Source organism: Camellia sinensis, chromosome 4, assembly GCF_055761805.1.
Source record: "Camellia sinensis isolate YWXY chromosome 4, ASM5576180v1, whole genome shotgun sequence".
Taxonomy (NCBI): Eukaryota; Viridiplantae; Streptophyta; class Magnoliopsida; order Ericales; family Theaceae; genus Camellia; species Camellia sinensis.
Window position 1 is genome coordinate 189,967,851 of NC_138964.1, and position 72,089 is coordinate 190,039,939.

At 34.7% G+C, this 72,089-nt stretch overlaps 4 protein-coding genes, 1 long non-coding RNA gene and 1 pseudogene across 42 annotated transcripts; 4 read left to right on the top strand and 2 right to left on the bottom strand.

Annotated features, from left to right (window-relative positions):
* The first annotated feature begins 5,653 nt into the window (after positions 1 to 5,653).
* Positions 5,654 to 8,598, top strand: LOC114307916 (scarecrow-like protein 15). Its single transcript, XM_028253358.2, has one exon. The coding sequence runs from the start codon at positions 6,629 to 6,631 to the stop codon at positions 8,222 to 8,224; it is 1,596 nt and encodes a 531-aa protein (XP_028109159.2). The 5' UTR covers positions 5,654 to 6,628; the 3' UTR covers positions 8,225 to 8,598.
* A 660-nt stretch (positions 8,599 to 9,258) lies between these two features.
* LOC114307917 (G-box-binding factor 1) lies at positions 9,259 to 27,896 on the bottom strand. 38 transcript variants are annotated; one of them, XM_082922695.1, is made up of 12 exons: positions 27,368 to 27,750; positions 26,125 to 26,310; positions 16,068 to 16,213; positions 15,867 to 15,953; positions 15,659 to 15,748; positions 15,053 to 15,228; positions 14,880 to 14,910; positions 14,585 to 14,633; positions 14,272 to 14,501; positions 12,233 to 12,310; positions 10,160 to 10,285; positions 9,259 to 9,908 (listed from the first exon to the last, which is right to left on the bottom strand). In XM_082922695.1, exons 3-12 carry the CDS (start codon positions 16,173 to 16,175, stop codon positions 9,807 to 9,809), a joined length of 1,077 nt encoding a protein of 358 aa, XP_082778821.1. In that variant the 5' UTR covers positions 16,176 to 16,213; positions 26,125 to 26,310; positions 27,368 to 27,750; the 3' UTR covers positions 9,259 to 9,806. The 38 variants fall into 38 exon arrangements, with proteins under 38 accessions (XP_082778821.1, XP_082778794.1, XP_082778815.1 ...); XM_082922668.1 differs by having other exon boundaries at positions 14,272 to 14,504; positions 14,859 to 14,910; XM_082922689.1 differs by having other exon boundaries at positions 16,068 to 16,271.
* On the top strand, positions 25,203 to 25,584 carry LOC145823200 (uncharacterized). The gene is made up of 2 exons (XR_014365456.1): positions 25,203 to 25,315; positions 25,350 to 25,584. It is a non-coding gene; the product is annotated as an uncharacterized LOC145823200 (long non-coding RNA).
* Positions 27,897 to 35,685: 7,789 nt separating the features above from the next.
* LOC114307951 (inorganic phosphate transporter 1-4 pseudogene) lies at positions 35,686 to 36,470 on the top strand (annotated as a pseudogene).
* A 21,494-nt stretch (positions 36,471 to 57,964) lies between these two features.
* On the top strand, positions 57,965 to 59,318 carry LOC114307948 (putative ribonuclease H protein At1g65750). The gene is made up of 4 exons (XM_082923947.1): positions 57,965 to 58,221; positions 58,346 to 58,668; positions 59,068 to 59,126; positions 59,259 to 59,318. Exons 1-4 carry the CDS (start codon positions 57,965 to 57,967, stop codon positions 59,316 to 59,318), a joined length of 699 nt encoding a protein of 232 aa, XP_082780073.1.
* An 8,530-nt stretch (positions 59,319 to 67,848) lies between these two features.
* Positions 67,849 to 70,445, bottom strand: LOC114307915 (homeobox-leucine zipper protein ATHB-40). Its single transcript, XM_028253357.2, has 3 exons — positions 70,238 to 70,445; positions 69,197 to 69,513; positions 67,849 to 68,300 (listed from the first exon to the last, which is right to left on the bottom strand). Exons 1-3 carry the CDS (start codon positions 70,317 to 70,319, stop codon positions 68,067 to 68,069), a joined length of 633 nt encoding a protein of 210 aa, XP_028109158.2. The 5' UTR covers positions 70,320 to 70,445; the 3' UTR covers positions 67,849 to 68,066.
* Positions 70,446 to 72,089: the final 1,644 nt, after the last annotated feature.

The window sequence follows — 72,089 nt, forward strand, 5'->3', positions numbered from 1 at the left end:
ATTTTTCTTATTTTTTTCAATCTAAATGGTCTGTCTATTTATGTTAAGTACAATTGACAGAAATATGATATTTTAGATATTAAAATCAACGAAAATAGGTATTTTAGATATTTTGTGTACACACACATTGCGTTTAATGACTAAAATATCATTTTTTTTGTCGATTTTGTTTGAGATTTAAATTGATAAAATTAAAAATTCACGATTCATTTTATTATAAAAGTCAAACTCTCAATTTTCTTTTCTTTTCTTTTTGTTCTTTTTTCTTTTTTGTAATTTCTCTACCAAAAAAAAAAAATCCAATGCACGAGATTATTGCTAGTGTTATCTGAAAAGGAAGAAGTTAACTAGTGATATTAGAGCATTGCTTACTCTACTGATGTTGTAAAACTTGTTTTGTTATTTTCCAAAAACTAACATAAAAGTGATAAGTTTATTATTTAAATCAATACAAATTAGATTGAGAGACCATATATGTATTTTTGTTCCTAGTGCTCTAAATAATTTTCCCCAAAAAGACTTGAAGTACACAAACTTTATTTTTTAAAGAGATTAATTTCCAGTTTAGCCAAACCATCCTTTCATTATGCATCATGAAACTGCTAGGTAAAAAGTAAAAATTATTAGCTAGTTTATCATGTGACATTAAATATGTGTTATTCTTAATAAATAAGAAATTGTAAAGAATAATATTAGAGATCTCAAATTTTTTATCAAATGTCTTATATGGGTGTGAGATCCATACTATGTGGGTCCCATGTGGATCCTACATTTAGTAGAACTTTTGGAATTTTTAGCATTTTTAAATTGTAAAACACATTGAGTTAATTCTTATTTTTTAATCACTTAATAAAAACAAATCAATATTATTCTACCAGTAATCTTTTTTGCTATATCATGATGAATAATGTCACATAAAATTTTGAACTATTGAATAATTAGCTTGTAAAAAGGAATTCAGATTTTCTGTAGATTGTAATGCCCAAAACAACTTTGTTTGGAGGTAAAATACAAAGAGAGAAAAAGAAAGAGAGAAACAAAGAAGAGACAAGAAAACAAACACTAATTACTACCCCACCAGCTTCGGCCACCTCTGTTCGCCCCTCTCCTCCAGCAACCCTCGCCACCCCTTGTCTCTTTCCAATGTTGGCTGCCATCCAAAATCTTTTTTGAGCTCACCCTCTAAGCACTGGTACCACCACCATGACTTAGCCCTTGCCAACCCTCTTCCTTTTCTTTTCGCCCTACCATCTGTCGCTACTAACAAACCCTTCGCTTCCTCCTTCCCCTTCCTTTTCTTTCTTCCTCTTCTTCAATAAATGTGAAGTAGAAGAAAAAGAAAAGGGAGTGGAGAATTGTCAAAGTTTCTTCAATAAATGTGAAGTAGAAGAAAAAGAAAAGGGAGTGGAGAATTGTCAAAGTAAGTTGGAACGGTGGGGGTGGGGGTGGGAGTTGCTAAAGAGATCTCAAAATGATTAGTTTAAAATTATAAAAAAAAACTATAAATTACAAAAAAAATGAAAGTTATAATTACTTTATTTAAATTACGCCAATAATCAAAGTTTATTTAATTTCAAAATCAAAAAATTGGTATTCAAATAAAAAAGTGAGAGAAATATTTCAATTAATTTAGAGGGAATCATGCGAATAACTTAGTTAGATAATGTTAACGTAAAATTTAATTGTATCAAAATAACAAGTTACAATTAGAATGGTATAACAAAAATAATTTAATTTTGACTATTGAAGTTGCCACACCAATCATGTAGCTGGTACCACTTTGAAAATGCTGACTCCCATAAAGATGGTGTAAGCATTCTTTGATCTTTTGCACTAAGAAAAAGATCACTCACCCCGGCCTTGTCATTTTCGCCGGCCTTGCACTTTAGCTTTGTTCTCAAATGAATTTGTAAATGCATCCTTTTTTTTTTTTTCTTTTTCTTTTTTTTTACAATGAATTTAAAAAATTTTAGTTTATCTTTCCATAGTCCTCCTATATCTTCACTCTACACCACCCAAAAAATATCTTTCTATGCTTACTCGGTACCCAAAAATTGTGTTAGAAAAGTGGCTGAGATTTAATCGGTGATTATGAGACCAAATATATAGAATGAATCTATATCACACATTAATGATTTTGGATGAAAATTATAAATATATAGTATTAGAATAGTATTGCTTTAATTCAAAAATTATGATACTTGTACGAGTGTGTCTTTTAAGACAAATTTATCAATTCATAACTTGGTGTTTCTAAATATATATCAATTTTATTTTTTACAATATTTTTAATTATAAGATATAAGAGACATGGCTTCACAAGATATATGTGATATAATATATTTAAGTATAGAAAAAAATAAATAAATTAAAAGGTGTATTTAACATCTACACGCATAAATAGAGATAATCATTTTAATTTAATCTGTAGGAATTTCTCCATATTTGCTCAAATGGAGCAGATTTTACCCGTTCCGACATTTTTGTGGGACGGGAGTGAATTATATTTTGGTCACCTGCAACGGGGGTGGGATGGGGGCAAATATCGCCTCTCCTGATCCAAACCTGACTCGATATAATTAATAATATATAAATAAATAATATATATGTATATATATATATAATATAAGTAAATATAAGAAAAAATAATATTAAAAGTATGTTGTTTTGTTTAAATATAAATAAATAATAATCCTAAAAGTCTCACTTTTATATATATGGAAATTAGAAAAATTATTTAGTGTGCTAAGAATTTAAATGGTCCTCAATTTTTTTTGGCTATTTGAAATGTGATCGGATATCTGTGAGTATCGGGTATCTATCTGCGGATATCCGCAGGGGCGGGAATGGGATTGAAAAATTTCATCTGTAATAGGAGTGGGACAGGAGCAGGGGCAGGGGTGGAGTTCGTTCATGAAGGCAGGGGCAGAGAATGACAAACTTGCTCCGTTACCATCCCTACTCATAAACTAAGCTAAAACTAAAAGTTCAATAATTTTATTAATAAAGACACTGATAACAAATAATATAAGTGAACCACTAACATTGGTATGTTAATGATAAATACAAGTTTATTCAGACAAGCATGAACAATGCATAATATTTCATTGATTAATACATTAAATTAAATTTAAAAAATAAGCGTCAATAATACAGAATATTTCATTGATTAATAATTAAAAAAATGATCCCACTAAAAACTCCAAACAAGCCAATCAAGTGTTATTGTTCATATTATTTGAGTAATTTACTCTTCCATTAATGATAAAATTAGTTTAGATATAAATTTGTTTAGAACCTGATAGATAGAATTATTGAAAAGCTGAGAATCAAAAAAAAAGTAGAAAAGAGTACCCAAAAAAAAAAAAAACACAAACAAAAAGTAGAAGACAAAGTATGGCTTTTATCGTTCAAAAAAAAAAAGAAAAAGAGTATGGCTTTTAAGACTTCGACAAGAAGCTTCCAAAAGATATTTCACGCTAAAAATTAATAAAAAACATATATATAATCTTTACCGCACTAATTCATTGCTCTAATTTTGAAGCAATAATATCAATTTTAATGAACTGACAGTATAAGAAAGAAATAAAATAAAAATCAAACTATCAAATCAAAATAGAATTCACAGAAATAATTTTAGAACTGCCACTTCAGTAGTCCCACACATTATTCTAACCTTTGTGGACTCTGTGTGTACATTGTATTATTATTGTGCACGAAAGTCTGTCATTTTCTCAGGACAAGTCACAGCCCAATCAAATGTCTTCTATAATTCATTCATTCATACATACATAGCATGATAGCATCTCAAATTCTCCATAATTGTAATCAGTTGAAAGTAATAATTAAAAAGTATCAGTTAAAAATATTTTTTTATTTTTTAATAATTATTTTTTTTATAGATTATTTAAATTATTTATATTTTATAAACTATAAATAAAAACTACACTAAATAGTTTAATATAAAATTTCAAAATAAATAAAATTATAAAATTATTTATATTTTATAAATTATAAATAAAAATTACACTAAATACTTTAACATAAATTTTTTAAACAAATAAAATTATAAATTACATCATAAACAGCACCCAACAATACCAAATTATCATAGTAGTCCTAATTAAAATAAAATAAAAAAATTATAACCAAACATCATATAATAAAAAATATTTTGAATTATTATCAAAATAATATTATAATTAATATCACAATAAGTCATAACTCATCATACAATAAGTTATAACCAAAGAGATAAAAATCATAATTAAAAGTGCATATGATACACACTCCATAGGATCTGTATACCATAAAATTTCCCTACATGCACTACGCCAAAATTGGGCTTTAGCGACGATTTTTTACCGCCGTTAAAGGATGTAAAACCATTGTTAAAGCCTTTAACGGCGGTAATTTAGGATCGTCGTTTATACTCGTGTCGGAAAAAGTACAACTGTTGTAAAAGGGTAAATTACCGTTGTTAAAAGTTGACAAAAAACGGCAGTAATATATGACCAAAAATGACAGTTCTTTATCGCCGTAAATATGTTCAAATTTAAAAAAAAATAATTCTCTCTTCTTGCACTTCCTAGGTCTCAAACCCTTGACCTCTAATCTACGCACGCCAACCACTCCATATGAAATATATTCCCTAAATAAATATTTAAACATTACTTTTGCTTTATTGTAGATGGTCATGTTCAACCTCTGGCCGTGCGTGGTTACTACTCACCGGAGTTCCGCCAGCAAAGACCGCCGTCATTAACTGCGGTAATGAGAGGGCTTTAGCGGCAGTTTCGTTACCGCCGTTAAAAGAGGACTTTAGTGGCAGCTTTTTTAACGACGGTTTCATTATCGTCGTTAAAGATACTTTATCGGCGATTTTTTTAACGGCGGTAACGAAACCGCCGTTAAAAAAATTGCCGTTAATGCCCTGTTTTGGCGTAGTGATGTATAATGAAATTATATAATAAGTTATTATTAAATGATGATAATAAGTGTTCAATTTATTTATTTATTATTTATTATTATTTTTTTTATAGGAAAAACCTCATTACTCTCCCGCAAGTCCAAGACAATGTCCCTTGCAGAGATCACTAGGGTGTCCTGTTAGCTGTTCTGAGCGAGGAGACTATAACCTGGGAACTTGGGACTATAACCCGGGAACTTGCCCCGACCTCCCAAGACAAACTCCGCTTAAGTCAAGATTCGCACAGCGGGAAAGCATTGAACCCACACCGAGTGCTGATTAGATAACTTGAGGTCCAACTTCCTAACCAACTATGTTTCGCCTAGGAGATTGGCCCAGAGGGGAGAATTAAACCTGTGACCTAGGGGCTTAAACCCCAGGCCTTAACCACAATGCCACCCACCCTTGGATTATTTATTTATTTTTTTAATACTAGAACTAGATTGGTCTAGATTTTTTTAGATGGATGATTGTGTGGTAGAAATTAAATTTATATAGTGTGGTGTCTATATGTAGAATAATTATGAATTACAAAGATAATAATTCTAAGTTATTTCTGAATAGTTAATTTTGGATTAGTAGTATTACTGCTTGGGTATTGCTAACAAGTGCACTTAAGCATAAGTAAAAGATAAAAAAATTAAATAACAGAAGACACATTTTACTAAATTTAATGCATTTTTACTAGAATCAATATATATATATATATATATATATATATTTTAATAATTTTACATATTTTCAAGACATTTATACAAACTTCCCAACATTAAATGATGCATGAACACACTTGTTAGCATTTGCCTTATTTTATCGTTTGGGAAGAGTTGGGAAGAGCTAATCTAGCCTGAATTTTTGATTAATTTAGCCTGGTTAAATTAGTTCTATTTGAGAAGAATTTTTGACATTTTTTTGATCGATCGCGATTGGTAGCTCGAGATTTTTGGCTCGAAATTGGCTCGAAAAAGTGAGAGAGAAGGAGGAGGAGGAGGAAGGAGAGGCTGGAGGAGGGGCGGAGGAGGAGGAGGAGGAGGAGGGACTGGAGGGGGCCAACATATCGGGGTGGAGGCGGAGGCGGGGGGCGGAAGGGGAGGAGGGGCGGGGGCGGGGGGTGGGGGCTGCGAGGCAGAGGCTGCGACGACGATCGGCGGATGCGGGGCTGCGACGATCGGGCAGAGGCGACGGCGGAGGGCTGCGACGGACGACCTGCCTTCTCTCTCTTTCTCTCTCCCTCTCCTCTTCTTCTGTTTCAGACCAGCATGACGAAGAAGAAGAAGAAAAAAAAAAAAAAAAAAAGACATCGTTTTGGGCTGTCGAGCCAAAATCGAGCCACGAATTTCGAGCTACCAGTCATTTTCGTTTTTTGATTTAGATGTGATGATTGTAAAATAATAATAATAATAATTATAATTTAAATGTCAAATTTTATTTTTTGAACTAAATTAACTTATTTCACCTTTTTTTTATACTTCTTTAGTCATTTTAGTCTTTGCCTAACAAGGCTTTAATATCCATCCCAACTTCCCAATAGTATAAACCCAAACCAGTAGATGCAGAAGTGATAGTAGTAGTGAAAGAACAGAGCATACCTTTACATATTGAGAGAGAGAGAGAAGCAGAGTCCACTCTCCTCTCTTGTAATACAGCTGCTAGAGAGAGATGAAAGTTCAATTCACCTCAGCCCAAACCCACCAATCAACAACCCTTAAACCCCTCTCTTCTACCAACACTGCCGCCCAGAGTACCAGCTCCACCACCACCACCACCACCACCAACACCAACTTCTGCTATGAACCCAAGTCAGTCCTTGACCTCCGCCGTAGCCCCAGCCCTATCGCCGCCGACCCCAATTCCGATGCTCCATCCTTTTCCGATGCCTTGTCACGCTTCGACGATGCTTCCCTCGAGTTTGACGACCACATACGGAACAACTTGGAAGATTGGGAGTCTCTGATGAGAGATTTGGGATTGCACAACGACTCTTCCCCTGCTGCTGCTGCTTTGAGATCCATTGTTCCTCAGTCCAATCACATCGATCCTCAATTCCCAATCCTCTCCGATAATAACCCACCTCCTCCTCACTCCTTCGATCTCGTTCCCAACAATTTCCCCCTCTCTGACTCCAATTCCTTCGATTTCTGCACCGATTTTCATATTGGGTTCAACTTCGTGGACGAGCTGGTTCGAGCTGCGGATTGCTTCGAATCGAACGAATTACAACTCGCGCATGTGATTTTGGCGCGGCTCAATCAACAACAGTTGCGATCACCCGTGGGAAAGCCTCTTCAGAGAGCTGCGTTTTACTTCAAAGAAGCTCTTCAATCTCTGATCATGGGGTCGACTCGTTCGACTCGTAATTCCTCTTCTTCAGAAGTTGTTCAAGCGATCAAAGCGTACAAGAACTTCTCGATCGTCTCTCCGATCGTCATGTTCTCCAATTTCACCGCCAATCAAGCAATCCTTGAAGCTGTTGATGGTTCCATGTTCATCCATGTGGTTGATTTCGATATGGGATTTGGAGGCCAGTGGGCTTCGTTCATGAAGGAAGTCGCTGATCGAGCTGAGTCTCGCAAATCGAATACTCCGATTCTTCGAATCACTGCTGTTGTTCCTGAAGAGTACGGGGTCGAATCGAGATTGATCAGAGACAATCTCAACCAGTTCGCTCAAGAGCTCGAAATAGGGTTCGAGATTGAATTCGTGTTGATTCGAACCTTCGAATTCTTATCATTCAAAGCAATCAAGTTCATGGAAGGAGAGAAGACCGCCGTTCTGTTATCTCCGACTATCTTTCACCGTTTAGGTACCGGATTTCTCAACGACCTCCACCAAATCTCGCCGCACGTGGTGGTGGTCGTCGACGGTGAAGGGGTGGCGGACTGCGGAGGGCAGCCGTCGCTTCGCCGGAGTGTGATCGCCGGGCTTGAATTTCACTCCACGGTTTTGGAAACTCTGGAAGCTGCGAATGGTGGCGGCGGAGAAGAGTGGATAAGGAAGATCGAGATGTTTGTGATGCGCCCGAGGATTGTAGCGGCGGTTGAGGCGGCGGTGGGAAGGGTGGCGCCGCCGTGGAGAGAGGGGTTCGCCGCCGCAGGGATGAGGGGGGTGGGGTTGAGTCGGTTTGCGGAATTTCAAGCCGAGTGTTTGCTAGCGAAAGTGCGGGTGAGGGGATTCCACGTGGCGAAGAGGGAGGGGGAGATGGTGCTGTGCTGGCATGATAGGGCCTTAGTTGCCACGTCGGCATGGAGGTGCTAGAGATGTCGTTGTTGTTGTTGTTAAATAATTAACTAACTATTGGAAGTTGGTGATGATAATGGTAAGGTTCCTCTAGACTTTTTTTTTTTTTTTTTTTTTTTTTTTTTAGAGTGGTGTATTGTGTGATTAAAATTTAATAACAAGTCATATTAATTTTTCAATATTAAATCTTAATTACACAATACACCACTTTAAGAAATTTTAAAAAAAAAACACTCTAGAAGATCTTTGGGGGTGATAATTGGTTAGAGTTTTAAGGGATATATATATATATATATATATTATGAATGTGTCTCAATCCCCTAGCCGTTTTGTTTTGTATTTTGTATTGTTGGTGTATGTTAATGAAACTCTGGTTTGTTTTCAAACGCAAATTTTTGAAATTCTAGCACTACGAACAATGTTCAAGAGTTATAATTTAAATTGTGTATTTTTTTTTTTTATTTATCTCGTCACTAGAATTCATATTAAAACTCTCCACCACTGCCCATGAAATTAAGAGAAGTTAATTATGTGAAAAAAACTGTCATGTTTTGTCCGAGTTATTATTATTTGACCACAAATTTTGTTAATAAATGTTTCAAGTATAGTAGCAATTATTTGACTCGAATGCATTTAGACAGACAAACAAAAGAAGAAAAAAAGACGTTTTGGACGTGTGTATTTTTAAAGTAAGGAATTAAGTAAATATAACATAACGCAAAATTTGGACGTGTATTTTTAAAGTAAGGAATTAAGTAAATATAACATACCGCAAGCGTACTAAGGTTATAATTAGATTTTTTTCCAAGTTCAAATCTAAATATATCTGTCATCTTCAAACTCATAAAACTATGAATCACATTTTAATGATTTGAATAATTTCATTTTGTAAAACTCCTTCTGTGTCATTTCTATGAAAAAAATCAATCTTAAATTTTTTTATTTTATCACATTTGTCTATAAAATAAAAAGACAAAAAGACAGTCTAATTTAAAACATTTGTCTATTTTTCGCAAACAAATGCATAAAAAAAAAAAACTACAATTATCGAATTGATCAATTTTTTTTTATATACATATATACACAGAAAATCTTATAAAATGAACAGTTTAAATTATCAAAAGAATATCATGATAGACCCCACATGCCTAAACATGACTGTCACTGTCCACCTCATCATTTTTGTTTCTGCGAAGTATTCAACCTCGTGAGAAAAACTGAACTCATAAGACGAATTTACAGAACAAAACTATGCTGCAATAGAAACAGTATCCAAGATCAAAAGGCAGCTCACTTATCTTATTGGGAAGGACTTCCCAAAAGAAAAAATACACTGCAAAACAGACATTAAAATTACATGTATTTACAGTTCCTTCAAGGCCTCTCCTTTATAATGATGGATCAATTATGTGTGTAGATTAATCAAAAGCTCTCTACCTCATGTTAGAATCACATAAAATAAAAAAGAACAGGTAAGGGTATAGATCAGCAAGTATAACAAACTCTGCTTAATCAAAGGATACAGTCGAAAATTTGTCACGGACTTCAAGAAAAACTCCCCAACTGCAGACTATTATTTTCCTTTTGCAGTCTCTAGCTCTCAATGGTTTCCCTCGCGGTGGCGAGACTTAAGATGTTTGTTAGCGTTATTGTCCTCAAGTTTAGATACCCCATTGGGCCCGCTCACCCTAGTTAACTCTTCCTGTTTCAGCGGACCAAACATTTTCATCATTCAGATCCCAGAAAAACAAAATAGGAAAAAGAAAAAAAAAAAAAAAAAGAAAAATATTTGCACAGAGCTAAAAGTATAGAGGTCAAGCGTCTTCATTATCAGTGCATAATCCTTCTGTGTTTTCCATAAGAAGAGAGAGGAGGGGGGGAATGACAATATTATTAACAAGACAAAATGGATGGAATTGTTATTTGGAAAGAAAAGAGGGGGTTGCAATAGACCTGAATGGAATTATTTTCGGATGTAAGTTTCTCACACTCCTCAGAAAGCCTCTGCAACTCATCTTTGAGCATGCGATTTTCATTGTTCAGTGCCTCTACCCGGGCTTGTAGCTCTTCACACTCTGCCTGTTGAGAATAAAGAAATGAACATCATTGTTAAACAATTGTGTTGTTCCAATATAACAGTAAAAAAATGAAGACATGGAGGAAACACTGTACTTAACAAATGTTCCCAAGCTTTTCCTTTTAAGGCTGTGTTTGGATCATGGATTTGGGTAGGAATTTGAAAAGGGAAAGGGAAAAAATGTGTGAAATGTAATCGTCACATTTCATCTACCTTCTATCTTTCTCTTTCCAAATTTCTACTCAAATCTATGATCCGAACACAGCCTAAAAGAAACTTTAAGTAACTATTATTAACAGCAACAGCCAGCAGAAGCTCCTTGATAACAGAATTTGGCAGTGTAAGTGCTCGGTGGTATCTAAGTTTTGATACCCTTAACCCAACAATTCTTTCAGTACAAGCAATATTGGTGAATAGTCCCATGCCATTGTCCCCAATGTTTTGTGCATTGTGTTAGAACTTTTCTTTATTCCTCCAAATAATATTTTTTTGGTCCTACGAACAGATGACCAGGTTAAAGAAGTTTCTATAAAAAAGGGCATCAAAAGGGGTCAGCACGCATGTACAAAAGGTTAAACTATACCTCATATCATCTCTAAAATGTAAAACAGTGATATAGGTGGATGCAAGTCTCTTAAGCACAACTTTGTAACGATAAAAAAATGTATATATTCTTAAGTTCTGTAACAGTTTAAAAATACTACCTGAGACTAAAAGAAATCGCAGAGTAATGGGATCATCACATGATCACATTGTTAAATGTACCTTCACATAACATGAAAGGGACTTCCTTCCTAATAAAAAAATTAAGTTATTCAAGTTGCTAGGAATGCATGAAATGAAGTTTCTGAGTATGTACTAGTAAAGCATGAATTTGAGTAAATAACTAGGAGGCGTCCACCCTCTACTCAAAGAATCTGCCCCAGTAACTCTTGCTACTGCTTTGAAACTTTTTTCTTAACCCACAGAAATACCAAAAACAGGTCACACACTTGCACGCTCACAATCAAAGCCAGACACTTTTCCTCAATCCAGCACTCAATTGATGGAAGCCATCCCAACAAATTGGGATTGGGCAAACAAACCTGTTTCCTATTCTGCTAAGCAGGATATATCTTTGGGCAGATAAGAAACCTTAAGGTCTACCCCACTACTTATCATACATCCTTTTGTAACTTTCACCTATCACCGTATCACTCCTAGCAGTGCTGGCAATTGAAACAAAAACTAACAGACAGATTTCTATTTTGAAGGGATGGACTACCCTTGACCAATATATGGTTACATAAATGCAGACAACATGCAATTGACAGCAATAAACAAACCGGCCTTGGTTTCGCATGATGTAACATAGAGAACGGATTTAAATAAAGTAATTCACTTACAGGAAAACCATATGCTTCAATATATATCAAACATCTTTAGAAATTTTACAATGCTTAAAAACATGCACCTTTTGTGTCCTAAGTATGACTTACCATACTCATAATGCTGCAAGCCTCTATCGGTTTTGGCAAATGATTTGATTAATTTTTTTGACTCTTTTATAAGGGTTTTTCAGTTAGCAGCAAGACTTCCATTCTATTATATACTTCAGTGGTTCCCTGAGGAGATGTAGTTTATAACATGTAAAGAGTTACATTTATGAACGATTCTATTTCTTCTATGTATAGCTTGCCCCCAAATGAGACCTAAATCATAACTACAATTCATATCAAAATGCAAAGCTTTAAGCATTCAGATGCAGGTCATAACATCCATCTTCCTGTTACAGTATGCTCAAAAATTAAAAAACTCAATAAAATACTGTGGTCTGTTTATTGTATTAAAAGAAGGTAAATGAGTTGATAGCTTAGAAAAAATTAGCAAAGCTTGTAAAAAATAGGAATGCATATTTAATATTTGGTGAAGAAACAGAAGAGCCAACAACAAGCACACATATTTTATACCTGCTTGCGTAATCTTGACCTCCTAGCTGACTCCCTATTAGATTGCTTCCTCTTTTGTTTCTTTAATTCACGTTCATCCTGGCAATTCAGGGTTACAATCATGCAAGGCTTCATTTAAAGCTATATCCAGGAGTGTTAATATAGATTAAAATTTTGAAGCAAACACAAGTTGATGAGACCTAATCCACAAATTAAAATTTTGAACTTCTGCACAATACATACATGCATACACATAAAGAGAGAGAAATTGCTAACCTTAGAAAGCACATGGCATTTAATAAATATGACAATTATGTACAAACACTATTTGTTTAGTAGAGTTTTAAAAAATGATTTCTGTTACAGATACAAAAGACAGAAAACAAATTTTATTCTTAGCTTTATAATAGCATGCACGTGTTTTAAATCACTCTAGTGGGTAACTAATAAAAAATCATGATTTGTGAAATTTCAAAACAGCCAAAATAAAAAACAAATCAATACAAAACAAAAACAAGTAGTTGCAGGGCTACATTCTAAGGACGCACTGGCCTCAAGCATGTCATTCAAAAAATTCCCCCTTTCATTCACGTCTCACATAATTGCATAGATATTTCAGATTTTCAACCTCGTTAAAATGAAAATTATAGCGCTTATCACAAGTTACTCTGAGTGAAACTCCATAAGTTTTGCAAAGATGCGAGTCTTGCAAAGACCTCACAAAGGAAATAATTGGTTGATCAGATAAAACACCAAGTCAGCTTTAATTTTATCTACACGCAAGGTCCAGACATGATATGGAGGAGAAAGATAAAAACTATGGAAACCGAGGCAACTCATCTCAAATACATTTCCGCAGCAAGAGACAGTTGTATATCCTCTTGCCACATATCTTGGGGGTGTTTGGCAAGAAAAAAAATAGCTTAGTTTAGGCTAAAATTCACAAAAAGACAAAATAGGCTAAAATAGTTAATAAGACAAAATATCACATCAAACTCATAATTATTTCAATTTTTCTCTCACAAACATCACATCCAACCACAAAAAAATCCAATCATCTTCCCAAACACAAAAATTTTAGCCTACTAAAATAGCCAAAAACTAAAATAGCCTACTAAAATAGCAACTTCCCAAACGAAGCCCTTATGTTATCAGCCCAAGGGAAAATAATAAAAATTACTGCAACCGAAGAAACATATCTCAACTTATTCTAGGGCAAGAAGTCTGTATCCACTTAGAACAAGTCTCATGTTTATTAACCGATTGTCAAGCCAAAGGGAAATAAATACTCTCCGTATAATAACAAGTTTTCAGGACTCACCCTCTCCCTTTCAACCTTTTAGATATCTTGCTATTGTAGAAAAATGACATCAAGCTCCTCAACCATACATACCAATATTTACAGTGAGCAGCTTTTACCACTTGTATTTTCAATGAATAGTGGCCAGATCCTAAAATGGTGTCAATCCTTGTAGTAGGATATAATATTACCTCCACCTCCTGCCCCTCACTGCCCTCACCTCTCCTCTTCATTGAAACAAGAACATCCGATCATGTTGTGTCTGACAAAGGATATTAGATGACCAAAAGGTATCGCCTAAGCTGGGTGGGCTAGTGGTGTCCATTATCCAGGAAACACTGCTATGTTACATGGACTTTTTTAAATTTCTGAAGTATCCATGTCAGACACTTGACACTTGGGTAAGGAATGATATATGTGTCTGACATACCTAGTTGGAGATTCACCTAAGAGGTATGTGTATCAGTAGTCAAGTATACCATATAACTATGCATAAAACTTCCCATTTTTTTTATTATTATATAAAATGCTATATTTTACTTTGTAAACATCATTTCACCCTCAAAAAAAATAAAAGAAACATGAAATATAGTTGTGTTCTGGTGTCCTCAATTAGATGACTCTGACATTTAGACACATGGGCGCCCACACCAAAGTAAGATTGATTAGGGGGGAAAAAAAATCTTTGTTGAAAAACTTCAATAGAACATTGGATTATAAAAGTGCAAGTCTATCAAAAAAAAACTGCAAGGCTTCATACTGGAATCCATTGGTCGGTCATTATGCCTTCGCGTCCAACCATTGTTGCTGGAGCAACAGTAGGTGATACACCAGGAGGATTAGGTCTCATTTTCACTGCTCCAGTACCAGCTGGGGATGCACTCCATAAGTCCATTCCAATGTTCAGATTAGTTGCAGGCACAGACACAATTGGATTCCCGGGCACTGGTGCTTGAAAATTTGGCCCACTAGTGTTATTCTGTGCATTGGCTGCTGAACAAGTTTACAAAAGTAAAAAAACACTACTAAATAGCACAAATGCAAAAGCAATTAGGTTAAGATGAGAAAACTACCATCTGCAAGCATCTGGTCAAAGCTTCCTCTCTTATTTGCAGCATACTCCTAAAATATCAAAGTTAATTTCTTTTAATGAGAAGAAAAGTAAACATTGTGCTGTTGACACACTTTTGACTGGATCAGGTTAACAAAAGACATTGACATTCTGCCACCTTTCAGAGGATCTGAGATCAGTACCAGTTTACTTAGATGAGTTGCAAGGGATTTAGCATGTTCCTTAGCAATGCAATAAAGTAAAAAAAGGACCATGTCCTTTTAGTAAATACATACTTGGTTATTCTCATCACTTACATCTGATGAACCTTCACTTCCACTTTCAGCACTGTTCATGACAATTTTACAATGAGAGAATAAAAAATGAAGAGAAACAAAATCATATCTAGAATGATAATTGATAACCAGAAATGAAATAACATCAAGTCACATAGAAAGAAATTTCTTAAGACTAAACATGAGTAAGACACCTTTTTGTGGCACCATCATTTCCTGAACCTGAAGTTGCCTTCCCACTTTCTCTGCCCTTTCCACCAATCACGCCAGTGTTTCCTGAAGTTCCCTTGTATTTTTTATATGAAGCCCTATCTTTCCCATCAGAGGCCTTTCCTTCCAACTCCACATTTGTATGTCCCATGCTTGGAGCCTGAGAAAGGATAAATCAAACGTCCAATTTGAAGGAATTTAAAAGCTAGAATATTAACCAGAGGTAAAATAAGAATAATTAATTTAATTGACTTATTATTTTTTATAAGCAAAGAAAGTAAACGAAAAATACCACCAGAACACAAAAATTGAGCTCTTCTATAAAATTTACAAGAGCAAAAAATGGATTCACAAAAAATTTATTTATATCAGAAAGGACAGCAATTGTAATAAACATATCTTTAGCATTTGCACCAGTAAATCAATATCCTCAAAAGTGCAATGATTTCTTTGTCTCTACAAGCACCAACTTAAAGTCTGAAACATCTTTATTCAACTAAGCAATTTATGTAGAAGACGCCTACTCTTAGAATGGAATATGAATAAAGCAGAAAATAATGACTAATGATGCAAAAGACAACTAGGATTACCGTGGCCATATTAGGATGAGCATAAACTCCTCCTGGGGTATATAGAGTTGGGTAGGAAATTGGTGTCCCATATGGTGGTATCAAAGCATGCTGAAAAATTATCAACAGCAACGCTCAACAGGTAGTCAAAGAGCAACAGTATTACCAAACACAGCAGAACTTTAAACATGATATTCCAAAAAGAAAAATAATATAGAGAGAGAATCACCTGGCCTCCCCATAGGTAAGGATGGGGAGTAGGAGAAGCAACAGTTGTGGCAAAAAATGGAGGAGGAGCACCACCACCATAATACGCCTATGCAATAAAATAAGACAGGTTATTAATAAAATCTTTCAAGGAACTCTCAAAACACATCTATCAATAAAAACATAACAATAAATCAAACCCAATATCTTTTCATCATAAAACCTGCATAGAGCTTGACCAATCAGGATATGAAGGCATTGTTGGGGTTTCCTGAGCTGAAGAATTTGGCTTGGAAGCCTTAGCAGGCGTGCTGTCTTCCCCAGCCCCCATTTCAACCAGTACAAATAATCCTTTCCCCTCACTTTTAACTGTTTGTCACACTACGTACCCTCAATTAATTTGAAGAAGCTCCTGAAAGTATAAAATCTAATTGCAATATATGTCAGAATTTCACACTTCTTTTCTTTAAACAAGTTTATCTGTCGCCACCAGAAACACAGAATCGTAAATTCAGAGAATAGTGCTTGTGTGTTGAGACAACATCCTTGAACTTAGTAATTTCAAGAGATACTACTTGTGTCTTTAAATATTAACTTTCTGATACCATTCACAGCTTTCGGTTTTAGTATAACTTGACCATAATATTCTTTTGAATGACAATAGTACCATCATGCTCCATTTTCATTCAGTAGTGTGTGAAATTTGAATGTTTGCAATAGCGTAGGCATTCCCTCTGACAATTTAGTCAGTTGAAATTGGAAATTACATCTCTCTGTGGGAACTTTATTCTGATAATACTTCAATTACATCCAAAAGAGCATTGCCAATAAACCTCCTAACTATACTGATCCTCTAGATATTCTCTTACTTTACTTTAACATATTAAGTTGCTCCTGGTTGCAACATGTAATTTCAACACATATATGTTGAATGAAACCATTAAGAAAAATCATTGAATGGAAAAAATTAATCACTCTCTTCAAATTAGGCAGGAAAAATGGTGAGATCCTCTTTTTGAGTTGACCACAAAATTATTTTTTTACCTTTTGTATTGGAAAAATTATCCTGTTATGAGGTAGAATTGATGCCTTGCATTGAAAAATAAGAAAATTTTTAAGGAGAGCCAAGATACAGGTAAAGACAACAATCTAATAATTGCCAAAAGCCTTATTTGAAATATTAAAAGCCAGCTTCTTACCAACTTCCTACAAATTCAGCACAATTTAGAAAAGCACGGCCAAGCGGGCTGGGGATTTCATTAATCAAGCCTAACAAGTTGAGTGAAAGCCCGGATGTTAGGTGACCCCATACCCTTGTACATATAACCAAAATAGAGCCTATTATGACCCAGCTTGTAACAATTCAAATGGTCTAATGGTTGGTAGGTGTCCAGTCCAAATTTGTATTGTAATGCTTCCGTCCAAACAATTATGATAGTATCCACTTTGCCAAGGCTCACAACTTTAAAATGCATCGTTACTAACAAGGGATGTAAGCTCAATTATATAGCTTGGGTTCTTGGGTCTTATTTTGGTTAGATTTTTAGTCATTTAGTGTTCAAAGTTAAACACTAGCCACCAAGTTTAACTTTTCATATATATGTGTGTGTGTGATGTAATAGTGTTATATATAAATTTGAATAGTTTGAGTTTGTATGAATTTGCTTGGACCTTGCGAGAGCACTTTTTCTCATTTTGCTGCTTCACATAAAAATTGCTAAATAGTTGACCACCAATTCATCCAAAAGTTTAAGTTATTAGAGAGAGGGGTAACATTGTTATTTATATCACAACACGCCCCCCCCCCTCTCCTTCAGAAGCGGGCCAAACAAGTGCAAGTATTTTAATTATCAAGCAGGAGGTAAGGTTTGAACCCGGGATTTATTGATTGCTCTAATACCAACGTGTGAAAGATTAGGGTTATGGTTAGAAGAGAAAGAGAGAAGAAAGGAAAGTCATATTTTATTGTCATATTCTATTCTAATATAAATATGTGCTAAGGTGGAGGGTTTGTTACAACCCAAAACCTATTGTCGTATTGTTATAATCTATTGTCGTAATATAAATATGAACTAAGGTGAAAGGTTTGTTACAAGCCAAGACCTGTTCATCTTATTCTCTTCTCCTCTTCGTTCCTCTCTCTTACTCTTCTAATCCTAAACGTAATCTCTTGCACAGAGTGATCTGATCTACCCAAGCAAGCACCAATGGAATCTGGAGATCAACACAAGGTGGCAACATCGTGCACACATCATCATTTGTATGATGATGCTAGTGTGACGTCAGTACCAGTGTGGACATCATGATCGGGCGAGTGAACACACAATCCGATTTGTCTTGTCGTTCTAGTAAATATGGTGATCTTCGTGAATTTTTTTTAAGTTGTTTGATGTGAGTTCCCAAATTTTGGGTGATTTTCAAATTTTTGGAATAGTATTTTTTGATCTGCAATTTGGAGCATTACCTAGTTTTGTCTTTGGTGGAACCTTTTCTATAGGTGGCAACTGGAGTGAAGGAAGCCTCATTTGAGGTCTTTGTTTGCTGATTTGTTGAGTTTACAAAGGTGTTTTTGGTCCTCCTTCTCTAGCTTCTACAGTCTTCGATCTTATTGGTATATCCTTATTATGTATCTCATCAACTGAATTGTGCTCACCAATGATTAGGTCTATGTGTGTTGGTGTCATTGAATAGTGGTGCGTTCAATGGCCATTTTAAGTGAAGGTTCAGCATGAATATAGTAATTTTTTTGTTGCCATTAATTTTGCCTTTTTAATTAGTGATGGTTGGTTATACTTATTAGTGCTAAAATCCCATGTTTTGGTGGTGGCAGCGGTGGTGGTGATTCTGTTTTATGATGTTCAATTTTGTTTGTTTTGAGCCCATAATTTCTAAAAAAAATTTATGTTTGAAAACTAAGAAAAATTTTCTATTCTCAAAATTGATAAATTTCTCTATTATGAGGTATTTTCAATAATTGAATAGAATTTGATATCAATTTAATTTGAAATTAGATACTTAATTTTTGCAATTTGCACACAATTCTGCAGCTTTTATCCCTTAACTGAAAATTTCACTACTTTGAAAACAATGAAATTTCATTGTTTTTTCAGAATTTTGTGAAATTGTTTTTTCAGAATTTAACATTCATCATGTATCTTGTTTGAAAAATCTTGACAATATAATTTTATAAATACAATTTTTATAGAAAATGGAGATGTATTTCAAAAGTTATTAGTAAATAATTCAATTGTAAAATCATTAAAAATTGAAAGCCGTTATATATTAAATGCTTCACTGTGGGGGCATTTTAGTTAGGGCTCCACAATATTAGAAAACTAAAACTAGGAAGCTTTTCTTTTGTGTCCTTATATTAGGGGTGTTCGCGATTTGGTTGCGGTTGAGAAACCTCTAATCCGCCATCCGTCTACCGAATTGGCGGATTGAAAAAAATCAATCCGCATCCGTCCGCCGAATTGACTGATGTGGATTGAGCGGATTGTCGAATTGATGCGAATCGGTTTGGAGGTTTAAACTTTTACAAATTTTAAACGTAATACTAAAGCTTGTAGAGCGTAACCAGCTTAGGGTTTGATAGGATATCATCCCCTATTTATATAAATGTAGATTAAAGTTTGTAAGAATTACAAGGGAGCCTTGAGGCATAGAATAATTATAAACTCATATGTTAACACTCAGATAATCATATAATATGCTAATACTCCCCCTCAAGCTGATGCGAAGATATCTCTTATGCCCAGCTTGCCTAATATGTCATGAAATGGTTTATTTCCAACCCCCTTGATGAGAATGTCAGCAAGTTGTTCACCAGACTGGACAAAAGGAGTACAAATGGTACCACTAGTGAGTTCCTCCTTAATGAAGTGGCGATCAATCTCAACATGTTTTGTCCTGTCATGTTGAACTGGATTGTGAGCGATGTTGATGGCGGCCTTATTATCACAGTATAACTGCATGGAGTCCGTTTGATCAATACCTAGATCACTTAACAATAACTTGCTCCATAAAAGTTCATACACCCCGTGTGCCATGGCTCTAAACTTAGCTTTTGCACTTGACTAGGCAACCACATTCTGTTTCTTACTCCTCCAAGTAACTAGGTTGCCTCCAACAAAGGTGCAATACCCTGAAGTTGATCTCCTATCAATTACTGATCCAGCTCAGTCAGCATCTGTATAGGCTTCTACACAAAGATGATCATACTTTGAAAAATAAAGACCCTTACCAGGAGCAGATTTCAAGTACCTCAAGATTCTCATGACAGCCTCAAAGTGAATCTGATGAGGAGCATGCACAAACTGACTAACCACACTAACAGCAACAGCAATATCAGGACGGGAGTGAGATAGGTAAATGAGCTTACCCACTAATCGCTGATAGCTCCCCCTATCAACAGCTTCTCCGCCGTCATCATCCCCCAATTTCTGATTGGGTTCCAGTAGAATGTAACATGCTTTGCAGCCAAGCATCCCAATTTCCTTCAACAGGTCAAGTACATATTTTCTCTGTGAGATAAATATCCCATCCTTGGAGCGAGCAACTTCGATTCCCAAAAAATACTTCAAGCTTCCCAAGTCTTTGATTTCAAACTTACTAGCTAAATATTTCTTCAACAGAGGTATTTTCCCACTATCATTGCCGTAAGAACTATGTCATCTACATAAACAATAAGTGTTGCAGTCTTACCACGTGAGGAATGTTTCATAAACAAGGTGTGATCTGCCTAACTCTGTTTGAAGCCATATAAGCATAACCTGAGTGAATCTCTCAAACCAAGCCATTGGAGACTGTTTAAGACCATATAATGACTTCTGAAGCTTGCATACTTTGCCTTTTGTCTGATGATCCTCAAAACCAGGAGGAATGTCCATATATACCTCTTCTTCGAGGTCACCATGGAGAAAGGCATTCTTGACATCAAACTGATAAAGCGGCCAATCTAGATTAGCTGCTAGAGAGAGAAGTACTCTGACTGAATTCATCTTAGCCACGGGTGCGAAGGTCTCCTGATAATCAATGCCATATGTCTGAGTGAACCCTTTTGCCACAAGTCTTGCCTTGTAACGCTCAATAGAACCATCTGCTTTGTGTTTCACAGTATACACCCATTTACATCCCACAGGTCGTTTGCCAGTAGGTAACTCAGTCAACTCCCAAGTGTCATTCTTCCTAAGTGCTTTCATTTCCTCAATCATGGCTAGTTTCCACTCAGAGGTAGCAAAAGCATCCTAAAAATAGTTAGGAATAATAACAGAGGAAATATTTGACACAAACGCTCTATATGAGGATGACAAATGAGAGTAGGACACAAAATGTGAGATAGGATGTTGAGTACAAGATCTCACACCCTTCCTCTTGGCAATAGGAACATCAAGATCAATGGACTCAAGAGATTCAAAGTTACCTAGACTCTCATTAGAAGCAAGAGATGGCAGTGGAGGAGCAGAAGTGGTCCCTTGTATCCAGTTAACTTTCTGTCTGTCTATGTCCCGGACATAAACGTGCCCTTCCCTATCCTTGGTGACATTGGGTTCTATAGTCCCAGTAGAAGAGGGTGGTGCAAGAACAACTGGTTCCACCATAGGAATCACAGGATTTACTTCACACCAACGCTCCCCGGAAATGAGGACTGGGACACCGGAGAGGACAAGAAACAGGACTGGGACTCAAAGAAAGTAATATCCATGGACACAAACCACTTACGAGAAGGAGGGTAGTAACACTTATACCCGTTTTAAGTAGGAGAGTAACCAAGGAACACACATTTGAGGGAGCGAAGGTCCAATTTACCACGAGTAGGAGAGTGATTATGAACAAAACAGACACAACCAAATATTTTGGGAGGAATAGAAAACAAGGACTGAGTACTTAGAAGGACGTGAAGAGGAGCTTGTTTTTGCAAGACCTAGGTAGGAAGACGATTAATAAGATGTGCAGCGGTGAGAACAGCGTCGCCCCAATAGGGCCGAGGCACACTCGTAGAAAAACACATGCACCGAGCCATGTCAAGAAGATGCCGATTCTTGCGTTTCGCCCTTAGTTGCACAAAGCGGGAGCGGGAGCAGGAGCAGGTGCGGGTGCAAGGAAGCGTGGCCATGTAAAGGAGTCGTAATTTGGGAGCCATATATTATTTTTATTGAAATATTTTTAATTTATCTATATAAACATTTAAAAAATAATAATTTAATTAACATATATATGTTAGAAAAATCTTATTTTTATGTAATATTTAATTAATTAAATATAACATAAAAAATATTTTAAAAAATGAATAACAAATAAAAGTAGTGAAGTGATATTTTTTAGAACACTAGTCATTATCTTTGAATAAAATTTATTATATTTTATTTAATAAAACAACATTTATGTTTTATTTAAATATATTTTTTTTATTTTTTATCTTATATATTATTTTTATTGATAATATTTTTAATTTATATATATATTTTTAAATAATATATATAAATATATTGTGAGATTTAATTTTTTTTTCTCCAATTAATATTTGAAATATATTATAGCTATCATAACTTGTTATAAATTATATTTTATTTTGTGTTGTTAGATTTTACTTAGAATTAAAATCTATTTATTTTGTGGATATAAAAATTAACATTAACTTAATATATATATAATCCATTACATTTATTTATATTTATAAAGGTAAAATAAATAAATAGAAAATATATTAGAATAATTATAAATACATTTAATATTTATATTATAATCAAGAAAGAGAGAAGAGAGACTCAGCAGAATCAAAAAAAATAAAAAAAATAAAAAAATAAAAAAAAAACAAAGAAAGAGAGAAGAGAGACTCAAACAGAGGCGAGAGAGGAGAGAGAGAGAAGAGGAGGAGGCAATCGAGAGAGAAGAAAAGTAGATCGAGAGAGGAGACGAGATCGATCGATCTAGAGAAGACGAGTCATGAGATGACGAGTCATGAGATCGAGAGAAGAGGGACAAACAGATCGAGAGGAAGAGAAGAAGACAGATCCGCGACCAGATTCACGTTTCTCTAGCATCAAACTCGCGATTCTTCTACGAATCTGAGTCAGAAGCGTAGAATTGCGCTCTTGAGGAAGAATCGTGAGCAAGTTGAACGATTCCTGCTACTAAGGTTCCGCCACCCTATTTTGTTAAGGGATATTGGTTCAAGAGGTTTGATGGATAATGCCATAAGTAGAAAAATATTGTTCTAACCCAGAATCTATGTATTTCCCGCCATTATCAGAATGAAATAGTTTGACAATGGCCCCAAACTGAGTACCAATCATCTTATGAAAGTTGCGAAACACAGAGAAAACCTCACTCTTATCTTTCATGAGATACACCCAAGTAGTATGAGAAAAATCATCAATAAATGTAACAAACCATCGATGACCTTTCACAGACATAACACGAGAGGGACCCCAAATATCAGAATGTATTAATGAAAAATGAACTAAACTTTTATTAAAACTAGGAGCAAAAGAAGCTCGGTGTTGTTTTCCAAGTTGACAAGACTCACAAAGAAATTCAGACACATGATGATTTGCAAAACCAGATGGAAATAAATGCTTAAGTAAATTAAAAGGAAGGATGCCCAAGACGCCGATGCCACAGCCATAACTCAACGGGGGTAGTAGAAGACGTGGTGGAAGAATAAGCAAGCTTGTTCGATTGATCCAGGAAGTAGAGACCATTTTCTGTACTACCACTGCCAATCGTCCTCCTTGTGACAAGGTCCTGAAAAAGACAATGATCAAGAAAAAACGTCACATTACAATTCAAGTCCTGGGTAAGACAACTCAAGGATAACAGATTAACAGAAAAATTAGGAACATGGAGAACAGAAGATAGAGGTATGGTAGGAGTGACTTGGACTAAACCTATTCCAGAAATGGAAGAAACAGTACCATGTGCAACCCTAACTTTGTCCTGACCTGAAGAGGGCTTGTAAGCAGAGAAAAGATCAGAGAAGCCAGACATATGATCTGAGGCACCGGAATCAATAATCCAAGGCAAAGACTTATGACACAGGAAAACACAAGGAGAAGATGCTAAGTTACCTAAGCGGGCAAAGGACGAGGAAGATGTACTGAGAGCAGTAGAAGACCGGCGATCCAACAATTGGCGCAGAGCATCCTCAAGCTCAGCATCAGAAGCTTGGCTCGCAGAAGCAGAATTAGAATCAAGTGTGTCAACGGCACTAGACTGATGAGCCCGGGAATAGGAGCCACGTCCTCTAGACTGGCCTGACCGACCTCCACTAGAACCAGACCGATCACCGCGACCCCCGAATGAAGTCCCGTGAAGCTTCTAACACGTCTCACGAGTATGTCGCGGCTTCTTACAATAATCACAGAATACAGACTCCTTAGCAGTAGACGGAGGGATGAGAGTCAGGCTGAGGCCATCTCGAAGAGTAGACAGTAATACTGAGCAATCAGTAGAGACAGGGGACATCATAGCAGACCGACTCTCCTCATTCTGTACATAGGCAAATGCCTCCTCAAGTGAAGGAAGAGTGTCCATACACAGAACTCGATCCCTAACTGGATCATACTCCACATTTAGGCCTGCCAGAAATTTAAAGACCCATTCCTGTGGGATGAACTTCTTGTACCCGACAAAATCAGTAGGGCAAACAGGCTTATAGTCTTGCAGGTGATCAAGGCGTTTCTAGCCGTTGGTGAGAAAGGTGAAATACTGCAGAACAGTCTGCTCCCCCTGAAGAGAGCTCTCAATAGAGCGACGCAACTCAAAAACCTGTGAGAAATACCCTTTGCGGGAATAGGTGGCAGTCACAGCATCCCAAACATCCTGGGCAGTCTCCACAGACAAGCAGCCCTCACCAATTTCTAGAACCATCGAATGAATAAGCGAACCCATAATCAAAGAGTTAGTAATCTCCCATTGGTCATAACCCGGGTCAGTGGTGTCGGGTGTCTGTATCCTGCCATCAACATACCCCATCTTCCCTCTGCTCTTAAAAAATATAGTCAAACTCTGAGACCATACTAGATAGTTCTGACCATTAAATAGAGAGGTGGTGATTTTCAGACTAGGGTTGGGGTTATTAGGCATGGTAGTAGGTATAATGGGACTCTCACTCCTAGGTGTTTGAGAGGTAGGAGACACACTGGTGGAATCTGCCATGGATACTATACTACCGAACCCGCAACAAATCTAGTGGCAATCACAAACCCGGAAGGTGGTGGTGAAAGAATAGGCACAATGACCACTATAAAGGCATAACAAAATTAAGAAAACATTTTTTTTTTTTTTTTTGAGTTTTGAGAACCTGTGTGGAAGATCAAAAACCTATATACGACATATCAAGGTAAGATCAAACAGAGGGTATACCAGAGGCGATCGATCGATCGACAGAGGAGATCGACTGAGAGACGAAGGCGACAGAGGAAGGCGACTGAGTGACGATCGACTGAGAGACGAAGGCGGCAGAGGAAGGCGACTGAGTGACGAAGGCGACTGAGTGACGAAGGCGACTGAGTGACGAAGGCGACTGAGTGATGAAGACGACAGAGGAGATCGGTCGACTGAAGATTGACGAAGGATGAATTGAAGATGAGCAGAGGAGATCGACTGAGTGACGAAGTGACGAAGCAGAGATCGACGAAGTGGAGATCGACGCAGCAGATGACCAATCCAGGTAAGTTTCAAACCCTAGATTGTCGTTGGTGCAAAGGTCGACCAACAAGGGTGAGTCAAAACCCTAGAAGTTCTGCTCTGATACCATGAAGCTTGTAGAGCGTAACCAGCTTAGGGTTGGATAGGATATCATCCCCTATTTATATAAATGTAGATTAAAGTTTGTAAGAATTACAAGGGAGCCCTGAGACATAGAATAATTACAAACTCATATGTTAATACTCAGATAATCATATAATATGCTAACAAATACAACTTCTTATCAACATTTTTTTTGAATAATAATCCAACTCAACATAACCAAAAGATTATCAAGTAAATTATCAAATACCAATAATAAATATATATAAGAAAATCATTCATTGTCAAAATTATTTCATTATTTTTTTTATATTCAAAAATTATTTAATTTGATTTTTTTTAAAAAAAAAAAACAAAAAAATTAAGCCTTATATTTTTTACACAAAATACCAAATATTAACACTTACCATTTGATAAAAAGATTTTCAAATTGAAAATAAATTGAAAACACAATACAATAGTTAAACTTTTTTTCAATTGAAAACATAAATAGAATATCTAAATAAATTGAAAATGCAAAATCTTACAAATTACTAGAGGTGCTTGCGGTTTGGTGGATCGGTTGCTGCTAAAGAAACTTCAAATTCGTCATCCATCCCAAACTAGACAGATTGAAAAAAATCAATTTGCAACCGTCCGCTCGTCATCACGCTTCCGTCCAAAATGCGATGGATCAGATTGGTTCGATCGGTTTAGACAGATCGAAATATCCGCTGCACACCCTACCTTATACTAATAAAGCCTTATAATGAGAGAATTTTTGAGCATATATAAACATATAAAATTATATATTACATTAAATAAAGAGAATCTTACGATTAATGATTTGATATCATTCCAATTCACTATTTTAGCAAAATAATTCACTTTGATACTCGATTTGACAACAATGGCAAGGATATCAGATGTTCTGTCCAATTAAGAATAGTAACATAGTTCATTAGGTATAGATCCAGCATAATAAGATCAATCGCGGCAGGACATTATCCATCATACAATTACACGACAATTGCAAATTCCAACTAAATTGACGAAATTTGAAGGCACAATAAGATCAATCGCAGCGTATAAAATTAAAAACCACTGATCCCCAAAAGCAGCAATGATTTGAAATGGAACTCCAGCATATGCAGAACATTATCTATCATACAGTTAACATGACAATTGCAAATTCGAACGAAATTGACGAAATTTCAAGGCACAATTAGTTCAGTCACCGCGTTGCTGAACCAAACTCTTAGTTCGGTCACCGCGTTGCCAAACCAAAAGTGGGTAAAAGTAGTTAAAATATAGATATATTTTATTCACATTTCACCTACTTTTTGCCTTTCGCTCTCTAAATTCCCTTCCTAAATTTCCAAACCAAACATAGCCTTAATGAATTTTGAGTTCTTTCTCTGTTCCCCTTTCTGGAGTAAAAAGCAAAATTTTTTTTTTTTCTCTTTCAGTAAATAAATCAAACTATTCGGGTTCAGTTAAACAAGTTCTTAATCCACACACAATAAACTTTTTATTTTTATTTTTAAAATCAATTCATGATCCAAGTATTGAAATTTTGGTATTGAAATTTGATTACAAATTCCAAACAAAAAACAGAATAAGTTTCAGCCTAATTAATCGCAACAATTGAAACACTGCTGAGCGAATCGATTAACCAGAACTTAATTAGTATCATTCTCAAAATCCTATTATATATATATATGCATATGTGTAAATATATATAGAGAGAGAGAGGGGGGGGGACAAAACATAGAGGAGAGAGAAACTGACCTGGAGGAACGTGGAAGTCCAAGTCGGACGAACACAGGTTTAGTCGTCTCCTCTTTTTGCTCGTATGTCGTGTGTGATAATAGATCTGACACAGATAGAGAGAGAGAGAGAGAGAGAGAGAGAGAGCGAGAGTTATGATTAGTTAAACGTACCAAAATTAGGTGAGGCACAAGAATCACCACAAGCAACAGCACTCTCTATATCAGCAACGACTTTTAGAGAGAGAGAGAGAGCTCCGCCGCATGCGGCGATGTTGTGGTGGTGATAGGGGTGGGGGTGGCGGCGAGTGAGTTGTGGTGGTGAGTGTGTGAGAGAGAGGGGGGGTTTGGGGAAGGTGACACGTGAGGAGAAAGAGGTATCCAGATGGTGAGGTGTGAGTGGGTGGGTGTGACTCAGCGCAAAAGGGTTTTAATAAGGAAAAGACGATGAGGATGATGAGGAGGATGGATGAGGAGGATGGATGATGAGTCAGTTGAGTGAATGGATAATTTTAATTAATTACATTACACCAAGTGGGAACCCCCGCCGCAAGAAGCCGTTGAATAATTTTTATTTTTTATTTATTTATTTTTGAAATACAAAAATGATCCGAACTCCTTTTTTTTCCACCCCATGATCCCCTCTTGGATTGATTGGCCAGATTTTTTTTTTTTCTCCTCCAATCACCAACCCCACATGTGTCTGTGGGATGGTGGGGGTTGGTGATTGAGAGAGTCTCAATCACATCTCTTTGAAATAATACTAAAAACTGAAATTTTTTTTGTTTTTATTTTTGTTTATTTGTTTATTATTAAGCATTTTTACTTTTTAATTATTTTAATAAATAAGCTTCACCCCTATACTTAGGGGTGTGCGCGGTGCGGGTCGGTGCGGTTTGAGAGAAAAATAGAAACTGCATGACGGGTGGCGGATTGATAAAAGTGTCACTAGAATTTGCCATTTTTCTTATCAAAAATCGGCGGTTCGGTTGGCAAATAATGACGGATTTGCCTTGGCGGTTCGGGCGGATTGGCGGTTTATAAAAAATATAATTCAAATTACAAAACTTAAATCAAAGAGTAAAAAAAAAACGAGAGATACCGTGATGTTAAGCATCTTGCGAAACTTTCTTCTGATGCAGCAAGTGTAGCAACAACATGATAATATCAACGACTATGCCATCAATTCATTACAAACATCTGTGGAAAGCTACAATGATCAAATACAATACATAAAATTAATATCATTCAGGGTTTACAATATATTGAAAATGTTTACTGTTGAAAAGTATTTAGATTAAAAAGTGAGTTGATCAGAAAAAAAAAAAAAAGATTTAAAAGTGAATTAGAATCCAACTTTATTTTGGATTACTGACATCTTGAATTCCCCTCGAGCAGTAATGTAATACTATATTCTAAGGTATAGAACAACAAGCAAACTTAAGTAAAAAAGAATTTTTAGTATCTTATAAAACATGATTTAATAGCGGTGTGGGTCGGCGCGGTTTGGAAGAAAAATAGAAGCCGGCGGATTGATAAAAGTGTCACTAGAATTTGTCATTTTTCTTACCAAAAACCAGCGGTTCGATTTGCAAATAATAACAAATTTGCCTTGGCGGTGCGGTTCGGTGCGGTTTTGGCGGTTTCGACGGTTTCGGCGGTATTATGCACACCTCTACCTATACCTATACCAAAGTGGGGCAAGCTTGGTGCTTGACCCAATAACCAAGCACCTACCCCGAAGCAGAATAAGTTATGAAGCTCAGGTCAACATGCAAGGCCTGCTCTGAAGCGAACTGAGCAATAAGGTGAACCTTCAAATTAGACAATTACTCCGAAGTGGACTGAGTTAGGAAAGGCCAAATCAACATAGATATTTGAGCCCACAAGAGACAAACAACTATGTTTTTCTCTCTTTGTCTAATCAGAACATGTAGACACAGAAATGCAGAGGGACAATGTGCACTCAATAGACCTGCGCACCAGAGTGTCACGCATAGTGGCCGTTCTCCTCCAATGAGAGACGATTACGAATAAGACAAACAAGATAGATGGCGGAAAGAGAAGATCTTGGAAGAAAAACAACTTTCTCCTATAAAATGTGAGCACTATTTACTTTAAAAGGATCCGAAATTTATTCACTCAATACATACACTCTCTTTGCATCATCTTTTCTTCTTCTCCCCCTAGTCCCTAACTTTACTATTGAAGGGATTTCCGACCAAACTCCGATCGAGTAGTCTTACCGTTTGTTATCTGTGCAAACTTTGTTTCCCAGAGTATGCTATTCTTTCACGAAGTTCTACCCTTCTTCATAGTACGGAAATTATTCTTATACAGACAAAAATTAAGCTTTTGAATAGATAACATATCCTTTTGGACAAATAATGTCCTTTTAACTTAAAAAGATTTAAACTTTGATTTATTTGCCTCATAGTTTAAAAATGGACCTACAATTGAGCGCCTTTTACCACTGGGGGTGGTGGCCTAGTGGAGAAAGCATCATTCTCACAGGCGTGACTCAGGTTCGATTTCTAGGGAGAGCGAAATGCTGAGTAATTCCAATGATTCTCTGCCGAGACCTCGCTCTGTACTCCGATCAAATCCTAGGCTCATTTGTGGCGTATGGTTGAGCTCTACTAGGGCCTCCATGGTGGGTCCCTTCCTATGAGTTGGGTTAAATCAGGCTGGCAATTACTTACCCTAGGGTCTGGACTCACGAATGCAGTGATAACACCTCAAAGTATCCTTTCTTTAAGCTCAAAAAAATAAAAAATAAAAAATAAAGCGCCTTTTTTTATTTTCCAGTTATTAAATTTCCACCAATAAATTTCCACCAAATATGGCCGTACTAGTGTCATTGGTTTGTAATTTTGCACGTTCCATTAATTTTAGGGGCAATCACGACTTTTTATTTTTATTTTTTTAAGTAGAGTATATTATACTTTATATCTTGGGGTACTTACGTGTAGGTCCTAATAAGTGGACTTATTGTCTAATAGGTCCGATGAGAAAAATTTGTTATAAAAAAATATCACTAATTGTAAATTTTAGCAACAATTTATAAAAATCATGACAAAAAAGTCACTAATTGTCAATTTTTAGCGACGTATGTAAAAAAATTGCCACAAAAAAATTATTTTTAAGTACAATTTTACCAAGACTTATTTTCAATAGGACTTGATGTGAATTAAATCTAATTATTAGGACCTATTGGTAGTTTACCCTTATATCTTTATATTTTGTATCAAATTTCACTTTAATCCATATACATAAAATTATAACAGCTAATCCTTTCCACTTTTGGTCAAATCCTATTTTTATCCACATACATAAAATCGTGACAGTCAACCCACTGCAGTTCTGGTCAAGTGTCAATTTTTCCCGTTACTCCATTATTTAAGTTTTTAAAAGAATCCAGTCATGTAACAAACATGTGACTACGAAATGAGGGTAAGAAAGAAAAATCATTCTCATTCCCATCAATATGTACTTTGTCTCATGAGATAAGCATGTGCTAGTCATATAATACAATATATAGGTATGTGTGTATTCATATGCTGAAAATTAGGACGAAAATGTAAGAAAATAGAACTTTTGAAATTAAAAAAAAAAAAACGCATTAGAGAAATCAAAAACTCTGTTATTGTGAAAAACAAAGGTTGATTATTATAATTTTTGTAAAATCCTAGTTTATCTTCTTAATCGTTCACAATTTGTGTTTTATTTTAGTTGAATACAATCAAAATTTGATACAATTTTTAGAACGAAATGTGTATAGATGAAAAATTTTACGTAATTTTTTTCTTTTACTCTTATTTTATAGTCATATACTTGTCACATTACTGACTTCTGTTAAAAACTTATATAATAGAATAATAAAAAAGAGATATTGACACTTGACTAGAAGTGCAGGGAGTTAATTGTCATAATTTCATAAGTGCATAGAGTTAAGTATCATAATTTCATCTGTAAGGATGAAAGTGGGATTTGACCAAAAGTATAAGGGATTAACTATCACGATTTCATGTGTATGGACCAAAGTAAGATTTAAGCCCATTTTGAGAAGTGAATTAAAAGTTACTTCTCAACTTTTAACCTACTTTCCTCTTTCACAAAAAAGTCAAAAAAAGCCAAAAAGTAACTTTTATGCAAAGTATAATTTATCCTTGTAAGTATTTACATGTTGGCCTTTGTATAAAATTGTTAAAGAGCAATATTATAGAAACTTAAAAATTATATATATAATTTACTTTGTCAAATTTACATCAATTTATATCAAATAAAAAATCATACCGTCACTTATTATTTATTATTTTAAAACTATCATCAACATATCATTCTAATTTTTTATCCAAAAAAAATTGTATACCATCTCAACTGAGGACACTACAGATCGAACAAGGAAAGGTCCAAAAATGCTAAAGGCCTTAAACATTTTATCAAAAATTTTACCAAATCACTCACATAAGTGTTGATTGTACACCCATATGAATGTATGGTAAAAATTTTAATAAAATATTTGGAATTCCTAACATCACTCTTTTACTTATCATAACTAGGTTGAAAAAATAAAAGAAAATTTATAGTTGAACAAAGAAGGAATTGTATACAACTATAATCATTAGCAAAAATAATTTTAAATATTATTTTAAATTCAATCTTAAAATTTATATTTTAATTACCGTATCTAAATATTAATTGTGCAATCGAGCTTTATCTAGGGTGTGGGTTGAGCATCTCATGTTAAGGCCATGTTTGATTGGGGTTTTGGGAGGATGGATTGGATTATCAATCTGTGGGACTCACTAAACCCTTATTTGGATGCAACAAAATGTCATAGGATTAGTAATGAAGGGAGCTTAGTAATCCCTCTCTGTAGGGAGATTAACTTGGGTGAATTTTATGTGAGATTAGGAAAATAGTAAGGAGATTGAATCTATTTTATATAAACAAATTTTTTTATTTTATTTTATTGTTTTTACCAAGTGCACCTATTTGTTTTAGTTTTTTTTAATATAGAAATAATTTATTTATTTATTTTATATAAAAATGATTTAACAATCCCATCACTAATCATATCCTGTACTATCATTAAAATAAACACACTTTTACGTAATCCCCTCACTAACAATCTACACATTAACAATCTCTTTACTAACAATCCTCTCATTAATAATTTTATCTAATCTAATCCGTCAAACAAACGTAACCTAAGAGATGAAGTAGGGATAAGTTACTAGTTATTTGAACAGATTATCAAATCTGCTAAACTTACTCGAATGCACATGAGTTTGACCCCCTCTCACTACAAGAAAAATGGGCTACTGCAACGTTTTTTTATTTTATTTATTTATTTATTTTTATGGCGTTTAGGGAAACACCACTATAAATTAATGAAACACAATGTTTTTGAAAAATGTTGTGCCTGATCTTAGTGAAACGGCGCCGTATTGGGTCAATGTATTGACCGTCAAAACCTCCGTCTTTTTGAACTCAGTCTCTCTTTCTCAGTCTCTACCACAACTTAGTCTCCCTCTCTTCCAAAACCCTCGATTTGAAGCCCTTATTCTTAACCCTCGATTTGAAGCTCTCACTCTCTCTCGCTCAATTTCAAACACACACACTCTCGCTTGCTCGTTCAATTTCTCATTCTCAACCCTCGATTTGCTCAATTGCATATCCAAAACCCTCGATGGTTTGCGGTTCATCGATCTCTTTTGCTCGCAATCGAATTCTCTAGTTATTCTTTTTCGATCTCTGTCGTTCGAGGGCTTTGCTCTAGCTGTTCTTCATCGAACTCGAACTCGATCTGTTCTTCATCAAATCGCAGATCCAAAATCCAAAATCGATCTATGCTAGCTGATCTCTCTTGCTCTTATATCAGGTACATTTTTCATTCTCTACTTTTTCATTGTCAAATTTGCTGATTAACTCTGTTCTTCATCAAATCAATCTGTTCTTCATCAAAATCGATCTGTTTTTCATCAAATCGCATATCCAAAATCCAAAATCGATCTATTCTAGCTGATCTCTCTTGCTCTTATATCAGGTACATCTTTTATTCTCTACTTTCTCATTGTCAAATTGCTGATTAACTCTGTAATTTTTTCATTCTTTAGTTAAAAAAAAAAATAGTTTATATAATTTGTGATGATCTTCCTGTTCTAGTTCTTTAGATTATTTATGATTTTAGCATTGTATACAATTTCGTTCTTCTAACCAGGCTGGCACTGAACTTTTTTATTGTTTTTTTTTTGGGTCATGTTGTTTGATGTTTTGGAAGGCACACAAATTGAAGTTTTGTACTTGTTTATGGTCTCTAATTGGCTTTTGTATATCACTTGTTTGACAAACTATGTTGTTTTGATAGCCTGGAAATACACTAGTAAACTATGGTGTGGTTAAATTGTTGGCAATTTGTTGTCTATTTTTAGATTTTAATATTTCCAAGATCATTGTTGTAATGTGTATGATGAACACAGAATAAATAGTCATTAACGGCTAGATAAGGAAGAAGTTTAATGATCTAGCTAAATTATAAGGTTGTTTATGGAGATAACCCCTTTGCGATGTCCACTAATTGGACACTTAAAAGATAGGCAACAAGATTTAGACATGGACACTTGAGAAATTAGCTTGACTGAGGTATAAAACCAGCACAAATGATTCAGGCACAACTTCATAACAATGTTTAAGCCACAAAGACCATTTATTATGAGCAGTTTTTAGAACTGGCCACATATCTTCCCATGAATGGCTAGTTTTTACACAAAAATCAAAATAAATAGATGATCTTGGACATGCTGGGTAGAAGTCTCCCTAAGTATCAAAACCTCCTTTGTTCTTTACCCTCTCCTACTCCCCATCAACTAATTAAATACAGAAGAAATACAAAGGGAAGGGTTCCTTGATCAGGCTTGACTTTTCCTCTCCCTTTTCACATTTGAAAACCATTTTTCACCAATTTAATAGAGATGTTTGATGAATTGGTGGCTGTTGCACTTAGATAGGATTTCTCTTGGTGTTTAAGGGGTGATTCTAATATCATTTGCTTTCCTTTAGGGAGGTTGCTTGATGTGCATATCTCCAAATCTGTGATAATTTTTTCCATCTTGATTGATGACTTGGGTTTGATGGACCTTCTTTTGATGGGAGGACCTTTTATTACCTAATCTAATAATCAAGAGGCTTCCTCCATGTCTGGCATAAACAATTTCTTGGTGTCTTTAAAGTGGGAAAAGTATTTTTGCTTAAGTGATTCAATTTTTAGGCATTAGTGAGGATAGTTGTTCTTAAAGATTTTCCAAGCATGTCAATTTGTCTATTATCTTGTTATGATTTACTGTATTATTGTATGGATGTCATTATATGATTAATTGATTTATTAGAATTGACTAATTAAATAGATTAATCCACTTGGTAAATTTTAATTGCTAATTTGTTTAAGAGTTTGGCCTATTCTCAAAATCAAAGTGTCATCTTTTATTTGTTGGGTTAATTTATAGGAAACACACAACAGATATTCATAATTTTTTCGACTAATGCAACACTCAGATACCAATTTTGAAGATGATTGTAGTAAGAAAAATATGACACCTCTACAGTCATGTAATGTGCTAACAACTAGAATCATGGATTTTTTACTTTGTGATCAATCAGGATAATCTGGTTGTTCTTGTAGAATCTTCATTAGAGATACCAGTCATCTTGATGAAATTCTATATCATAATCTATCAAGAGCATTGTAGAAACTTTTAGTTTCTTCATTAATATGCTTCATGCTAGAAATACTTCTAGTATGCTTGATAGTGATGATTTAGGTTGCACCACTGGGATGCAAAAATCATGACAACTGAAAAATTGACAAAAGTAGTTGCACTCTTTTAGGGAGATTGAATTTTTTCTTCTTTGAATTCCTTTTTGGCATCTTAATTAACCTTGCAACTATAGTTGCACTAAATCTGTTAATTGACAACTGAAATTATTCTGTTAAAATTCCCTTTTGGTTTCGTAACTAACATTGCAGTTGTAGTTGTAATGGATCTGTCAAGTGACAAGAATTTTTTTGTACATAGTTTTTGTTTCCCTAAGATTTAATAGGTGATTCTTTGCCTTTTCTTTTTACAGGCTAGTTCAGTTATGCATCTATTTACGGGGAGTTACCAGAGTTCGACTTGAAAGGTGGGAAAGCAGACTCTGCCAGCCCCATTTGTAGCATCAGAAAAGCCATGGGAGACCATATTTAGTGGATCATCTCACAGCTACTGTAGAGTGATCACTGCAAATAGATGATGCATATCTACATTTTCTTGTTATCTTTCCGGTCAAAATTCAGTGATGTCTTCTAAAGTTATTCAAGCTATTGAAGAGTCTACAAGTTTCAAAGTGTCTTCAAAACTATTGAAGGCAGGTTTGAATTGGCTGGAAGGGGGAAAAAAATCAATTTAAAATGTTTGAGGAGATGAAGCTCTATGCTCTGCTATAGCTACTTATGAATTTGATACAACCAAATCTGTGGAGGATCTGTTGGAGCTGGTGGACCTCTCACCTTTCTACTGGAGTTTTGAAATTGTCAGTTTTGCTAACTCACCAAATTCAAATCTTGTTGTTTTCAAAATGTGTTATATTCCAACATCGCCTTCTATAGTCAAAACCTTTTCCAAAAGGACATTTTCAGTGCAATCGTGTAGATTCTCGATGCCAAGACAGTGAATACCTTAGCTATGCCTTACAATCACAGGACTCATAAGGAGAACCGAATTGGGTTCGTTGTCATGTACTCGCTAACCTTCTTTTTTGCCAATTTTGGTCCAAACGCAACGACTTTTGTTGTCCCTGCTGAGATTTTCCCTGTAAGGCTACGATCTACATGTCATGGCATATTAGCAGCATCTGGGAAAGCTGGGGCAATTGTTGGGGCATTCGGGTTCTTATATGCAGCTCAGAATCAGGACCCAACTAAGACAGATAAAGGGTATCCACCGGGTATTGGTGTGAGGAATGCGCTCATGGTTCTTGGCGGAGTCAATTTCTTGGGTATGGTGTTTACATTCTTGGTGCCTGAGTCGAAAGGCAAATCATTAGAGGAAATGTCTCAAGAGAACAAGGAAGATGAGGACTGATCGACAGAGATGAGACAGAAGACCTGTCATCGGCATATCAAAATTTGTTGATCAAGGCCATTGTTCATGCAAGGTCTAATATTTAATTGATTGTTTTTGTTCTATAATCCTTTTTAGTTCCACAATTTTCATAGAATAAAGGCTTGTTTGATGATTGTTTTGAGTATTTTTTGTTGTAATTGTTCTAGTGAATTTTGTTTTTAATGTTTTGGGATTCTGTTTTTGAAAACCTGGTTTGTATTTTACAGCAACTATACAGAGAATGCCAACTTTGGTATTTTTTTTTTCATATTCTTGTAGCAGTAGCAGCACGGAAGGGGGAGGGGAATTGATATTTCATTTCATATAATAAATATAATATATATATATATATATAAACGCCACTAAATGACGTCATTGACGTCATCCGTTAGTTTGGAACGGAAGTTAAGACGGATGTCAAAGCTTTTGCGGCGTTTTCAAAAACGCCGTCTAATAGTTTTAGCGATGTTTTGTAAACATTGCAAAGCTATTGCGGCAGCCATATCAACAACGAAAATTTAAACATCGCTATAACGTTTTTTGGTGTTTTTCAGGCTTTTAGCGGCGTTTTAAAACTCGTTTTTCTAGTAGTGTTTCCATGATTTATAGGTCCACCACAATATATTACCATTCTTATTTTCTTTCCTCACCACAATCTATTACCATTTTTATTTTCTTTCCTCACCAACATACCACTATTATTGACGTCATCACTTAACCCATACACTATTTATTTATTTACGCTATGTTTAATTGAGAAATTTAAAAAGAAATTTGAAAAAGAAAAAAAAAGTAAAATATGAATAAAATATACATATATTTCACCTAATTTTATACACATTTTCTTTTCTTTTTTTCTTTCCAAATCGCTTGTCAAAGAGTAATGTTAGAGATCTTAAAAATTCTACCAAAAATTCTACCAAATGTCTACATTTGGTAGAATTTCTGGGATCTCTAACATTTTTGCTTCTGAAATTCTCCTACCAAACACAACATTAATTTCCCCAATGCAACATTTTTCGAGGTGATTGGGAGAGGGGTTGGGAATAATGAAGGAAGGTGTGATGATCCCGCCACGTATAATATTTTACATTTAATTAATTCTTATTCTGATTTAATTGTGAAATTCTCAATAAAGTGAAATTGACGAATTGAATTTTTTAATTTCGAGTATCAGACTATATGAGAGTTTAATTAAATATCCGATTCAGTTTAGTAAAGTTGAAATTTTATTAATTGGGTCCGAATTGAAGTTGATTAAGTTATAAAATATATATATATATATATATTTTAAATAAATAAATAATAATACTGATAATAAAATAAATATATAAAACAATATATCCAATTACATAGCTATATGTGCTAAATGTAATCTAATTTGACATTGGGTTATCAAATATGTGATTAATATATTATTTGAGGCCAAATGAATACAACTATGAGATTATGAGAATAATTGGGCCAAATGATAATATAGTGAAAGGTGTGCCATGAGTTGGACCCATATGAGATAGGCCATTTGTTAAGCCTATGAAATAGGTGGCATGAATTAGCAATTAGAGTGATTAATTATGGAGTGAGTCACCACTGTAAGCTCTAGTACAAAAGAGTGAATATGAAGCCACGAAACCAAAGAGAAAAAGAGAGACAAAAAGGAAGAAGAAAATAGTCTCAAAAAGTTAGTGGAAATAGGAGAGAAATAATAGGAATTAATATTAAGGTGAGTTATATTATACTTTGAGTCACCATAATATATTTTACATATGGTTTGAATTACCATAATTTATTTTATACAAGTTATATTTTATAACTTGTATTTATATTTCAATTACGTTAATTATTTTTTGAACTCCATTTGCTTATATTGAAACCCATGGATATATTTGTTTAAATTTTAGAAATTATTTGATAATGATTTTATAAGCAATTATTTTCTATAAGTACCACCACGGGAGTCCCATGCCTTGGGAGATTTAAATAACCATTGGCCTCTGTTTGACCACTTTGTGGTCCTCTGTTTATTATGGATCCATTGACCTCTGTTCTGATTGTCACTTTGGTGACCTCTGTTCTGTTTTGTTTTATTCGGTACCGTGATTATGATTATTTGCTTATATAATTTCCGCATTCTGCTTCTGTTATTTAAAATTAGTTATGTATTTCAGCTACCAAACTAATCTCTGTTTAGCCAAATAATTATCATGATAATTTTTGTACCTTCATGCTCACTGTATAATATTTCTCGCTTTGCCATGTGGTTATAGTTGTCAACCACTTTTAAGTAACGTGTCAAGGCTAGTGCATGGGGTAGGCACAAGGCACTTGTAGTCATAGTACAACTCTGGAATTGCAATTGAATAGAAGCTCCAATATATACGTTTTTGTTATATTTAAATAAGACTTGGGTACCCTTTTATTTTACTCTGTTGCACTATTAATTTGTTATGACTTCAGTTATTAGCTTGTCGTAATGCCGAACCTCTCGGTACCAGGTTTGGGTCATGACAAAATGGTATTAGACCAATGATTTTTCAAAAAAAAAAAAATATTGGAGTGTAGGACACACGCACAATTATGTAGTGGGATAAGGGTATGCATGATAAGTTTGTGCGATTTTGTACCAAATTTGATGTAAACATAACAGGAAAATAAAAATGAATGGCACCAGGTGCTGCCAATGGTGAGTAAGAAAGAATAAGTGTAGTGCACTTTGTGTGTTTGGTCTGCATGTTTGGTCCGTATCTAAATAGAAAAAGAAAAAGATTAATTGGCAAGAGTGGGTGGTAGGTATAGGAAAAGAAAAGTGAAAGGGTTTCTGAAACTGTCAGATTTTAAGTTGCTTAAAATCAAGTTTCGAGCATACAGGAGGTAGGTCTCAACAAGAGGAGTCTAGACCTAGAAAGAATAGGCAAAACGAAGATCGGGGTGGACTACACGCGCCGGTCAAATCTTTGCACGTAAAGTCAACATGAAATTAGAAAGCCACGCACAGCCAGAGGTTAAAGTTGACCATTTGGTAGCTAATCTAGATACTTTAAATATTTATTTGGGACAAGAGTGAGTTTAGCTTAGTGATTAAGGCGTATGGTACTAACAATGTAATCAGGAGTTCGAATCCTCTTAACAGCGTTCGAGGATTTAAATGTTTAGGTAGATATCATCACAGAATATTTTGTTAATATCAACAAAATATTCTGCAGATTGCAATCGGTCCTTAAAGTTTTCAAAAATTATAATTCTGTCACGGGGTTCCTAGAAATTTTCATTTTGGCTCCTGTAGTTGTGAAATCACAGTTTGGCCCTAGGAGTTTGAGAAATTTGCTCTTTTATATTTAAGGATGGAAATGATAGGTGGTCAGTCATGTGTTTGGCATTAAAATTTTGTGTGATCATACATACAGAAGCTGTATGCATCTAGTAAGTAAGTGATAAATTGTGCATTCAGGAATGTGTACATATGTAAGTATTAAGGTTAAAACCTATGAGCTATAGGGAACTTTGAGGATTATAGGAGGATCGAGACGTGTTTAGTAAATAGCCTAAGCATTAGGTCTAAGAATTTAGAGCTGTTATTAAATGTTGATAATTAGAAGGAAACTGAAATGCGATGTTTAGTAAGTGTGGTATTAAGGCCAAGAGCTAAGAACTATTGAGGAATGTCTAACGTTATAAGGACATTAGAATTGTTAACTGGTATATTAGGGAGTACAAATATGATGACTTGTGAAACTACAGGCTTATAGGAATTAACGATTATTATGGAACTTTGACGATGAAAATAGGCTGGGATATGTTTGTTTAATAAGTTTAGTGTTGAAGTGAGGAGCTATTGTGAAATCTATGATGCGATAAGGAAAACGTAATTTTTGACTTGCACATTAGGAAATGCAAGCATATTGATGGAAGTAATGAAAGCTATGTGATTACATGTGAAGGTAAGCTATAAGAACATTTCGGGAAGTTGAAATATCTTATGATGAATGAAGAGCATGGAACTATGGTAATTGGAGGCTAGGAAATTATTTAATATGAAGAAGTTATGTTGTTTTTGGGAGGGACCTAATGTCTGAGCCATAGGTTCTCATACTTTTGTTGAGTGACCTTGCAAGTCTGATTGAAATCACGTTCGACCGGCGTAGCTTCACATCTGAAATTCTCGGTCAACTTCATGGAAATGAATAGGTTGCCCTATTGATGACCTTGTATAAGTATTTGACTTACAGTTGAATATGTCGTGTTATGTTCCAAGCTAACTAATATTACCCCAAGTATTATCTCCCCAAGTATTATCTCCTTTTGCCTTGTGACTTAAGGAAAAGATGATGAGAAGTGCAAATGATGTGGAAGTTGTTGAATCTTTGTTAGAATGTAATGAAACCTATGCAAACATGTCATGAGAAACGACAAGGATCAAAAGAAAAAGTCAAATGTGGAATTAACAAGAGAATAAAAGAAGATATTTAGAAGTTTTGTGGTACGAGAGGCAAACAATCCTAAGCAAAGTCGTAAAAAAATGAGCCTACCCTCAATATGTCCAACGTATTAAAAACCGCATAGACAGTTATGTCATTGACTTATGAGTGGATACTTTAATAGGACATCGGATGAGAGATTGTCAATAAAAATAGAGCAAAATAAATAAATAAACAAATGTTAGTCAATGCAAAAAGTCTTGAATTAGAATTGACACCCTTCTAAATACTTGAATTGATTGTGGGTAAATTTAGAACTCATCTACTTGAGCATTTGAAACTTGATTGAGATTGTTATAAGGAAACTATTTGCAAAGTGTCTATATGTTAATGGATTCAAGATCCATCCATTCATTTGAAGTCAATTGTTATAAGATAAATGTATAATTGGGAATATTATTGGGTAAAACTGTTTCATCGCTAGTTAGAGAATTATATTATTTGGGAACGTTGTACTATAAGTATGGCCCGATACTTTCGATATGGACCCTAGAATGTAATGTTGCATGTGAATGGATTTTCGATCTATTAAGTGAATGTGATCATATACCTAAGTGAGTCGTTTTTGACTTCTGAAATTAAATAGTTATCTTGTGGAACCAATGGAGAAACTTTTTCCCCACCGATTTGACTTGATGGCTTATGAATTCCATAAGAACAAATAACCAAATTATTGTGGTCAAAAAATTTATGGATTTAAATTTGTTATTGGGGTTGTATCACATACCCAGCCTATTTTGAAGACTCCATATGGGATGTCAATAGGGGAGTACTTTGATTTGTTGAAGCTAAGTAAGATCATGAATATCATTTGTCTATTTGGAGACATGTGGATTATTGGAAATATAAAGATTATTAGAAGATATGTGAATAACTAAATAAAAGTATATGTGATTGATATAGTAGTATGTTGGAATTAATATATTTTTTGGCTTAATATTACGAGGATGACTTCAAGGTCTGCTATGCTTTACTAAATAGTTTTTGATGACAATATGAATTAGGAGGAGTCACAATTTGGGTTATTAACCACTAAATGAAAATGAGCTAAACTCCTATGATGAGGAAATCAAACGATGAGGAAAGTTACTTGGGAAAAGTAAGGACATATGATTAGTTTTCAGGTACAAGTGCCTTAAGTTTGAAGGACCAAACTTTTTAAGGGGGAAAGATTGTGACGACCTTGCTATGTATAACATTTTACATTTAATTAATTTTATTATGATTTAATTATGGAATTCTCAATAAAGTGAAATTGACGAATTGAATTATTTTAATTTTGAATATCGGACTATATGAGAGTTTAATTAAATATTCAATTCAGTTTAGTAAAGTTGAAGTTTTATTAATTGAGTCCGAATTGAAGTTAATTAAGTTATAAAAAGAAAACAATATATATATATATATATATAATATAAATAAATAAATAATAATACTAATAATAAAATAAATATATAAAATAATATATCCAATTACATAGCTATATGTGCTAAATGTAATCTAATTTGACATTGGGTTATCAAATATGTGATTAATATATTATTTGAGGCCAAATGAATACAACTATGAGATTATGAGAATAGTTAGGCCAAATGGTAATATAGTGAAAGGAGTGCCATGAGTTGGACCCATATGAGATAGGCTCTCTGTTAAGCCCATGAAATAGGTGGCATGAATCAGCCAGTATAATGATTAATTATGGGTTGAGTCACCACTGTAAGCTCTAGTATAAAAGGGTGAATATGAAGCCACGAAACCAAAGAAAAAAAGGAGAGACGTAAAGGAGGAAGAAAATAGTCTCGAAAAGCCAGCGTAAATAGGAGAGAAATAGTAGGAATTAATATTAAGGTGAGTTATATTATACATTGAATCACCATAATATATTTCACGTATATTTTGAATTACCATAATTTATTTTATACAAGTTATGTTTATAACTTATATTTATATTTCAATTACGTTGATTATTTTCTGAACTCCTTTTGCTTATATTGAAACTCATGGATATGTTTGTTTAAATTTTAGAAATTATTTGACAATAATTTTATAAGTAATTATTTTCTATAAGTAACACCACGGGAGTCCCATGCCTCAGAGGACTTAAATAACCATTGGCCTTTGTTTGGCCACTTTGTGGTTCTCTATTTATTATGGATCCATTGACATCTGTTCTGATTGTCACTTTGGTGACCTCTGCTCTATTCTATTCTATTTGGTACTGTGATTATTAAAATTTGCTTATATAATTTCCGCATTCTGCTTCTGTTATTTAAAATTAGCTATGTATTTCAGCTACCAAACTAATCTCTGTTTAGTCAAATAATTATCCATGGTAATTTTTGTACCTTCCTGCTCACTGTATAATATTTCTCGCTTTGTCATGTGATTATAGTTGTCAACCACTTTCAAGTAACGTGTTAAGACTAGTGCATGGGGTAGGCACAAGGCACTTGTAGTCATAGTACAGCTCTAGTATTGTAATCGAATAGAAGCTCCAATATATACGTTTTTGTTATACATAAATAAAGATTTGTATACCCTTTTGTTTTATTTCCCTGCACTATTAATTTGTTAAGACTTAATTTATTATCTTGTTATGACGCCGAACCTTTGGGTACCGGGTTTGGGTCATGACAGAAGGGTAAGGAAGAGTGTGGAAGTTACGGGTAGAGTTATGCAAAATACCATTTAATTCGTTAAAATTGTATTAATTTGCATCAATTAGCACTTCTCTATCTACTGATTGTGGATTAAATTTTAAAATTTAAAATTCATTTTCGTAATCGTTCCACTCTACTATAGTTAATATATATATATATATATATATTATATTTTTTAACCTCTAATAAAATATTGAAGTACAAAATCAGTGTGAGAGAGATTTAAGATGTGAAATTTGTTATAAATTAATAGTTATATATATGAAACATATTATATAAAATTAGGCCTCGTTTGGGAACAGACTAATTTAGTAACTTTTTGGCTATTTGGCTAAAATATGAGCTAAAAAAAACTAGTATGTTTGGGATGGCTTTTTGAATTTTTACGAAAAAATATGCAAAAAGTAGAGAGAAAAGAGAATTTTTCACTTTTTGGTATGGGTTGTTGGCTTTTTGGCTAATTTAGTAACTTTTTTACTTTTTAGCTAAAAAAGAAGGTTCCCAAACGAGGCCTTAGTTTGTGTTATATATATGAAAAATATTATGCAAATTAGTATTGTATATTGTGTAAATGTTTGATAATTTGTTAGAATATTATTCAATCCACCCAAAACTGCCCAAACCATTATTTGTCAATCTCCCAATCCGTTATTCGATTTGTAATTTTACTCTCAAACTGTACCATGCACACCCCTAATCATAGGATAGAAAAGGGGACAATACAAAATTTTTGAATAAGACTAATGCTGTATTTGGTTAGGAGATTTAAGAAGGGATTTGAAAAGAGAAATGAAAAAGGTAGGTGAAATATAAATAAAACATACCTAAATTTCACATAATTTTACACATCTTTTCTTTTTCCCTTTCCAAAACCCTTTTCAAATCTCTCAACCAAACACAGCGTAAAAGAGACAAAGACATTTTCCCTCTAAAATAGAAACTACTTGAAAAAATTCACTTTGTTCAAACTATATCACATTTGTGTAATTTTATTTTCTTGAATCATCAATTTGAACAATTATTCCCTTAAACCATTGATATTAATTTATTTCTCCTCTAACCAACTATTGACATTAACTCATGTTAACCCTAACCATTAACATAGTTGATATTTTTATAGAATATCGCACATGCTAGCAGAAACGCAATTGACTGAAGGTATTAATTCTGGTGATCCATAATGTGGAAATAAATATCTAAATACCATTCAACAAAACACAATTACTTGATTTGAAAATATACAACAAAAACACAACATATATACAATTGATAGTAGCAAAGTATTGCCTGTGCATGTAATACATCATCCACGCAATGTGCTAAAATATAACAAAAACATTATAGTGTGGCGATAGATATAATATTTTGTAAAATTATTAATTTCATTAACAATTTGAAATAAGAGTGAATTAATGTCAATAATTTATGAAAATAATTATTTAAATTGATAGTTTAGATAATGACATGGACAGGCCCACGAGGCATACAGCCCACGGCAAACCGCCCCGAACCCATCGCCTTGGACCCATAGCATAACTTGATTGGCAAAGCCCAGGACAGCTGGAGTCCACCTGGACGTGGAGGGCCAAGGGCATTCGGACACATGGCAGATGAGACACAGGCCACATCAGCAGACAAAGATCTGCAGAGTTATTGCCACAACATATCACCATTAATGCAGCCCATCACAGCATTTATTACGACAACACCTCCCCGTCGGAACAGAGCCCCCTCACCCTGAACAAGGTAAGCTACGGCACAGGTTTTCGGCGGAAAGGGGGCACGTCACGAAGGACAGTGAAATGATTACCAAAGGATATAAGCAACAAGAGAAGCACAAGAATAAAGTTAAGCTTTTTATCTCTCCATCTTCTTCCCTACATTTTCCTGTTTTTCCTCTACTAATTCTCTCGCCGGAGGGTTCACTGGGGGACTGCCCCGTTCCCCTTTGGACTTGCTTGCAGGTCATTTGGCGGAATCACCACCCGAAACCGGAACCTGAAAAACCTGGGCTAGCCTGACCCATCCACCCAGGACGAATAGCATTATCAGATAATAAAATAACACACAAGCATAATAATTTGAGAGAATAAAGTGAATTTTTTTTTTTGGGTATATCAGAAATAATTTTTTTTTGAAAATACTATTTTGTTTACATATCTAATATTCTTTGATTAATTACATTAAAATAATATAATACAGCCAATGGACGAACCAATTTAAAGAGAAGGATTGACTTTCAATTCATGAAAACTAATGAGGTTGTTAGAGAATTTTTACATTTCAGCACTCGTTTGGCAAAGCTGGTTTTGGGGACTAAATGGCGGTCCCATTTTAAAATAGGTTATTTTAGTAATTTTTTAAATTTTTTAATAAAAATATGAGATAAAAAAATTAATATATTTAGAATGACTTTTTTATTTTTTATAAAAATATGTCTAAAAAGTAGAGAGAAAATGAAATTTTTGACTTTTTAATATAAGTTATTGGTTTTTTATTTTTTTTAGTGATTTTTTCACTGTTTGGTTAAAACAGTGCGTTACCAAATGAAACCTAAAAAGAAAAAATAAATTAAAAAATCAATAATATAAAATATCACATCCAAATCATAATCATTTCATTTTTTTAATCACAAAAGTTAAAAAAGTAAAAAAACTTATCCCAAATAATAATTTTTAACCTCAAACTAAAATAACTAAAAAACTAAAAAAAGCTAACAAAGAACTCTCATTATAGTTTGAATTGTTTCACGTGTAGACATTGTGGCACTATTTGGCATATCTTATTTTGGTATATTTTTTTAATTTTTTTTTAGGGCATATCATTTTTTATAAAAATATATTTATTTAGATAATTCTAAACACCCTATGGCCCCATTTGTTTTCAGTGGTAAAATAAAAGGAATTGAGAGTGAATGAATTAATAGTGAAGGGATTGTTCGTGAGAAGGTTAAGTAAAATTATGTTTATTTTAATGGTACTTGTTAGTGTAGGGATTGTTAAATTATTATTCTATAAAAAAATATAAAATATTAAAACAAATAAAATTATGATTTTTATTTAACAAAAAATACAAAAATATTAAACATTAATGTTAAAAAAAATGCCCAACATGTATAATAATAATAAAAAAAATCAAATCCCATGGGACTAATTTCCTAATACCGCCTCTACTTTCTCCATCTCAATCCTAATATCAAGACCCATCCTAATCCCATGAGATTATAAATCTTCTCTCCATCTTTCAAAATAAACACAATATATAGTGAATCTCACATCTATTTCAATCCCAATTTCACCTCTATCTCCTAGAATAAACAGGCCAACGTATCTATCTACTATATCACATAAGACATAGTAGTGAACAAAATATGAGCAAGAATGGCAAAAAATTGATTGAAAGGGATAAATTTCACCCCCTTGTGTTAATTTAACCTGCATTAACTTTATTCTAAAAATTTTCAGATTACATCATTTAATCTAATTGATACAACTTTTTAAAAATTAAACTGAAATTAATAGATAAAATAATTTAGTCACTTTTTTAATATGATTGAGGGGTTAATGTTTATTTGAAATGATTCATTCCTTTCTATAAAGTCCATCCATTTTGCATTTATTTTTGCCTAGTTTCTTAACACATAATAAATTAAATTAAAGAGCATTCAAGCTAAAAAATCATTTCTAAACCTTTAAGTCAATAGGTGCGAGGTGAAATTTTTTTTTCCCCGCCCAAATAACATTATTTATCTGAAAGGACACGTATATGTTCAAAGTTTACCTATGTGTCTATTTGTTCCAATATCACACATCTATCCAAAATGTCGCATATTTTGTACACATCACCTAGTTGTCCAAATATCTGTTAATATGCCAACCATCTATATATACGCATCTATTAGAGGTGTTTGCGATTCGGTTGCGGCCGGAGAACCTCTAATCCGCTATCTGTCTGTCGGATTGTTGGATTGAAAAAAATCAATCCGCATCCGTTCGCTGGATTGACGAATGCAAATTGAGCGGATTAGCGGATGGATGCGAATTGTTTTTGCGGATTAAACTTTTATAAATTTTGATCATAATACAACTTGTCAATAGTTGTTTTGGATAACAATCAAACTCAACATAACCAAAAGATTATCAAGTAAATTGTCAAATACTAATAATAAATACATATAAGAAAATTATGTATTATAAAAACTGTTTCATTACTTTTTTTTATTATTTTAAAACTATTTAATTTGATTTTTTTTAAATGACAAAATTAAGCCTTATATTTTTCACACAAAAATACCAAAAAGGATTTTCAAATTGAAAACACAATAGAATCTCTAATTTTTTTTAATTGAAAATACAAATAAAATATCTAAACCAATTGGAAACACAAAATCTTACAAATTACTAGGGGGTGCTCACGGTTTGACGGTTCGGCTGCAGCCAAAAAAATCTCAAATCCGCAATTTGTCCAAAACTAAGTGGATTGAGAAAAATCAATTCGTAACCCTCCACTCGTCATCAAACATCCGTCCAATTATGAAAAAGTCTGTAGTTCCAAGTCATGACCCCCTATAAGAAGTGAAAAAATGGAGAGACGGCATGGAGAAGGACAGCATCCTGTGTTGTACCAAAGAGGGCGACATATACGAAGGTCTGTACCAGATAGGGATAAAGCAGAGGTGTTTACTGTCTTTGTAGACAATTTGCCGTCGTCTATGAATTCGAAAGGTTTGTCTTTTTTGTTCAACAAGTTCGGAGTGGTGAAAGACGTGTTCATACCAGATAAGACTAGGAAAGCTACTAGGACAAGGTTTGGATTTGTTCTGTATGATTGTGCAGTAGCTACAGAGGTGGCTATCCAAAAAGCTGATGGGATATGGTGTGATGACTGTGCTATTAAAGTTAACATGGCTGAGTTTGGAAAGGCCCAGTTTCGTAGCCAGCATGTGTCCATTTTCAAACCAAAGGAAGGTAAAGACAAAAGCCGTGTTTCCAGCTTGGGGTGGGAACATAAACAACAGCCATATGGAGGAGACAGAAAAAGATCATTTGTTGAAGTTATAAGAGCTAAGAACGACGTTCTGTGGTGGTTTGCGCAAAAGAAGAGGGTAATGGCTGGTTATTTGGAAATATCATTGTGAAATTAAGAAGCCATTTTAGCTTTGTGGATTTTGAGGGTGCTGTACATCTTAAGGGGTCTGATGACATAGTAGTCAGGCAAGGTGGAGGAAGAGATGCGGTGTTGACATTTCAATCGATGGTGGACATGGAAGAAAAATTAATCCTTCTCGGTGATCTACTAGATGAGTGGTGTGAATCTGTTTCACAATGGAAACAAGGTATGTGTATGGACCAAGAACGTTTTGTATGGCTAAGTTGCTTTGGAGTCCTATTGAATCTATGGAGCTGTAGTACATTTATCAACATTGGAAAGACTTGGGGTGAGGTTATAGAAATTGCAGAAGAAACGGCTAGAATGTCCTCTTTCGAATGTGGTAAGATTAAGGTAGTAACAAAGTGTAAATCAAAGTATTATATTACAGCGGGAAAAAATGTCAGAATCATACCTTGTAGCGAAGAATCTCGTGGGTAAATCACGTGCTTTCAAAATCTGAACAACGAACCCAGCAGTGGAGTGATACTACAAAATGAGTATCACCCACACAAGTCACAGTGCAAAATGACTTGATCGTTGTTTTATAGGAGAGAGTCAGAGAGAGAGTATGGGAAAAATGGTTATGGGTAAAAACCACATAACGTATATCTGATGTACGTATCTCATAGATTAACCATATAATCTGATATATAACCACATATATATATCAATCTATCCATCTATCCATATCTATTGATATGATAGTTATAGATATCCTGAATGGTTATCCAAATAAGTTTTGAATTCAAATTCAAACTTATATGGATAAGGTTCAAAAGGTTTAAGTTCAAAGGGTCATGCCACATGGGCACCCAATTTCTAATATCTCCCACTCGCACATGAGTTGACATGACACTGCCACATCTCTTATCTCAATCTCCCCAAAAAATAAACAATCTCATACTAGCCATTACACCGTGTGACTGCTGAGAACACCTGCATGTGGGAGCTCTATACTATAAACTCAAAATGAGCCAGTATAGAGACATCAACCCCAAAAGAACAGAAATAGTGTCTCATATACCCCAGACCCATCTAATTACACCGGTCCAAAAAACATCTCTAATCCCTCAAAAGAGCATGTTTGACCCTCTCAATTCTTGCAATATATTCACACTCAATTCGCCTCTCATACAGAGCGATGTGAGTTGCCGGCAGTGAATATACAACAGTGGTGTAATACTAGATGATCTTCCCTTTGCCCTCATGCCATTTAGTTTAGGATTGATTGTTTTCCCAGTGATGTCCCTTAAGGCCGAATCATACATGGCCGCAGGCAACATACCAAAGTAGCAGAACATCAACCCCTTATCTTATGACGTAGTCAAAAGTCACAAAAGGGTACATAAATGAAAGTCATATCAATACTGACACGTAAGACTCACACGGTGAGGAAACAGGGATTCATTCTCTCACCTCATTACTCGGTCGCCAAACACATATAGTATGAATACATGCTACGGTGGAGTAACTCTTTCATAAAGAGTGACGTCATACTCGATACACCGTACAGATATTAGTCTAGTCGCTTTCTAGCGCCTAACCCGAATTCTCTATTTGCTCGCCTTCCAAGTGCCAAATGAGATCTCGCATCTGGCTAATCATAACAGGCACAACATGGAAAGTGGGTACTAACATCCATGTTTGGTCCTTAACACGACCCCATCTTGGTTGTAACCAAGGCGACATGCATAGTGGATTATTTAAGCCTCTCTTGGCTTCAAATAAAAATAAACCACTAGTCGCATCCTTGCTCGCTCCCAAGGGCCAAGGGCCATTGCTCGTGCGAGTGAGCCAATCTTGCCTGCTGACATCATCATCTGCTAATCATTATGACACAAACCATAATAGTGTCAACATCCCATCATCTCAAAATAAGTGATCGATTTAAAAAAAAAATTGACCACAGCTTGCGCAATTATAGATTCCAAACATAAGCCTTATCAGCATCTCTTGCGATAAGTATATACAACAGAATCTACCATGTGCGCCTCACATAAAGTGATTTAAGATCACTACCTCTTGCGCAATAACCTCTCTAAAGATATTTTGGTGACCAATTTGCGTTCATTCTTGATGCGCCCAACTAGCGCAGATGCGCCCAACTAGTGCATTGAATCTTACAAGGAGCAAATTAATATACTATTAGTAAAGCATTTTATCCACAGTCTAATGAGCAAGGTTAATGTCTAAACAACTCAGTTGAACATTTACCAAAGATAACACTTATCATGTCGAATACGCCCACATAGCGTACTTTAGGCTCCCACAACAAAGAAAAGATCAAGGAATATAGGTCATCTGTTTCTCCCAAAGACAATCCGAGGATTCACTCAATAGCTAAGGCTCTGGCTTTTACCGATAGGTAAGTCAATGGGTTTGCAATTTTGCATCTAGAATCGTTCTAGGATATTCCTTATGTAAGTCATCGAAGACAAAATATAAATTCTCCCAAAGCAATCCCTAAGGATCGTACATCCAAGCATATAAATTACATCACCCATGTCCATCATATCTAAAATAGAGGACTGCCCACCCTAGGTGGCGACAACCTTATAAATTCCTGGCTCATAATGACTAAGTAAGGAAAAACTTCTTTTGGACCATTGATCATGCCTCAGTGGTCTTCATTGATCATCGTTGGCCTATCATGGCTTGACGAAATCTAAGAACCAATATTTGGATAACTGTTTTAGGCTGTAAAAGATTTATTGGAACTAGCAACCTTTTTGCGCTCCTAACTTTTCACCATAAAAGCAGAAGGTAAATTCCTACGGATCTACTTATCCAATTCTCTAACGAGAAAGTTGGGTCACAATGTCCACAAATCAATGTTCCGAACTTATGTCAATCATAGCCTAAGTCAAAATAACCTCACTCCCCAAGAGGAAGTCTTCTCATGGTCTACACTTTCCTCAGTGGTGTGACCTTTCGGTATCTAGCGAGCCTTATGACTCAACAATGACTATCCAAATTACGCATAACTTTATAACAGTTTTGCGTCATAATGGAAAGTCAACCAAATTATAAAAATGGTTAATCCTCAAAGACTTTGTCTTAAACTGCGCAACATTGATCCACTTTCTAAAAATAGGGGACTAGAGCCTTAGGCATTATCCTAGGCTCTTTATCATCTTGCGGAGCAATCATGAATGTTTCCCCCTCAATCACCCAGTGATGACGTGGAAAATTTTCACATTTGCTACTACGTAACTAAGAATGTAGAGTATTCTTCTCTAATGGAATAATCCATTAGTAGGCACATCGCTCCCACTGTCCCTAGGATATTGGAAATTTCTTTCCATTCTCAACTAGGCTACATAGAGCGCTATGTTTAGAATTCTCTATCTTATAGAGTTCTAAAAAACTCTATTCACGTCACCTTTACTAATAAAACTTTATGTGACTTAGTTACACTACCACAAAGCTGCTTACCTATATGCACATGACCCGGAGGGTTTGCATGACTGCATACAATAATGCGCCACACGACCCTTTGTGTTTACAAGACAGCATGCAATAATGCGCTATAGAACCCTAGGTCTTAACTTCGCAATCTTATGAGAAGTAAAATAAAGATAAGTTGCTTAACGGTTACAGATCGCCCATAGATGGCTCTCCGCTAACCTATTACTCAAAATGGAGTGTAAAATCTGATATGGAGGGCACTTAGTTAGGGATGTAGGCAACAAATTAGTGCAATTTCCAATTGGGAAACATTTTGCGCCATTATCCACCTAACATTAACAATATGTAATTCCATATCTTTACTACACCATTGTGTTGTTGAGTACTAGGAATAATCAATTTTCTAAGCATCCATCTCTCTTCACAAAGTTTTCTAAAAATAACTCAAATAAATACTCGCCACCTTGGTCAAAACTAAAAGCACGAAAGCTGTTATCTAATTGATCTCAACCTCATATGTGCAATGTCAAAAATCATCTCAAAACTTTTGACTTATGGGAGATCAAATAGTCTTGACTCAGATGTGTATCGTAATCTATAAATGTGTCGAGATTGAGGCTTAACTATCATACTCTTACACATATCTAGTCACAAATATCATAGTGGACTAAATGCGCCAAAACAAATGACCTTCTACGGCTTTCCTACTTACTTGTGCGCACCCATTGCGAACAAAGTTACACATTCACATGAGAGCATGATGTCATAAGCGAGTGGGCCCGAGAAGGCCTACTCAAACCATCGCGTCATCGTCTCATTAATGTGATTAAGTATAATAAGCCACTAGTTCATGACCAATGTCATAAACTAATTCTAATCATCTTAATGTGTGAGTTCTCGAAGACAAGTTTTAAAGGTTTAGGCTCAACTAGGTAATGACTCACGACTAATTCATATTCACTAGATCATAAAAGGATGTCATGGAGATATCAAGTGCGCCTAAGTCGCAAATTTAACTAGTAAGTGCTAATCCCCTGCACCTTCAAGTCAATTTTATTCTCCATACACTTTACTGCATCTAGTTGAAAGATGACGATACTTCTCTTGCCATATCTATTTCTCGCTTCATAGTTACTTGTAATTAATTCTACTATCCACAAGTAGGAGAGAATAAGCTATCAACTATGACAGCTTCAAAGTAACTTAAGCGCGAATTAGGCTAAAGAGTCTAATTCAACGCAATGCTCTCACAAGCGACGCGCCAAATTCTTAGAGTCATAACAACCTTGACGGCCTTGACCTTTTCATCACTATGCCGCAACGTTTGCGCTTAGTGCTAAACGTTATTCAAAAACGTTAGCCTAGCTAAGGAATCATACAAAGAAGCCCCTCCTCATGTCTCACACTCAAGTGTGGAAACAGTAAGTGTTCAGACTTAGACAAGTTAGCAATGCTAATAGATTTTGCATCCACAAAGCGCTAATCTTATCACATAGTGTTAATAGATTTTGCAGCTTCTAAGTGCTAATCTTTTCATTTAGTGTTAATAGATTTTGCAGCTTCTAAGCGCTAATCTTTTAACTTCACGTGATATTTCAACGCACACTATTATAATGCATGGAATTTTGCTCCATCCACTCCCAATAATTGGGTAGAGAGAAAAACACTGCTCATACTGGTTACTCGTCTTACACTTAATGACTAATTTATTTAAGCTCGCATTTCTTGGATGACGTGACTCTTGAATGTTACTTCATCTAATGGTGTAACATTATTTACAAGTCAAATTACAAAGTCAATCCGCGTAGCTCAATAGTCAAGATCATATATAGATCTATTCAGGGCTTACTAATTTCATAACTCCAAAACTCGCCAACCAAAACTACGTAGCGTGCCGCTAACCATAGTGCACACATTAGTTTTTATTATGCCAAACAAGGCAACAAAACCACGGCGACTTTGAGTCATGTTTTCTTACTTTGGCTCAATTAAGACTTGACCTAAAGTTTCCAAGACTTTTGCTCATCTAAAGAATGAGATTACATTGTTCACATTTGAACATCTTTACTAAGTCTAGGTCAATCAATTAACTTCTATAAGCTAAGTCAATTAGAGAGAAATTCACATTAAGATTAATTTGATTAGCATAATATAATTTTGCCGCAAAAATCTAAATTAAATAGTGACAATATTACACAAGTCGCAAGATCGAAAATCTGCTATGCTCGTAATCATCTCTTGCGCCACAGGTGACAATTATCCAAAATTCAATTTAATTTATGTGCAAAATATTGGTTTTCGGGAGTAAATCTACAAAGATTTCTCTCAACCGAACAACCTCCCACTAACTATGGCATGTTTAAAAGCATGATAAAATATTCTAATTCTATACAATAGCATCATAATGTAGATTTACAATCAACTCATGCTATGTTACATTTAATAACGGAATTAAAATAAAAAAATAATTAATCATGCTATTCTAATTACAACATGTGCAAAAAATAACAATATGCTGTATTTAATATTCAGATTATGCCATAACAGAAAGTATATCATTCTGAAATTTTCTGAAATTTTTCTGAATTTTTCTAGAATTTTTTCTGGAATTTTAAATAACTAATAAACACACATAAAATTAGAAATAAATATTTCAAAATCTGGTAAAATGCAATAACCATACCAGTAAATAGTAAACTACAACAATAGTCTACAATAAAAAATTCAGCCTCAGAAACTTAATCATGCAACACCAAATGCATTTTAAAGCAGAAATAATGAATTATTATTTCAGGAAAAATATTTTTTATTTTCATAAAATTTTCAAAATTTTACAGAAGATAGAAAATGTAATTCTGAATCTAACAGTACCAACCATGCTTAAAACAAAACTATAACGAATTACTTATGACCATTTAATATAATTCAGAATTAAAAAAGAACAAACAGAGCCTTAGAACCAAGCCAGTTGGGAAAAACGGCACGGCTCGGCTCGCGCTGCTCAATTCAACGCAACTCGGCGCAAGGCGGCTCAACAGCGGCGCGGCGCATGGCACACGCGTGGCTGCGCACGTAGCGCGGCATGGCTAATGCGCGCGTGGGAAGGGTGCGGACAGGGCGCGCGTGAAACGCGTGGGAAGAGCGCCTAGCGCGTGGTGGCGCATGGAAGCACGTGGTGGTGCGTCGAAGCGCGTGAAACCGCTGGGCGGCGTTATATAGCGCGTGAGGCACGCGCGCCGTCTTCCACGGTGTTTTCTAGTCTAATTTTGGTACTACCGGACTCCACCTTTTGCAATAAATACATTTATAGTCTCAAAAATGACATTTAATGGACATAAAAATGAGATATATCACATTCTCAATCTATCCCTGAATCACATAGTTAGGTGGTTTTGGTATTTTGTGCAGTATTTACATGAAGATTCTGTCATGGAATATAAGGGGGTTTGGTAGAGATAAGAAGAGAAGAAAGTTTAAGTCAATTTTAAGTGATCGTGGGAGTAGATGTTGTCTTTTTCCAGGAAACAAATAAAGTTGGAATCTCTGAAACGTTTATTTGATCGATTTGGCCCGGGGCTGAGATGGACTTCATGGTAATTGATCCTGATGGGCTTGCAGGTGGATTACTTTGTGTTTGGAACCCATTAGTGTTCAGTTTGAGGAGTTGCTGTGGTGCTAGGAATTTTGTTCTGCTTTCAGGTAACCATTTTCCCTAATTTTGATTGCGTTTTCTTGAATGTTTATGCTCCAAATGAGGTGTCGCTTAGGAAATGTCTATGGGACAGAAAAGGGTGATTTTAATGAGATAAGGAATCTTGGGGAAAGAAAAGGGTGTTCTGTTAGGAGTCGAGGGATGAGGGAGTTTAACCAGTTCATTGAGTCAGTGGAAGTGTCTGATTTGCCAATGTTGGGGAGGAAGTTTACGTGGTGTAATGCCTTAGAAGGGGATAAGTGGAGTAGAATTGATCGGTTTCTTATATCTCCGGAATGGTTGGGAATGTTCAATTGTAAGGTGTGGGGGTTACCAAGAGTTGTCTCCGATTATTGCCCAATTGTACTAATGGAAGATGATCGGGACTGGGGGCCAAGACCATTTAAGTTCATTAATGCTTAGACCCTGCATCCATAATTTTTCCAAATAGTAAAAACATTATGGGAAGACTCTGCGGTCACTGGATGGGCAGGATATGTCATTCATTAGCTAAACTGAAGGAGTGGAATATTCATGTGTTTGGCAATGTTAAGAAGAATCTTAAAGAAGTTGAGGATGAACTCCATTTGCTGGATCTGTGTGCGGAATCTAGGGAACTTAATGAAACTGAACTGGCTAGAGCAAGATTGCTTAGAGATGAGGTTTGGAAGTGGAGCAAACGACTTGAATGGATATGGCTACAGAAGTCCAGATTGTCATGGGCGCTAAAGGGTGATCATAATACTAAGTTCTTCCACATAGTGGCTACCAGTAGGTAGAGTAAGAACTTGTTAAATTCGTTAGTAGTGGACGGTGCTCAGTGTAATGATCCGACAACAATTAAAAGGGAAACGTACAAGTTTTTCGCTACCTTGTTCAAGGAGGGTTGAAAGGTTAGGCCTTTGCTGCATGGCCCATTTAGCGCCATTTGCAGTGATGATGTGGCTATGGCAGTAGAAGGTGAATTTTCAGAGGTAGAAGTTTGGAGTGCTATCAAGGAGTGCGATGGTAATAAAGCGCCGGGTCCAGATGGATTTAACATGGTTTGTTTTCAAAAATGCCGGAAGATATTTAAGTCAGACATTATGCAATTTTTTAAGGACTTCCATCATCATGCAAAATTAGCAAAAGGTATTTCCAGCTCTTTTATTACTCTAATTCCGAAGAAGGATTGCCCCGTTACCTTGCTGGATTATTGACCAATTAGTCTGATTGGGTCGATGTATAAAATTCTCACCAAGATGCTCGCAAATAGAATGAAGAAAGTCTTACCTAGGGTGGTTAGCAGTGTACAATCAGCATTTCTGAAGGGTAAGAACATCTTGGATGGGGTACTGATAGCCAATAAAGTCGTTGACTGGTGGAAAAGGAGCCATAAGGAAGGGGTCATAACTTGATTTCCAAACTGCGTACGATTCCGTAAATTGGGAATTTCTATTACATGTTGCAAAACATTGGATTCGGTTCTTGGTTCGTTGGATGGATTAAGGAGTGTGCTGCGTCGGTAAGAATATCAGTGTTGGTGAATGGGTCGCCAACGAATGAATTCTGTCCTGAAAAAGGGCTTCGTCTGGGCGATCCACTGTCCCCTTTTCTCTTTATTGTTGTGGCTGAGGCATTGAATATTTTAAGGAGCAGAGCCAGGAATCTGGGCTTAATCAGAGGTGTGACGATAGGAGCTGGAGAGGAGGTTTTATCACACTTACAGTTTGCTGACGACATGGTGATATTTTGTGAAGCTGACAGGGGTGAGATTCTGATAATCAAAAGAATTTTGTGTTTTGAGTTAATGTCTGGACTCAAAATTAATTTCCATAAAAGTCGTGTTTGTGGGGTGGGTGTGGAAGATTGTGTAGTGAAGGGCTTCGCTGATGTTCTAAGATGCAAGAGTCAAAAACTTCCTTTCACATACTTAGGATTACCTTTGGGGGCAAGTCCTAATAGACTGTCTACTTGGAAGCCAGTTATTGAAAAGTTCAAACTTAAGTTAGCATCATGGAAAAGAAGCTTCCCCCATATGGCGGTAGAGTTACCTTGATTAAAGCAGTGCTAAATAGTTTACCGGTATGCTATCTTTCTTTATTTAAAATGCCAGAAGGAGCAAAGATACTAGATAGGGTGCAAGCAGCCTTCTTATGGGGAGGTGCGGAGTTGAAACGGGAATTGCATATGGTCAAATGGGGAGAAGTAACGAAAAACATGATTAATGGAGGCTTGGGTATCAAGGATATCAGAGAATTCAATGATTGCTTGCTAGCAAAATGGTGGTGGAGATTTGGCAAAGAGGACGATTCAATGTGGAAGATTGTTTTATGTGCTAAGTACGCATCAGCGGGTGGGAACTGGTTTCTTTTTGTGGATGAGTTATGTAGACTGTCCACTGTTGGGGGGGGGGGGAATCTTAGCAGTGGCTAGACGTAATTCAGATCTGGGGATTTTTTATTTAACAAACTGTTTGATAATCCCAAGGAGTGGGCATCGAATTCGATTTTGGGTAGATACTTGGTTCGGTAGTCACAGTTTGTGTTCGGAGTTCCCAAGACCTTTTTCACTGTCTGTTGAGAAGGAAGTGTCTTTGTGTACCATTGTGGAAAGGAAAAGTCGGTCGGAGGAATGGGTTTTTAATTTTCACAGAGTACTTAAAGCTTGGGAGGTGGAAGAGTTGGGTCTGCTTCGTGCCAGGTTAGATGCAGAGAATTTTCATCTGTCTGCTGAGGAAGATAGATTATGTTGGAAACCATCCCCCTCAGGTGAATTCTCCGTTGCGTCTCTTTATAGTAGGAATGTGGGAGGTGTTTTCTCTGATGTGTCCTCTTTGTTATGGAATAATCTCATTTCTTCGAAAATGTAATTTTTTGGGTGGTTAGCATGGGAAGATAGGGTAAAGACAGTGGCTTACCTTCAGAGAGTTGGCCTCCTAGGTGGCAGTGTTTGTAATCTGTGTAAATTTTGCAATTCCGAAGTGGAGTCTGCTAACTATGTGTTATTATTATGCCTGGTAATTTGGAAGGTGTGGTCCAGTTTGGTGGATTGGTGGGGATTACAATGGGTTGCTCCTAGAATAATTGGGGGCCTTCGTGACTGGTGGACTAGTTTTAAGTTTAAAAAGCTCGAGGGAGCAGTGTAGAAATCTATTCCATTGACTCTGTTGTGGTCCATCTAGAAATGTAGGAATGATTTTGTGTTTTCAGGTATGCATCCACAGCTGGATTTGCTCTCTGATCGTGTAAAGGTGCGGATTGCTCTTTGGGTTAGGTATCATCACCCCAATTGTAATTACACAGTACATGATTTGGTGTTTAATTGGCAGCAAATCCGATATTCCAAGTGATACAGGTGGGCTTTTATGAAGTAGAGGTGCTGGTTTTATCTGCTTTGGCAGATTGCTCTATTGGTCACTGTGTTGGTATCTGTTGCTCTATGCTCTGTTAGTTCTGCTTAGTTAATTTGTTGGGTTTGGCTGTTGCTGTATAGATATTAGTTTGGGTGTGGCTGGTACTCTGTGTTGGTGTCATGCCAACTTGACGGTGTGATTGCATATGATTTGTCATGTTGCGTATTGCACTAATCTTTTTGTTTCTTCTTTATTAATGTAATCTTTCCTTTGTCATTAATGAAGTTTTCTTATTTTTTGCTGATCAAAAAAAAAAAAAAAAAAAATCAAGCATCGGTCCAAAATGCGGTGGATCGATTCAATTTGGTCTATTTGGGTGGATCGAAATATCCTTTGCTCACTCCTAATATTTGTCTAATGTAATTTATCTATTCACTCCACCGCCACCAGTTGCTACTGACATTTGGCAAATGTTTTAGTCAATTTTTTAATGATTTTTCAACACATATTCTTATCATTAAAAAAATTAAAGCTTAAACCAAATAATATATGTCACATAAGAATAAAATTTTCACCAATTAATCCTAAATTAGATTGGCACAGAGTAAAAAATTAAAAGGTAAAATTGGCATAAATTAACATGATAGACAAATTAGAATGACACTGAAAAAAAAGAAGTAAAAAAACCCACCATGAAAGACAGACCCTTACTATTTCATGCAACCATGCGATCTTCCTCCGAGCAAATGTCTCATGGGTTTAGGGTTTGCGATTTTGGGGAAAAAAAGACCCTGAAAATACATAGATTGCTAAAAAAGTCTCTCGAAGATGGGTTAGAAGACCAATAACACAACGGTGGCTTGTTCAGCAATTGTTGAGCTGAGCCAATTCATCCAATTAATGTAGGCTTTTTCAGAGCATTTGTCGATTCAATGTACGTGTATAGTAACGACAAAGCGGTTGGTTTCTTTCTCGTATTGATACATTGAACAACGTTAACATTTTGATTCTGTACCATTTCACACCATATTTTGCTGATGAGTCCAATCATATAATTTCATATATATATATATATATAGAGAGAGAGAGAGAGAGAGAAACGAATTTCTTTGCGTATACTTTTGATAGACTCTGGCATTTTGTGGTGCTGGTTTATTCTTTTTCTCATCACTTAAATTTATTTATTTTTGATTTGATTTTATGATGATGAATTCTGTGTTGTCTGTATTGTTCTTTTTGGTAAAATATATTGGTTTACATGTTGTGGCAGAGTCATCATGAGCAATGATTTGTGATTTATAATCGTTTGGTAATTTTAGACAATAAAACAGTTGTCTGAATTTGGATTAATATGAGTCCCCTATGTTGTTTGAATGATTAATTGATGATGATACACTCTGATTTGAATAAGGATATCAAATATGGGCCTGGGAAAGAGAGCTAGAAAGTTTTAGGCAGTGATTAGATTATAGATTTAAGTAGGGATTTTGAAAGAAAAATGAAAAGGGAAAAAAAAAAAAGTGAGTGAAATGTGAATAAAAATTCATGATCCAAACACGTCCTTAGGTTATTCAAGTGGAAATGTCCATTTTTTCCCTCAATATTTCATAGTGAATAATGTTTTGATTTTTCTTCTCAACTGACTTCTTTTTTTTTTTGCTTCTTTTTTTTGAATATAGACATAATAGCTTATGATTCAATAAAAAGGTGTCTTAGCCCTACATTAAAGCTTGTCGTTAGTGTTTGGGGATATTCTTTTAGGGGTATTGGATTGGCTTTTTTTTATCTTTAGTAGGTGTTTGGCATCTTCTAAAAGAACAAAAAATCAAAAAGTCATTGAAAAGGTAAAAAAATTAACACTATACACATGTTTGGGGGAAGAAAAAAAAGGCTGAATAGACAGAAGGTAAAAAGATAGAAATGCCCTTGGTTTTGTCCTCTTCCAACAGTGCACTTTTTGGAGGAAAAAAAAAACAGTGCAGCATAGTGCACTGACGGCACAATGCATCACAGTGCGGGATGGTCACTAACATGCACAGAAAACATGTTAGTGCTCAGAAGGGTAGGAAGGTAATTTTGCTAGTTGATACAATTTAATACACGTTTTTTTGTAAAAAGTCAAAAAATTATCCCAAATATACATCTTTTTTTCTTCTACTTTTAAACCAAAAAGTCAAAAAAGTGCACTTATATAATTTATCCCAAACAACCCCTTAATCTAAAGCGTTGTTAAGGTTGAGAGTACAACCGTTGGTCAAGCTAACTGACACAAGATCACAAATAGTATTTCACTTGAGGTTGTGATGAGTTTGTTTCAGCTGACCTCGGGAGAGAAATATGAGAGTTATAGGAGTGGTGATTAGGTGAGAGCTGCATAAGTTTTATGCAATCTCAAGGATTAGATATACCTATTAGAGAAGCACTTTAGACTCAAATTGAGCATTGTAGACCAAACTTGGAATAACATGTTTGGAAATTAACCTAATCTTAGTCTTGGTCTACATTTAGATTACATTCTATAAGTATTTTAAGCAAAGCGTCAGTCTTATCTAATCACCTAGCTTTAAACCTGGAAGAGAAGTATATTATACTTGCTTTTAACGCAAGAAGTAATGTATTTTGAAACTCTATAAATGAATTTAATGTATCAAGGAAAAATTAGAAAGTAATAAAGAACAAATTAAATATAAGGAAACTAACCAAGGGTATATGAGTTATAATTTTGGAGGACTAACTGAATTTTTACTCAAATCTAAAGTCATAAAGTTTAAAATTACTCATAATAATTCCAGAATGCCAATATAACCCAAGTTTCATATTTTTCCCACATGGAATCAAATTTCTCATAAATTTTGCATTACTACAAATGCTTTTCAACCTTCTCTTTGTAATTTAGCAGTTAACAACGTACGGTGTTTCTTCTAACTTTCTAGTGTTAAATAGTTAGTTAATCTTGAATAAACTGTAGTGGCTACAGTTTGGTGCTATGCATTCTGTTGTCAGCTTGCCGAGGCATGAGAATCAGCTTTATTTAGAGCCTTTTACCTTTAAAATCAGCTCTTCCATCTTTTATAATGGCTTCAATGGACTGATGGAGTGGATGTTTTCAAGGGAACTGACATTTTCCAAGAGGAAACATAGGTGTACTTGGACTTCTTTATTTTTAAAGGATGGTGATGTATGTGGCTAATTGTTATGATAATAAATCTTGTTATTTTGTCGTGAAATAGCAACAGTTTGAGAAGTATCTTGACATAATGACTTCTTAATAAATTTAAAGTGCATAATTATGCTTTTGTAATGTACTATTGAGCTCAAGTTGTGCCATGTTGGACATTTTTTCGAGAGCTTTTGCACACTTACAAATTAGTCTTGTGATGGTAGACTTCCCATTATTGTTCTCTGTTTCCATATATGACAAATTATTAAGTTTAGTTACTTTCTAATGAATTCTTTTCCCACCTTTACACGGACAATTACAATGCTTTAAATGGAATATTTGGTTCCGGAAATTGGAACCTGTTTCCAGCCAATGGTACTGAACCATGATTACAGATCATTAATGATGCAGGGTCTTAACAAACAAAGAAGATCTATGATCACTTGTGTGATTTATTGCACATGTTTTGTCCCAATGTTTTTGATAGATTATTGGTATGGAGAGGAAGTTATACCAGTCGTATGCATGTTAAGTTGGACTCCGATATTTCTTGGTTTGGGCATCTCTGTCTAATTAATGAATGGCTATAGTTTAAAAAGTGTACGTATGCATAAAAGGGGTCTTTCCAATCAAATCAAGAGGTGCGTTCTTTTGGTACACATTAGTGATTTACTTTAACATTGAGCATAAGCATCACTACTGCTTTTGTTTTTCGACTACTTGTTTTTTATGATTTGTGTGATGGAAGATATAAGCTCCAAATGGGTTCTATCAGTCATTACTTGTACTCAAGGTTTTAAAAAGCGGCTGCAACCGTTACGTAACGCCGTTACGTAACTGTTGTGGTAGTTACCGGCATCCGTTATGGCCGCTTTTGCAGTGTGATTGAGATTCACAGGTGTGTCGGCTGTAGCGGTTGTAACGGTGCCATAACGGCCTGTTACACACCGTTACGTAATGGTTCTGAACTGCTTCTTTTGAAAAAGCACACAAAAAAAACTGAAAATGGGGGAAGAGAGATAGAGAGGAGGGAAGATAAAGAGAGAATATGGAGGAGTAAGAGATACAGATAGAGAGAGAGAAGAGGAAAGATGAAGAACATGTTATTGATTTGTTGAAACTATAAAACCTGTGCTATTCTATTCAGCAGCTATCACTCAACCATTTCGTTTGTGTGTGTCTATCTATATATTGTTTGATAATAATAATAATAATAATAATAATAATAATAATAAGTATGGCCGTTATCTATTTGGCTTGGTTAAAATATGTATATATATATATATATATATTTAGGCTCTTATTTATTCTCTTACTTTATCACTGTTTATCTTATATATAATAGTTAGTGATTAATTTTTTGTATAATATAAAGTCATTAATTATTAAAATAAAATGTAAAAAACTCAGTTTATAGTGATTTAAAAATATGAAATATATTGGATCATACTTAAAAATTTACAAAAATTGATCAAAATTTATTTTAAACCCAATAAATATGATCATGGAAAAAAAATAAGCGTATCGGTAAGTTTTTTTCAGATTGTGCGAAAATTCACGGTTTCGGTTACCGCAACCGTTACGCTACGGCCTTTACACCCCGCAATCGCAACCGCAGCACCGCCACCGTTACAGCGACCGCAACCGCTTTTCAGAACTTTGCTTGTACTTCTCTCGTGGGAATTCTTTTAAACATTTAAGCTGTGTTTGGATCATGAATTTGGAACAGGAAAGGGAAATACACATAAAATTTGGCTTATATTTCATACACAAATCCCTCACATTTTCTCTCCCCCTTTTAAAATCCCTACTCAAATCCATAATCCAAACACAATGTTAGGATTAACTGCAATTGATCCAAAAATTAAGCCATTCAGTATTGCTGGATGCATAAAATATCAAACTTTGTATTGTCAGAACTTAGATGTTAATTTATATTGCCATCTTATGAAGTCCTCAATTTTATTTTTTTCTTTGAAAGCTGCAAGTAAATTTAAGAAAAGTAACAACTGTCCAATGAAGTAGCGGCAGGCAACTACAAGTTGTTTATAGGAACTTGCTTAACATGGGACTTGAACTTTTTGTGGATGTTTTGTTGCTGGATGTATGTAACATCACTCTTCGTCTTGTCCAAAATTTTCTCTGTCGTGAGATGTTAATTTTGATTGTTATCTTATGAAATCCTTGGTCTTTTTGTGTTATGAGTTTTTTTTTTTTTTTTTTTTTGAAATTTTTTCTTTGTTCCTACTGTTCAAGTGGCACAGTGGCTCAGCAGCTTACTTCCATAATAATCTCCCATGCAACCAAGTACCAATGCCCAAAATATGAGGAGTTCTGGCTGACTTGTTCATTCATGATCTTCATGTCTTCATCTTTAGCTTGAGTGCAGCATGGACGGTCGAGTCTTCATTTTTCACTCTCTCCCCTGAAAGGCTGTCAACCCAGTGGAAAGCAAAAAAAGGTCAGACAATGGCTCTTTGAGAGAATGGTTAGTACTGCTTGCTCTACTCTCCTCCTTTCTCGCGTAAAGATTTCTGTCATTTTCCTTTGTACTTGGAGCGTCTCAAGATAGCTTTATCTTTTTGTCATTGCCTTTGTTTGTGAGGTTCCAGATGTTCCGTTCTTCGTAACCTTCTAGAACAACTTTTATTCTTTTTCAAGAATATTGGGTGCCCAACTTCTGTATTAGGAAATAGTATCAATGTATGCATTCATTTGGAATAATATGACAATAATATTTTTAAAGTGAATCCATTTGGAATAATATGACAGTAATATTTTTAAAGTGAGTAACAATGATGTACACATTTATTTCTCAAAAACTAGCATTTTAGATTATGGTTCCTCAGAGCATCTCCAATGGAGATGGCAACTAACTTGCCAAAACTATAATTTGGCAAGAGCGACAAAAAGAGGGTCTCCAATGGCCTGCTATTCTACTTGTCAAAGATAGCAGATATCATTTCTATTATCAAATTTAGTAGGTTGAATAGCAACTGTCAAACATGCCACATCAGTAAATATCAACAGATTTTTTGCTCTAAATTCAGTTGAAAAAACAGAATTCAAACAGTAGAAAACCTCTCAAATTTCAGAATCAAACCCAAATTTCAAAGGAGTTGCCAAATACACAAATTTCAGAATAAATTTCACAATTTTAGAATAAATCTATAAATTTCAGAATCAATTTTAGAATAAATTTCATGATTTCAAAATAAATTTCACAAATTTCATAATAAATTTGAGAATTTTAGAATCACACAAATTTTGGAGGTAATTTCAAAATCGCACAGACAAATCACACAAATTTCAATTTCAGAATTAATTTTAGAATCACACAAACAAATCGCACAACAAATTTCATAATCAATTAATTTCACAAATTTATGTAAATTTCATAAATGAATTTAGATGATAAATACATAGATTGACCTCAAGGGTTTCTTCTTCAGCCAACTGGTTTGAGGAAAACGAGAGAAAGAAGATTGGTTTTGGAGATCGGAGCTCGGTGATCGGTTTAAGGACAGAAAGAGAGAGAAGACACCATCTCAGCTGACTAGTTTGAGGATAGACAGATCGAAGAGTATAATGGTTTAAAGAGAGAGAGATAGATAAATAGATAGATAGATCGGAGAGTAGACAGATCAGAGACTGATCGAAGAGTATACTGCTCTTGAGCTTAAAGACAGAGACATAGAGAAAGAGAGGGTGAGAGACGTTTCCATGATGGAGGAGGAAAATGGAAGATGAAAGTGAGAGTCAGAGTGAGAGGGAGAGTGAAGACAGAGACACATAGAGAGAGAGAGAGAGAGGCGTTTTGATGATGGAGGAGGAAAAGGGAAGAGGAGAGTGAGAGTCAGAGTGAGAGGGAGAGTGAATGTCTTGGAATAAGTTGGATGATTCTAGAGAAATCATCTCAACTGTTGGTTTAGGGTACATTGACGGTGGTGTGATCTGTCTTGGAAATGAAAAGAGTCGTTGTGCTCTGTTTGCCTAAAAAAAAATAAAAATAAAAACAAAAACAAAAACAAAACAAAACAAAATACAAACAATAGCTATCTTCAGATGGTCATTTTCACTGGCTATTATCTTCAAACGAATATTTTTTATATGTAGTGAAAAAAATTGTTTTTTTTTATTTTTTATTTTTTTAGTTGTATGTTTTTTGGTGGGATGAATTATATTTAATTTTTTTTCTTCTAATTTTTCAATTTTTTTTTATTTTTTGTATTTGTCTAGTCGGGAATAATATAAATATATAATTTTTTTTAGAAACAGTTAAAAAAGGTCACAAAAGACAGAAACTAAAATAAAAAAAAAATCACTAAAAAATTTATATCCAAACAACATCTATAAATTTTAGGGGAAAGCTGGTTGAGATTTGTCAACATAACATGCGACTATTGGAGCACCATTGCTATAATTTGACAAAATAATATTATTTATTGTCAAATTATAACAATGACAATATTATTTTAGTAAACACCATTGGAGATTCTCTTAGATTATTGGCCTATAAAACTTTAAGTATGTTGTGAAATTGTTTAGGCCCATTTTTTTAAGCTGTAAAAAAGGTGAACATATTTGGTAAATAAATAGCATTTTGTTGTAAAAAATTTTAAAAAAATTAAAAAATTTAATCTAAAAGAGATAATCGAATAGCTTTTTAAAGTTGCATCAAATGTCCAACAACAGGTTTTTTATTTTGGGCACAAACTCAGATTTGGGCAGATGCTGGGAGGGTATGCTGCTGTGTAGCTGGGGGTGGTCGTGGCAGATGTGGTAGCTTGTTCCTGCTGTGTGGCTGGTCTAATCAAGGATCTGGTGCAATGTTTGATGCTGGGGTTAAGACCTGATCTGTTGTATGCTGCTGAAGTGCGTTGCTGTATGCTTCTGGTGTTTGCTGTCTTAGTGTGTATGCTGTATTATGGTGTATGATGCTGAATTGCAACAGTATGCTACTGCTATAGGCTGTTTTTTTGTTGTTTTTCCTGTTTTTTTGATTCCTCTTGATTGGCTTTTCACCAATCTTTACGTTAATGCTCGCATATGATCGTGTTTCTTTAGTGGTGCCAACCTAGTTGGAATTATTAAGGTTAGCGTTGATGCTTCTTGTACTTTCCATCTTTATTGATGTAAGTTTTAGCATATTTTGCTTTCTTCATTAATAAAGTTTCATTTTGCTGATCCAAAAAAAAAAACAAGTTTTTTATTTTATTTTATTTTTTATAATTTAAAAGTTATAATCCAAAGAAAAATGATCTAGACCTCTAAAAAAAGAGCTCTAATTTGTCTTTTTCTTTCTTCTTTTTTGTCTTTTACTTCACTATTTTGTTTTGTTTTTTTTTTTTTATTCATAGGCAGCTCATTAGAGCTGTACTGCAGCAGCTCTAATTAGAGCTCTGCAGCAGCTCCGTAATCCAAATAAAAGCTAACCTAAAAGCTTTTCCTAGTAGTTGAATGAGAAACCCACAAGCATTTTTGTCATAAAACAAGTTAGGTTAATATTGACAATTACATCTTCTAGTAAAATATCAAATGCTACTACTGAAAAGTTTAAAGTCTAAAATAGAAAGCAAATCAAATATTACTACTGAAAAAACTAAAAAGTCTAAAAAAGAAAGCAAAAGCAAGAGGAAGAAAGATGTACAACATTAGATGGTCACTATCTACATTAATACTAGAATTGCTCTAATTTACATAATACCATTCAGATTATTAACCCATTCCATGCCATGAATGTAATTGTTTTCTGGCATATAAAAAACACTTTCTAATCCTTGCATTCCAAACGCCCCAAGAAATGGTGGCCCCATGGCTTCCATTGAAAAGGATGAACTCGGGCTGTTGCTTGAAATCCCATCACATCTTTCCAGTAGCTTTTGTGTCTCCTTCTCTGCCTCTGAGAGCTGTTCCTTGAGCGTCAACACCTGTGAAACAGTAATTTCAATCCTTTGAGATTGTGATTATTACTAGATTTAGTTTCTGAATCTATGAGGTTAGGACTTAGGAGCGAAAGCATGTTGTGTCCGTGTGGCTTAGTGTCATGCATGTCGAGTAAATATTTAAGGATTTTGTTAATCTGTATCTTTAAATCACATGTTAAAATTTTTAAAAAATTGTATATTCTGCATGAAAGTGAATGTAATAAAAAAAATATTATACTTTTAAACTTACTTAACATGTATTTTTAAGATTAATATTTAATATATTCGATGATATCACATCATCAATAATCATACTATTACTATTATTTTTTATAGTGAATGAGTGTCTTGTGAAGTTCTAGAAGGAAAGAGAGGGGAAGGGGGACTTAAATAATACCATTAAACTAATAATGTATCAGTGTATAGAGAACTTATTATGAGAAGCTTAAGTGGTTGTACCTCTAAATTTTTATGGGAGATTTGTGATTTGAGTTTGTAGAAAAACATCAAACACCTAATTATGCTAATCTTATTTATTAATCTGTTGATATACTTAGTGCGGAAAAAATAAAAAATAAAATAAAACAAGCGATGTGACAATGACAACTTTTACAATTAAGAATTATCGGTGTTCTATCCCAAAGTAAAAAGCTTATAATTCAACATCACTCCCTACAAAATTTGTATAAATAATAAACCCATTTGAGTGCTCAAAATTCAAAGGACAAGACAACTTGGAATAAACTCCAACCCCAACATCACTCCAGTTTCCATATTTTCACCAACAAAAAGAAAAGAGTCCTTTCTTTTTCCTACGGTTTCTTTGCACCCAAACAGGTAGTCAGAAAGTAATTCAGGGAACACAGAGAGAGAGAGAGGAGAGAGAGAGAGAGAGGGACCTGGGTTTCCAGCTGGCATTTCTCAACAACAACACTGTCATGTTCAGTCTTCAACTTGGAGTACTCATCCTCTAGCTTCTTAATCTTCCACCGAGCCCTTCTGTTCTGAAACCAAACAGCCACTTGGCGTGGATCCAAACCCAGTTCAGAAGCAAGCTTGTCTTTTCTCTCAGACTCGAGTTTATGTTCATTTCCAAAGCTCAACTCAAGTAGATTCACTTGTTGTTCGCTTAGCTTCCTCTTCCTAGCCCCTCCTCCATCGCTGCCAGCCTCTCCTTTGCTCTTCCTCCTCCTCCGCCGCCGCGGTTTTGCTTCTTCTGAACATATACTTTGTCGTCAGAAATCTATACACGTCTAATGCTATATGTAATTACAGTTTGTTTCGGCGAAAAGCTTTGCAAAAATATTTGCAGATTATATTTTCTGCAGAAAACGATTTCCTATGTTTTGCTGTGACTTTGAAACTATCGTGTTAGTAATATATTAGTGGTAGTTTTGCTGTGGTGGTGGAGGTAGTTGTCGTGGTAGTGATGGTAACGGCGGCAAGATTTTAATTTAGAAAATATTTTTGTTTTGCCTTTTAAAAGTAAAAAACGATTTCCTCTCAAATAAATTTGGTTTTCGTTGATCATGAAAGATATTTGTTATTAACTTTTGTTTTCGTCATGTCAAACACTATAAAATACGAAAAATGTTTCCTACAAAGTAATTTTTACGCAAACAAATGGAACTGAAGTGCTAAGTACTTGACCAAATGCTTGCATGAAAATTCAATAGTTACAATTGCCCTTGCAGTTAGGAAAAGCCATTTTCGAAAAGTAAAAACTGTTGCGTTAACACCAATTCAAGTCTTTGCTTTATATAATATAGTAATGTATTAGAAGGTGTACAGATTTAGATCATGAGGTTGCTAATCCTAAGGTTGCAAGTTAGCAGTTACAAAATTGCTGTTGAGGGTATTTTCAGAATCAAATTTATCCAAGATAAGCCGTCACATACAGTATAGATAATAGAATAGGTGATGTGTTTTCATGTACTAACCTTGCTGTGGAACCAGTTGGTTGTATATCCCAGGATAGAACTGAGAGGTGAGTACCATTTGATCTTCAACCTGTGGATTCATGCTGGTTCTTCCTCTTCTCTCTCTCTCTAAAATGGGTTTGTAATATGGTGAGGAAGTGGTTGTGTTTGGAAAAGTGGATCAGTAGAGACTTTAATTTATAAAAGGAGATAGTGAAGACTTTGAGAAGGAGAGTTCATGGAAGACTTTATTTATAAAGCCAGCAATCCGAATTGGGCCTTGGTGTTTCTTGTAATTATCAACAATGCCACTCATGAATAGAAAATGAATTTCTTCCATAATGTTGATAAATAATTATTCACCAGATGGTCATGTTTACACAGTTGGTGCAAGTTAAGAATTGATAATTAGAATACAGAGATAAAAACATCTACTCTCTAGTTTTTGGCTAATCGGTTTTTTTAGTTTATTTAAATTATTTCTATCTAATAAATTCTAAGTAGAAATTGTATTAAATAATTTAGTATAGACTTCTAAATTAAAATAGAGTTAATTACTTAAAAGTCATATTTACAAATATTATGGTAGTTTAAGTTTTATTTAAAATTTTTTAAACCAATACGTCATATTTAGTAAAACTGAGAATATTATTAATTTTTATTAATTTTTAAAATTAAAAAAAGTATCAGTTCTGCATAGTAATATTTCAAATAATTGTTTCACTAACTGATGAAAAAAAACAGAACATGAGATTAAAGCCTCGTTTGGCAAGAGACTATTTTAGCCAATTAGCCAAAAAGTAAAAAGCCAACAACCCATACAAAAAAGTCAAAGATTCTCTTTTCTCTTTACTTTTTGCATATCTTTTCGTAATTAGCCAAAAATTCATCCCAAACATACAAGTTTTTTTTACCTACCTTTTTAGCCAAATAGCCAAAAAGTTACTAAATTAGCCTGTTTCCAAACGAAATAATTTTACCTTTCTACTTGTTGGTTTGATTCAACTATTCAATAAAATCGAGAATATTAACAATTTTTTGTAATTTTAAAACTGAGAACATTATCAATTTTTTCATTTTTAAAGTTTTTTTTTTTTTCAATTTTGCACATCAATGTCCTATCATGTATAGATACAAAAATTTTAATTTTGCACAAAAAAATAATTCAATTTTTTCAAAAAAAATAGTATTTTTTTTTACATATATATTTTTTTTTAATTTTTTCAATTTGAAAGTTGATATTTTAAAATTTTAAAAATCAAAATAAATATCAAATTATGTTTTTTTATAGATAATCATAAATGATAAACAATCATTATTTAAAGAACAATTCCGACTATTAAAAATTTAATAGGACTTAAAGGTCCAAAAAATATTAATTAAAACTTAATAAAATATAAATTCATAAATTAAAACTGATATATAAATGTTCAATTAAAATAAATTATAAGCAATTTATATAAACAGCATAAAACAGGACTATGTGTCACTAGCAATAGCAGTTTTGGTTTTTTATAGTTTTTTTTTCAAGTGATAGGTTCATGATACTCCCTAGTCTATTAATTCTGTGGTATGCCATTAGTCTATAGAAAAATAATACATGTGAGACTGATGTGATATAATTGTAATTACATTTTTCCAATTATGATGCACTAATGATATTTTTGCCAAAATAAATAAATAAAATTTAGAGACTGATTTGGTATTGATATTTTTGCAATTTTGATCTTAACTTTTTTTATTTCAAGTAAATGAATAAATGAGGCACATTTGTGTATAAATTATTTGCATAGCACCACCGATAGAAAAATTATAAAAAATAATAAATATATAGAACTTTTATGCTAAATATTCATACATAATGATTTGGTAA

What these genes read in the sequence shown, in the direction of transcription:
- LOC114307916 (XM_028253358.2), top strand. Translation starts at nt 6,629, where the DNA reads ATGAAAGTTCAATTCACCTCAGCCCAAACCCACCAATCAACAACCCTT.
- LOC114307917 (XM_028253365.2), bottom strand. Translation starts at nt 16,175, where the DNA reads ATGGGGGCTGGGGAAGACAGCACGCCTGCTAAGGCTTCCAAGCCAAAT. An exon ending in TGACCGACCAATGGATTCCA is followed by an intron (nt 12,311 to 14,271) that starts GTATGAAGCCTT and finishes CTGAATTGCCAG; the next exon opens with GATGAACGTGAATTAAAGAA. An exon ending in CCGAAAATAATTCCATTCAG is followed by an intron (nt 9,909 to 10,159) that starts GTCTATTGCAAC and finishes CCGCTGAAACAG; the next exon opens with GAAGAGTTAACTAGGGTGAG.
- LOC114307948 (XM_082923947.1), top strand. Translation starts at nt 57,965, where the DNA reads ATGCCAGAAGGAGCAAAGATACTAGATAGGGTGCAAGCAGCCTTCTTA. An exon ending in GCATCAGCGGGTGGGAACTG is followed by an intron (nt 58,222 to 58,345) that starts GTTTCTTTTTGT and finishes GATAATCCCAAG; the next exon opens with GAGTGGGCATCGAATTCGAT. An exon ending in AGGTGCGGATTGCTCTTTGG is followed by an intron (nt 59,127 to 59,258) that starts GTTAGGTATCAT and finishes CTGCTTTGGCAG; the next exon opens with ATTGCTCTATTGGTCACTGT.
- LOC114307915 (XM_028253357.2), bottom strand. Translation starts at nt 70,319, where the DNA reads ATGAATCCACAGGTTGAAGATCAAATGGTACTCACCTCTCAGTTCTAT. An exon ending in CCAACTGGTTCCACAGCAAG is followed by an intron (nt 69,514 to 70,237) that starts GTTAGTACATGA and finishes GTATATGTTCAG; the next exon opens with AAGAAGCAAAACCGCGGCGG. An exon ending in AATGCCAGCTGGAAACCCAG is followed by an intron (nt 68,301 to 69,196) that starts GTCCCTCTCTCT and finishes ACTGTTTCACAG; the next exon opens with GTGTTGACGCTCAAGGAACA.